We start from the raw sequence: 72,089 nt of genomic DNA, 5'->3' as shown, positions 1-72,089 counted from the left end.
AGGCAGTAGGAGTACCTTATGGCTCTATAGGAATCAGCGATTATATCAACACCTCAGACTGGTGTCTGTACTTCTGAAGTCATCTGTGAGGGCAAGGGGGGCAGCAAGGCAATTTACTATTTCTGGTGAGAAAAAAAAAAGTGCATTTGACCCCATCATCAGGTCTGCTTATCTTTGATAAGTCACTTCAGGCCCTGCCCTCTGGACATGTTAGTCTTCAACAAGCTCATTGTTTTGTTGTTGTTGTTTGTCCGAACAGAAAAAATTATAGTAAGTTTGGAATCAATATCTACCTTCTGGTTCAAAGAATTTAGAACTCTGACAATTCAGAGGTAACAAACTCCAAAGATTTTAAAATAGGAACTGGCAGTGCTGTATTAACCAAATAATGGATGTACTTTAAATTTACAATGTCACTGTCCTTCTGTGCTGTATCTTCTGTGTCTCAGCCATACAGAAACAGAACACTCTGGCTTACAGAAGCATATGGGACAAAAAGTGTAATCTTTTACAAGATCCATGTCTTTGTGACACTAGGACTTCGGAAGAACCATTTGTAAAAATCACTGAAGGCCGTGAATGAAAAAAAAACATTTGTAGCAATTATACTTAAGAACTTGGAACTTGCTTTACACTACAGTATATTCAAAGGCAACAACAGCACAAACAAAAAGTTTACCTGTCCTTCAAATTATGACATTTTCTGTGAAAGCAAATAGCTTGTATAGAAGTTAATTCATATTCTAATACTGTACATCTCTCTCACTTGTGATCATTTACTATACAACGAACTTTTCCTTACATTTTCTTTATATTTAACGATTTTGTTCTGTTCTGAACAAAGCTAAAGCTCCAGGGAGCATGATTCAGTGGACAGACCAAATCCAACATTAGACTGTGGCTGGTTTACCTTGTAAAGGCAACATCTTTGGATCATAAAGGTCCCCTAACATGTAGGTGGCTCTAAGACATAGGGTCAAGTATCATGGGTACTATCTAGGGCAGGAAGCTTTTGTCCTTTCCTTCCACATGCAGATGGGATGATATTTATCAGCTGAGCAATTTGGATTCCCATCTGTTGTCCTGAACACCTTTGCTATCCTAAAGTCTGTATATTTAATTTAGGATGGAGAATCTGTCACAAGAAGTAAGGGCATTACAGAATCCCAGAAAATCTGCCTGTAACAGATCTTGAAGATTGACCTAATCTATCCATCTGTTTCGATGTAGGATCTATTATATCCATAGCATTCTTGACAGATTTGTAACCTGGTCCTTAACTTTTCTGACAAAGACCTTCATGGACAACATATGCTACTATGTCTGTATTGTCATTATTAGAATGTTCTTCCTTATTAATATCATGCTTATCCCAAATCCTCTTTGAAATGTAAGATGATTACTTGCTGTATTGTTCATAAGCTTGGATTGCACTTTAAACAACAGTCAGAACAATTGCTTTATGCTTTTCTATTCTGCAGAAGTCTTTTACAGAATTGAACATTACTTTTATGGACCCTCTAGGTCTTATCTTTTCTGAACTAGCTCTTAATGGACCTGGCATAAAGCCCTGCAGAGCCTAGCAGAGATGTTTTGGTTCACTACTGAACACTGGACAGCAACAGCTTCTCGTTCAATGAGATTTTCTAGCCATTTCACAGTCACACTACAGAAATTTCATTCAGATTATATTCCTTACATTGCCTATGGGAATGTTACAAAAGACAACAAAACTTTGGTAATAAATTAAAAAGAGTTAAAAACACTTGGCCTACAAATTTTTCACCAGGAATGCTGGTAAGTTCTTTTTTTTGTTCTTTCAATTATTAATCTGCTAAAGCCCTTCTTGAAGGTAAAGAGAATTTTTTCCTTTTTGAAGATAATAATCTACCTCTTCTGTTCCTAACATGGACTAAAATCTTCAGGAGTGGTTCTTAAGTTCTGTTTTCCCTGTCTAACTATATGAGTATTGTAGAATCATTATCTTGCATATAAGTTAAACTATTCTGACAGACAAATGTGTAATAAAACACTTGCTTTTCCCTTGTTTAGCTATGTAGAAGAATTTGTAAGGAAAATTCAATCATTTTTTAAAATGTGCAACTATGTCGTCTTCAACTTATTAGGCAGTTTTTACATTGCTGCCTTTGATTGCCCTTTGAGATAATGACTCAGATAACACATATACAGGGAACACCATAATGTAAAAATAGCTCCCTAAAGACTAAAAGCAACAACGATCCCAAATCTAGCTAGAGGGCTTTGCAGGCCAGTAGCTACCCACTGTCCAAGAAAAGAATAAGCACAGGAGGTAGAGCCAGGTACCCGGAAGCCACATAATTTCCGATGATGTAGTCATCTGCATTCTATTAGATGGAATTAATGATTCTTAGTACTTACTACAGCTTAGCTATTGTAGTTAAATTTGCACCATCCCCCACCAAACCAAACACAAACATCTGGCAATAATTCACTTTTGTTTTTTTCTTAAAGTTTGAAAACAAGTAATGGGAAGAGATAGAGACGAAGGGCATATATCTTTGCTTTGGTGTTCATAGAGAAAGCTATTAAGTAACTGAAGCATCTCATAAGCCACCACACTTGCAGTGGCACGTTGCATTGGAGCTGGCTACAGTAAGCCATTCGTAATCTCAGGAGCAAACTGGAGGTTTTGCAGCATCATTTGTGTTGGATATATATAATGTAACTATAATTCTATACACTAATCAGATTTCTCGAGTATACTCCAACATTTACCATGACATCTTACCAAGATTTTTCTCCAAAGACTTGAATAAGAATAAGCTATTGTTAACACTGTGGTCTTGACAACTCAAAACCACTTCTTTCTTGGATTGATTGTTCCTTTGAAAAACAAAATCAGAAAGCTTGAATGGTTAAGCACAATTCCCTGCTTTCTGACTTGAAGTACAACTATTTGAGCATCTTTCACTTAATAAAAAGGACCAAATACAAATGTATTTGGTCTTTATTAGAAATGTCCATATTTTACAGTATACAGTTTATTCACCTCTATACTTTTTTTTCCCCAGAAGTATTGACTTCTGAGTTTATCCTTTATTATCAAAGTTACGACTTCTGCTCTCCCATCAAAATAATCTGTGCTGGGTTATGTTACAGTATTGACCTGCATATGTATTAAGGAACCAAGTTAGAAATTTATCTTGTTCGAAGATGTGCTGTGCACATACCTCACTACCCTTACCATTACCTTAAGGACAGTTTTGGCAGCTAGTAATTTGGAACGTGTAATTCTTCTAACAGTCATGAACTGATAAATTGTAGACTACAGGCTACAACAAGTTCATCTACTTTTTTTTCAAACATGGATATATATTTCACATGTGATTTAAATAGCTCGAGCTAGTAAAGTCAGGAAAACATATATTTGAAAACTAGTCAGCTTTATGCCTGTATTTCTGCCTCTGTCACTTAGTAGTCCACACCTGCTCAATTTTCTAGAGTTCATCTGATATGTAAACAATGACTCACGATTTTTTTAGGGTCAGTTATTAACCCAAAGTACAAAATAACCCTTGTTATTAATCCAAACTACAGTTTCTTGCACTTTTCATGGAAAATAATCTTTGTTTTCCATGAAATAAAATTTTCTTGTAAAATTTAACTATTTTTCAATTGCAGCTTGATCACTTTGCAACACTGAGAAAGGAACTAGAACTTTGTAGCACCTGTCTGAGGTGTAGCAATTAAGTGGACATTGGTTTAAGATTTGCAGAGCCTTTTTTAAGTTTCAGCTTCTTCAATCTACTGCAGTTTTTCTGCTTTAGTTACACTATGAGTCTGTCTAGACAGAGTATCAGCAATCTCAGCACCTCGTTGTGCACATGCTCTGCCTGCAGATCATACTACATCATGCACAGAAGTTGTCTCTGACATCTCACCAGCACACCATCTACATTTTTGCTGTTTGTCAAGGATAAGACTCCTTTGCATTTTGCATAAACTTGCAGCAATCTAATATGCACAAGTATTTTTACAGGTTTTTCTTTAGCCACTGGCAGTGAGTCATTCCTTCTAAATATGAGCATGCAAAGTCACAGCATCATTAATGTGTCAGTAGTGTATTCAACAGCATTGGAGAACCATCAATCCTCTACCTGCATTCTGCAAAGTAAATATAGTGCATGATTTATTATGCCTGATTCTCAATTCTTTCTCCCTCATTTCTGAGCCACTGTGCCTGACGCTGCATGTCTAGTTTTTTAATTCTAAATTTCTAATAGTCTTGCTTCATTTTAAAGGTTGATGGGAGTATTTCCGTATTTAAGGCAAAAATGTAAGGTTCAGGACTGTATGGTAAATCTACATTTTATTACAGTCTTAAGCTATGTTTGCTATTATCAGTCAGAGCAGCTTTTAAAGGGATGTAAAACCCAAACCCTGCAACCTGTTAATTTTAGACAATAGCAAATTAAAAAAAAAATCTTAAACAGTGGTCTGTTTATTGTTTTGGTCAGAGTTTTGCTTATCACCATAAACCAAGAATACCTCAATAATATCTTAGTATGTAACTCAATTCACATTGACTTAGGAAATTCCTTTCCTTGGCATCCCTTCACAAATAAGTACATTTATTGTAGTTATCAAATAGCAATTCACTACTAAATTTGGAAGTATTTAGTCTTTTCTGACTGCCCACAAGTAACAAAGAAGAACGTCAGGTGAATGTGTGAAAATATTCAGTTATCATTTTAAATTTCTTTTTAATACCTGAATTTTAGAAATTGAACACATACAGATGGACTTCTGCATTTCAGTCCTAATCATATTATGATGAAAATACGTGGTGTTTTAAAAGTATTGCTCTTCCTCTGTTTTGTCCTAACTCTACCTGAGTTTAATACCTGACAAGTGATTAAATGCGAAATTTTTTTTTTTAAAATAATACATTTTACTGTGCATTCTTTTATCTTTTTGATGGATAACAGGTTAATGCAATTGTGAAATTCAAAGCTTTCTTTCTAGCACAGTTAAAGCACCAGTTACTCAACAGACTTTTTCACTGGAATTATACTATTTGAGAGGCATTTGGGGTTTTTTGAAGGGGTTTAATTGAATATTCTCAGAGATTGAACATTTTTCCTGCTAGAAAAGCATACCAAAATATCACCACCTAGTAAGAAAAGAAAAAAGTACTTGTTGTTGCTTGTTTGTGACACGGACCCTGGTATCCATTTATCTCTGATGTGTCTTATTTTGATTCTGCTGTGGACTGATGACATAAACCAAGCACAGATTCTTTCAAAATAGAAAGATTGGTGAGAAAAACTCTTCATGTCACTTACAAAGGTATTCATCTCACTTAACTTCAGACATCTACATCTGAGTTAATCACTGCATACTCACTTTACAGTCAATGGAGAGAAATAAGCAGTTTTAGGATGCAATTCATCTGCCCTATTCCAGATAGCTGCTTTAGGATAGAATTAATCACCCTTTCAGGCTGTCTTCTTTTCATCATTGACTATAAAGGTAGTCCACAGAGACTAGATCGGGTATAAATGTCAGCCTTGTAGACATTTATGTTTGATGAGGTAAATCTTGCCATCATGGAGAACTGATTACATACCTATGGTACACAAACTGAGGTAAAATAGCCCTGTACATCTGTGGGAATAGTAAGTTTGGCTTTATTTTCATTCTAGCCTTTCTCAGTCTGCTATTCTGGAAATAGAAGCTGAAGTTCTGACTCAATGTGAGTATCTGTAGTAAGTTATTGTGATGACTACACACACCAGGAAATGTGTGTATATGTGGTTTAATTCTGTTGCACTTAGGTTTATACGTGCAACTTCTCAGGTGGGAACCCCAGATGACAATCAAGAAAGGCTTTATCAACAGTGACCCTCCTCATCCAAAATGAGCACGCAGTCAATACTAGCACAGCATGCATGTGCTGGGATGCTGTGTGTGGTCATTCTGGTAGAGGAACAGAGATGGAAGAGCATTCAGGTCAGTGGGAACCTGAAGATTGCTATGTTTCCCCACATTGTCATCTCTCTGTTGACCAGGCACGGGGAAATTGCTAGAACTTTGAGGTGACAGTGTGCTGATAAGGCTATAAATGCAAATCAAAGCTAATAGATTGTTCCTCTTGTTTTGAAATGTTATCATATGCACTCATGGCTCTGGTTTTGCATAAAAAGATGAAGGAGCAGTGTTTCTTAATTACCTAGAAGAAAAAAAAAATTAACCAATATCATTTGCATGAACAACATTCTCTGCATAACCATTTCAGTTAAAATCCATTAATTATTGGTTGAGTGAGTAACAGATTGCTGTCACTCTTTGCATACAAAAAAAGAAGTTAAGTTTCTTCCATCAAGGAGTGGTCTTATACTATACGGCATTGAGATTTAGATGAGAAAAGTGAAGAGAGAAAGGGACTTCTAAATTGCAATGTGCATGTACTTTTGTTAGTAAAGGTTCTGCTCAAGCACCCTGTGTACCACTGAACCAGTATAATATGCAAGAAACAGGAAACTCCAGTAGGCAACACAAATCCTGGATGAGCTAAATGAACACCTTTGAAGGTATCTGTAAATGCTGCTATACCTATTAAGATGCGCCACGCTACCATCTGCCATCCTGCCCTATCGTCTGCCCATATCAGGTGTTCTCATGGAATATACCATAGCTCCTATTTGTGGTGTAAAGTTGTGGTTTTTTCCTCTTTGAAATTTGTACATGACTGACTGTACAGTTTACATGGAAAAGAATATGCCTATATACCTATAGCACAAGAAGGTCTCACACTCTGGTTTTACAATGCAGACACAGATTATTCTTTTCCTATTGACCCATTACAGAGTCCACAGCTTCCAGTTTCATGAAATAAATATCCAAATTTAGTGTGATGAATCCTAACTTTGTAGATTGCAACTACAAAGTTAACTTTAACTACTAGTTAAAGGGGGTGCCTTTGGTTTCAAATATTTCTGATGGGGGCCAGAGACACATCTTTTCTCTTTATAAGAAGGAACACTAGGTTTTGAACTTGGCAACATGCATCAGAAAAGTTATACATGTTCTCAGTGTCTTTCAATGTAGTGGGTTTGTAACCCTCCCCGAGAAGGAAACGGAACTAGGATAGATCACCTAATGTATATTTTACCAATAAGTTATTTTATACCATATTCCATCAGCTCAGATATAAAGAGATGAGAAGGAAACAACTCCCTCTTTTCTCTTCCGGGACAGTTGCACAGGATAAACAGCTGTTCTTCGGAGGAGGAAAACACCTTTAGCGGGGAAGTAGTCTTTATTGTCAGTTTCCCCTGTGTGTATAGTGCTTATAGTTCCTTTTTTTTTTCCCTCTCTGTGTAAATATAAAACCACCTTTCTCGGCAGTCTGGGTTTTGCAAGTTTGTTTTTGGTTTTTTTTTTCTCCTCTTCTTTCCCCCCTTCCCTCCTCCTTTTCCCTCTGGGGGGGGGTTGGGTGGAGTCTCGGTGGACACCGGGCGTTCAGCCAAGGTAACCAATAACATTCAGACTTAAGCAGCTGTCAGTTATGGTCAGATCATAGGGAGATGCTATTTCATAGCCTCTAAGACACTAACATGTTTTGATCAGGAAGAATTTTGCTTTGAGTCCATTTTTGTGTTACCAACACTATGCCTGCATAGAGCTTTTGAAAGATATCTCCTTTATCCTCCTATTGGCCATAAAAATGTCCTTCTTTTGAAAATATGAATCCTAGGCAGTAACCCACACAGGAACTTAGAATCTTTTGAAGGAAGGCTTGAAGTTCTGGAGTTTTTCATAATGTTCAGAATGGGAGAATCACAAATAAGCTAGATAATTTGAATTAATATCTGGCTTCCACTTTTTTTTGAGCAGAGAGTCAGGAAAGGTTAGAGTCTATTACATATGTAATCCACTTTTTTCAAAGAAGGATTTAATGATAGGCTAGAAAAGCTTCACATGCTGGTGTTCTAAGGTTGCATAATTATAGACTTACCCAAGGGGCCAGAATAGTTCCACTTCAGCCCAAGAAAGGACTAAAAAATACTTTTTTTTCTTTTTTAAAAACTTATCTAATTGTTAAAGCCTCAGAGACCTATGTGGATTCATAGGTGAATCCATTTTATCCAGCATCATGAAAATAAATATTAATCATATTATTATGTTTTCATTAAGGCACACAATTAAGTTAAGCACAGAAATGAGCCAGATTCTTGATCTCACTTTTTGTGCTGCTTTAGTATCATAAATGGGCTATAAAGTCAATTTAACAAAGCAGATGAAGATTCTCTTGAGGAGAGGAAATATGAAATGGAAATATGCCATTTCTTTTGCAATACTGATTGGATTATAGCTGCATGGCTCACAATGCTGCTGTGTTACAGTGAGCTCTTTGAACATAATGGTCCTTTGGAATTAGACTCACAAAATTAGGCCTGGAATCAGCCCCAGGATTGCTATACGATAATAGGTCTTTTATGTCTTACCACCTGTGTCCAGTGTATATGGGCACAGCTGAGAAGCTGAACCAATGTATTTAACAACTATTTACACCACAGCCCCATAAAAAAGCCAGCAGCCATCGTGCTACAATAGTCAGACACTCCTATGTCTGAACTGTGTGTAGACATCCAGTTTGGCTGCACATCTCCTAGTAACATACAGATAAGATACTCATTTGGGAAATACATGTTTTTCCATTGCCAGATTGATTTGCTTGTTGCTTTTATTCCTTTACCAAGGCAGCCTTTACTGGTCTGAGTTGCTATGAGGAATAATTTATTCTGCATGTGACTCAATCAGGCTTTTGATCTTTGCCTGACTGCAAGTACACAAGATGCGGGCAATTACAAGGGTTCGTTGAAATTTGCATTTGGGGAAAGAAATGCAGATTGTAACTGTTTCTAATGTTTTCCGCAGCTTATGTGACAAGCCCCTCAGGAAACAGTGTTTTGGATGCTAACTCTCTTGTTACCATATTAATTGCCTTTGTCATGACAGTTTTGGCATCTGAAAATGGCTGGGAACATGCTGAGCTCCCCAAGAGACCAATCAAGGGCAGGGGAAATTGGTTTATTGGTTCCCAAAGCAGTCTGAGCTAAAGGTGCTGCAATTCAAGCATAGTTTTGAGTCTCCTAGCTTGAATGAGGAGCCAAAGACACTTCAGGCTAAGGAAAACAGAGCTTTCATTTAGAACGGTGAAGAGGAAACTGAGAAGTTTCTTTCTCTGCCAGCATGACTTCTGCAGTTAGCTTTTGTGTGCAAATCTGTGTGCCACAGTACAGAGGATACGACCAGGAATCAAGGTTGCTAGAATACAGTGAGGTCATGGGCTTCCCAAGGGGGAACCTAAACATCTTTAGTTTTAAATGATTGGCAGCTAAGCTTGCTGAAGCACATGCTTTCAATCAAAATTTTCTCTGTGATCAAAGAATATGATTTCATAAGGATAGGCTGCAAACTGGAGGAAAGGGATCAAGGGATAAATACCAGGGGATAAATAACTATGAATCTTATTTTAAGTGATGCTGGATTTATAATGTAAGAACTAAGAAATGTTAACTTCTGGTTAATTTTTCTTTCTTTGAGAAGAGTGGCAAACAGCTGTTATGCTGTAGGTGAGAGACTAGGTGGTAAAGGGATAGTCAGGACGGCAAGTGGTGGGGCAGTGAGGAGAGACAGAAAGAAAAAGAACATAAGGAGAGGAAGACCATATGCACATTAAAAGCCAAAAGAGTTGCCATAAGAAAAAGAAAGGGGAGAAAAAAGCTCCTGATTCCATTACTTACTTCAGTTTATGCCTAGAAAACTCAGATTCAGTAAAAATCTTGTGATGCAACAGAATTATGTCTATAATGTTAAATAAGGAAAGAAAATCCTTTTGAGCATGAACAGAAAATACAGAGAATGTGTGCAACCTGACTCTATTAACTTTTCCATGTCTCAAACAGAAAAGAAGACATATTTTGAGGTTTTGATGACATATACAAAATAATTTTTTTGACACTTAGTGAAACTAGTGAAATGTTAATGTTGTAGGACCAGAACAGTAAGCTTATTACAGACAGTTTCAGTGAAGAAGGGGTAAAAAATAAAAAAGAGAGAGAATAAAAAGGGTATAAAAAAGGGTAACCTTGATTACTAGTTTGGTGTAGGCAAAATGTAAGGGAAGAAACAGAAATTAATATGTTTGTTTGATTTTTTTGTTTGTTTCTTCCTGTTAAATACTCACAAACCATTCTTGGTCCTTAGGCATAGCCAGTCAAAACAGGTGGGTGGGAAAAGAGTATTGAGAAAGCTATGACCTCTCGCATTGCACTACCCACCACATCAGACTCTGCTATGAAAGTCTATATCCCCTGTAACAGTGGCTCGCTTATCTCCCCGTGCAGCACTCACTCATGCTGTAGCTCGTGCATCTTTACGTACACACACTGGAGGTCACAGAATATATCTTTTATGCCCTGAAGCCCTTAACAGAAACTATAAGTGCTTCCATACTATGGACATGTCTCAGAATAGCACGGAACTCTGCAGAAACACGATAGGGAGTACTGTGCCTCTGGAAAGATAATTCAATATTTTAGAAAGCAACAAAATGGTAACTTTTACAGCAGAACTTGGCCCTAGCAATCAAACAAAAGGGATGAAGCATGACACTTCCTGTTCCCTTCTTCCCCTTATTTAAATGTATTTTTTCAGCAAAACAGAAGCTGTGAGTCAGGGAGAGGCACCAGAATCAATAGGATTTAAGTGAGAGCATCAGGACGTCATGACAGATTTTGAGTGGCATTATATCTATTATTCATTACTTACTCACATTCAAGTCTATAGTTAAGAGAAGAGATTTGACAGCAAGACATGTACGTAAATTGCCCATCAGATGATATAATCTACTACTGAGGCAACATTTTCAAAGGCCCAAAATATGACAGAGAACATAATATATCCTGCATGTGAAGTCCATAATTGTCTGAAATGCATGCTCTGAACTTTACAGCTCTTTTCATCTGCAAATTTCAAGAAACTTAGAGAACACTATATGAACTTTTAAAATAGGAAATACTTTATCAGAGAGTATCCCAGCAGTGGAGAAACTTTCCTGGTGGCAACATCCAAGGAGTTGTCAGGAGAGTAGTTAGATAGGTATAAACTTAGTTCTAACTACTTGTAGATTACAATGCTACCAAGACATCAGTGGTTTTTTGTTCAAGCAAATCTCAAATTGTATCTTTACTAGGTAGTTTAACTGACAAAATTAGTTGCATTTTCTAACACTACTGGTAGAACATATTTTCCTCCTTTTTTTCCAGCTGAAAAATAAATTAATAGGATTTTTTTGCCTTGAACAGACCTTCTAGAATAAATATATCTGATGTCCTTGCTCTTAGCTACAGTATAGAAGAAAATAGTTTCTTATAGCTATAAAGAAACTATTAGGAGAAACAGTTCTTTTTGATCTATGACTTGACTCTTACTCTAGCACAGTAAATATATAGTTTGCTTCTTCCTCCTCTACCAAAGACATAAAAAACAACTTCCAAATTTTTCACCTGTATTTCTTTTTTGACTGTCAGAGAGATCATTGCTTAGATGGGACTAAGTCTTCTTCCTCTCTAGTTTCTAGATTCATTGCTACACAACCTATGGGAATTTGTACATAATATAGGACAATGGTAATAAGTACAGAGAAAAATATTTTAATTTTTTTTCATTGTAGGGGCCAATTCATCTTCCCCTCTGCATTATTTAGGTGCATAGAACAATAATATCAAGGACAGGACAATGACCTATCTAGTACCAAACTACAGTTTTCATGGACTCCCAGTTAGTGAGTTTCTGTCTTATGTTCTCTTATCCTATGTGTCTCTATAATACAAATAATAATAATAATAAAACCAACAGTCATCCCCATCATCACTGAGAGCACGAACTGTGGCATCTTTTGATTTATCTTTTGCATTTATTTAAATTATTTCCTCACTAGCCTGAGGAAAAGAACATATATATTCTTTGACATATTTAACCAGGAGGTCTTACTCAATATTTAGTAGTACAGTACTTGATGCACCTTGTGTGACAGAACTAAATGCATGGCTCTATACCCAGATTTCAGAAGGAAGTGTGACCAGTTTATGAAAGGATTTATGATGTGTCCAGGGAGAAAGATGGACTTAAGAAATAAGGAAGTTAGCTTATACATGTGAGACAGTGCCTAGTGTATCACTTGGTATAGCTCACAACAGACCTATGCATTCAAGGCATACTAATGGAACTTACACAAGGGTTTGTTAGGCAAAATGAATTTATTCCAGGGATTGCTGAGGGCTAGATAAACATTTCTTTTGTATCTTTTTGCAAACTCTCTCTAAGTCACATCTCACATTAGCTCACTAGCTATACGCTGCCTGATTTCCCTTCCCTTTATGTATCATAATAAGTATTCTAAGTGAATAACAGGAATATTTTGACCTTAAAGAGTTTTATAAAGTTGGAGAATATAAAATATTTTTATGTAATTTAATTAGGTCAAACCCAAGAAATTTAAAAGCAGATTACAAACAAAACAAGTGTTTCAGGCTTAAATAAATATTTCATTCCCACAAGATCCACTTTTTAATCCCACTCATAAACTTGAACACTCTTATTTTAACAACTGCATAAAAATTCAACAGACAACAATATTTAGCAATAATTAATTAAAAATTTGCATTTTCATATATTTAAATGTTTTCTAAATAAAAAAAAAAGCAACTAAATGAAAATAAATATTTTTTTGAAAATAACTCTTCTGTATTTTTTCAGAAAAAAACACTTTTTCCAGAAAATTAATTCAAATTTCCAACTAAGAACCATGAACTATAAGACAAAGACAAGATTTCTTCAACATCTTGCTTAACAACTTGGATGCAGGACTTGAAGGAGTACTAAGTAAGTTTGCCAATGACATTGAACTGGGAGGAGCTGTCGACTCCCTCAAGGGCAAGTGCTGGATTCTGCACTTAGGACAGGGTAACACTGGTTGTCTATACAGACTAGGGAAGGAGAGGCTGGAGAGAAGCATTGCAGAAAGAGACCTGGGGGTCCTGGTCGATGGCAAGTTGAATGTGAGTCACCAGGGCCTGGCAGCCAGGAGGGCCAACCATGCTCTGGGGGATATTAGGCAAAGCATCACCAGCTGGTCAAGGGAGGGGACTGTCCCACTCTGCTCTGCACCGGTGAGGCCTCAGCTGGAATATTGTGTGCAGTTTTGGGCACCACAATATAAAAAATACATTAAGCTATTAGAGAGCATCCAAAGTAGGATGAAGAGTCTGGAGGGGAAGCCATATGAGGAGTGGCTGAGGTCACTTGGTTTGTTCAGCCTGGAGAAAAGGAGACCTCATTGCTGTCTTCAACATTCTTACGAGAGGAATCAGAGGGGCAGGTACTGATCTCTTCACTCTCATGATCAGTGACAGAACTTGAGGAAATGGCATGAGGCTGAGTCAGGGGAGGTTTGGATTGGATTTTAGGAAAAAGTTTTCTACCCAGAGGGTGGTTGAGTACTGGAACAGGCTCCCCAAGGAAGTGTTCATGGCACCAAGTCTGTCTCAGTTCAAGAAGTGTTTGGACAATTCTTTCAGGTACATGGTGTGACTCTTGGGGTATGTTGTGCAGGGCCAGAAGCTGGACTTGATGATCCTGATGGGTCCCTTCCAAGCTAACATATTTTATCATTCTATGAGTCTAAGTTGGTGTCACTGGCTATGTTAGCTCATATCCTCCTAAATTTGATTATTCATATTCATATGTAAACAACCATGTTTCTAAATTACTTTTACTACTATTATATCTTTGCACAGATTTAATACTTTAACATTTGCTAATATTGTACACAATCTTGAAAACTAATCTGAGCAAAAACTATAAAAAATCCACCGAAAAAATCGCCTTACACAACCCATAAATTCAAGATTGTTGTCATAATTTGGAGTGTCTTTAGCATATCAGGTTTCTTCAGAGCTCAAATTTTTGTTAAAAAAAGTCATACAAGAGGCTGTGGCTGTTTTGTTAAGGGAATGTACTTCTAAATATATGTTAATGTAATGTTGATTTTATGAGTCACTGACTAAAATAGCTGACAACAGTTAGTTCTAAGGAGATTCACTCTGAGGCAGCACCTAGAAATCCCAGGCAAAGGTCAAACACAACAAACAGTAGATAAGACACAATTCAAACACAAAACAAAAGATGGACACTGCCCTACTTACTCAATTTGCCACAATATCCCTATAAGAGAGAAATTTTATGCTGTTCTACTGCATATTGTTTTTACACAAATATCTAGCAGCAAACATCTTGAAAAAGTGGGTTTTCCACAGTGTTTACCTGAAAAAGAAGAAATTACGTAACAGTTTAAAAAATGTGAACAACTTTTTTTTTCAGATTTGTACCTAAGGCTGAATAAAGCACTGACCATCGCTGCCTTGAGTTTTCATAGGAAACACAAGACATTCTCCAAATACTGCTGTAATATGAATACTAAAATTAAGCATCTTTACATAACCAGAGACTTAACTCCTTTTATTTAAATACTGTCAGTCACACATGAATCAGGATTTATTCCAGAAACTGGTGGTCTGAAGTACTCGTAAGCAGCCTAGAAAATACATATAAGAAAAGGACCACTGTGCCTAACGTTACCTTTTCTGAAGCTGAATGAGCAGCACCATATGTAGTCAGTGAGGAAAATAAGTAGGCACTCCCAGAGGAAATTTCATGCTATCCTGAAATAGCTGTCCAAAACTTGTAGGATGAATCACTCTCTCTCTTGCTAACTCTTTCTCAGCTGTAGACTACAGTCTTGATGGCTACCTTAATCTTGGATGCCTAAGTTTTAGGCAACCAAAATTAGGTGAGATGGATCCTGCCTTCACTGTGAAGAGGAAGAATATTTTTTATGGGTTTCATAAAGAAATTTAGGGACAAAGAGACAGAGCAGTCTGACAATGAAAAATATTTTAGAAATGCAATGTTTTTAAACACCAAGAGTAGTCAAAAGTCGAAAGCCAGCATTATCTACAGCATATCACTAAAGACAGGGAGGGTTCATGGCATTTGTGTCAGTGGAATTGCCTGAAGAAATTTCTCTTACGTTGTATTATCTACCATAGAATATAGTACGAATAATATTTGGCAAAATCCACCACAGACTTTTAGTAGCACCAGCTCAGACTGTATCTGAAACACTACACTGACATTTAGAATGTATATGTAAAAATTACACCTCACCCTCCCTCAAGCCCTAAAATCACATGCAATGCATGATTTTAAATGTCTATAAAAAGGGTAAATCAGGCAGTACTTATGTGCTGATTTCCAATTAGATTGGAGGAGGTCAGAAGCACTAAAATCCACTGTGGAAGCCGCCTTAGCTATACCATCCATTTTATGTGTCTGTTGAAGAAAACAATGTGCTGTATCCAAGAGCACTTTGTCCTGAAATGACTAATGCTGCTGCTGTAGTGTATTTGGAGGAGAGCATGTTAGGCATAAAGAATCAGGATCCTCAGCAAGAAGCACAGCAAGAAATCAGAGAAGTATATTCTAACCATAGAGGAGAGACAGTGGAGATGAATAGGATACAAGCACTGAATTCTTCACTTTTGCCTCAGGAAAAAGAGATAGGCACATAACAGGTATGTGCTCTGTTAGTGGCTTACTGTGTTTACAGAAAAAAATATTATGGATTGGGGCACTATTTGGGGTGCTAAAAACTCGCTCTTCAGATGTATAAAATATGTTAAAAAAACCCCAAGAATTCAGGTAAATATCTTTAAGTTCTGCAATCTATATTTTCTGTGTTCTACTGTTTCTTTGATTTGCTGCTGTATTTTACCTGGAGTTGCAATGCAGCAGCAGCAGCAGTTAAAGAAAAAGGTTTCACAGAAGTACACAATCACAGAATAACAGAAATGAGGGTTGGCACAGACCTCTGGAGGTCATCTAGTCCAACGCCCCCTTCACAGCAGGACTGTTGCTGTAATAGTCAGCCAAATAGGTCAGTTTTTGACTAGACTAGCCAAGTCTTTCATAATTGCAGAGACAGTTATAGCACAGTTTCACTGAGTAGTCTTTCCAACTCTCTCTTTCAGTCTGAACCTTCAAAACCATGACTTGTGTCTGTTTTCTTACCATCATCATAATCCACCCTGCATCTTGTTCTTCCTTCCATCACTCCAGCATGAACTTTTACAAGGGCTCCATGTAATCTCTCGGTTTTCCATCTGGAGTACGACTCAGGACTCTTATCACTTGTGCAACTGCTGTTGGCTTAAATAGAGACATCAGACTGCTCCTGAAATACTTAGGAGATACAACAATAGAAAACTATTTTTCACAGTTCAAAGCTCTTAACTCATGAGAAACTCGGTGATGATTTTATGACCTAATCTTGTTTGGAGGATGAGTGCCATGACTGCATAAGAGTAGACAAACTTCTAGATTTCCTCATGCCACCTTATAAGTGGTAGTGTACACAAAATTCTTCCTCTGTTGTGCCTTTAAAATATAGTGCTGTGCCCCTTCATCACAAGCATGGCTTTGCCCTGCGGGCTTTGTTTTATTGCTCATTTGTTTCCTTCTCATCCTCCTCATTTGTTTTCCTGGCTGTAGTCTTATCCTACTTACTCATTTGTCTAAGTAAAATTGTCCTTGACTGTTTCTCTTTCCTCACTGCTCACCTACTCCAGTGAATTCCATTTATCGTTGCTCTATCACTGGTCACTTTGCACAATGACATCTATGTAATATGCAGTATTCATTAATAACTTCCTTGACTACTTTAACAATGGAAGAAGATGGTTAAAGAGTCTTTGACGAGCAGGTTAGAAAAACACTTGTCTACATTTAGATAAAATAATGAACAGATTTTTCTTGACTCAGGTAATAAACAATAGTTAATAAAAATTAAATGGAAGCAAGTGTCAGCAGTCACAAGTTACTCTGGAACGTGTTTGTCTTTATACTGCCTCTTATTAATGATATTCAGTGTGTTTGCTCACTTGAAGACATAACCATCCATGCAGTTATCACCACTGCATCTTGAAAATTTAAGTGCTAATTGTTATCTCTAAATCAAAATCATAGCCCTGTTCAGCTATACAAATAAATCTTTTGGAGGTAAAAATGACAGAAATATTGCATTATATTACTGTCCCTTTGGTCAAACACTTTTTCCTCTCCAAGGTTTGTCATACACTGTCCAGAACTGAAATGAGCACACAGATGATCTCCTGAGAAGTCTGCTAAAGTGGATTTTCATAGTAGATCCACTAAATCAGACGTAAAGTTACTGCCCAGTCCTGACAATAGATCCAATAAAAACCTGTGTGTCAGGAATCAGTGAGTTTACATGTTCTCAAAAAAATGCATCCCGGAAGTCTTTGGGTAGACTACCAAAGAGGTGGCCTTCGCCACTGATGAAGGATAAACTTGGAAACCTCTTGATCTTTTTGTCACACTTGAACTCATGTGTGATAGAGTATGACACACTGAGTGTGTAACCTGGTTGGTTTTCAGCCTCATCTCAGGTTTTTAATTGCATTTCTTTTCCTTTTCCCCTTTCTTTCTCCTTTCCAGCACTACACTTGGAGCTTCACACCTGAGAAATGCAGGAAAATGGATGCATTGCCATCAGCTCCCTGACTTGGGCAGTTAAAAGATCCGATGAAACAGATATGCAGCAGTGGAAATTTGTCTAGATTGGTGTCTTTTAGTCACCCTAACAGGAGTCAAGCTACAAGGATCTTCTCTAAAGGTGGAGATTTTTTATATCCATAACAGACTGACATCACTATCACAGATGTCCCATGGTCTCAGAATAATGTATTCAGGAATCCAGTAAAGAAATAATTATAAGGAAACAAATTTTGTTTTCTTAAAATCAAAGCATTCAACCAAAAACCCTATTAATTAAATGTTATATATAATATTATATTATTATTATATTACATAATATTTATTATATTATATTTATTAAATTATAGTGGGGTTTCACAGGGCTCCATCTTATGCCCTGTGCTCTTCAACATCTTCATAACTGACTTGGACAAAGGACTGGAAGGGGTACTAAGCAAGTTTGCAGATGACACAAAACTGGGAGGAGCTGTTGACTCCCTCGAAGGCAGGGAGGTCCTGCAGAGAGATCTCGACTAATTAGAGGACTGGGCAACCACCAACAACATGAAGTTCAACAAGGGAAAGTACTGGATTCTGCACCTGGGATGGGGCAACCCTGGAAAATGAGATACTGGAAAGAAGTGATACAGACAGGGGGGTCCTGGTCGATGGCAAGTTGAATGTGAGTCAGCAGTGCCCTGGCAGCCAGGAGGGCCAACCGTGTCCTCAGGGGCACCAGGCAAAGCAGCACCAGCTGGTCGAGGGAGAAGATTTCTCACTCTGCTCTGCACTGGTGAGGCCTCAGCTGGAATATTGCATGCAAGTTTGGTCACTGCAATATAAGAAAAATACTAAACTATTAGAGAGTATCCAAAGGAGGGCAACGAAGATGGTAAATGGTCTTGAGAGGAAGCCATGTGAGGAGCGGCTGACCAAGTGACCACTTGGTCTGTTCAGCCTGGAGAAGAAGAGACTGAGGGAAGACCTCATTACAGTCTATAACTTCCTCGTGAAGGGAAGAGGAGAGGAAGGCACTGATCTCTTCTCTGTGGTGACCAGTGACAGGACCTGAGAGAATGGTCTGAAGTTGTGTCAGGGGCAGTTTAGGTTGGATATTAGAAAAAGATTCTTCCCCCTGAGGGTAGCTGGGCACTGGAAAAGGCTTCCCAGGGAAGTGGTCACATCACAAAGCCTGACAGAGTTCAAGAAGAGTTTGGACAATACTCTCAGGCAAATGGTGTGACTCCTGGGGCTGTCCTGTGCAGGGGTAAGGGTTGGACTCAATGATTCTGGTGGGTCCCTCCCAACTTGGCATATTCTGTTATTCTGTCATCTGGGAAAGACCCCTATTACTTTGAGACTTATCTCTAACTATTGTGTCCTTATCTCTAACTATTTTCTTTCTGTGAAATGCTCAGTAACAATACACCCTGCATTCTCTTTGTCTCTCCTTCTCAACAGTCTTTTCAATCCTTCACAATGCTGAACTGAACCAATACACTGGATTACTTTATCCACTTACGGATTGCTGATCCTGGACAGGTAGCATTCAGGACTTATTTTTAAGTTTCCATCATGAAGAGAACCAGATATTGGTCAGATGCTTTTTAGTTGCCATCTGATTTATCTCCATGAAATGGACAAGTCTCGCTTTCCTAAAGACCAACAGGAACTGACAGTTTACTTGCCGACAATTTCTGTGCTGACCTTTCTGACATGGCCAAGATTTCTCTCTCTGAGGAACATGCTGCCTACTGATTTCCTTATTTATTTCTATCCCAGACACAAACCGATCCAATCAGAACCTGTATCTATAAATCTGCAGGGAAAACTTTTGGATTCTCAGGCTCTTCTTTACATTGGGTCATGTTTATATTCTTTCAAATATATTAATCCAAAAAACAATTTAAGTACCTCTTGCATTTAGGGCTTGTTTACACATGGAAATATTAAGAAATAATTACTCATCAATAGCTCAGAAATGCATGACTGGCTTATAAATATTTTCTTATTTCAGAACTAGGGAAATATTACATGATAAATAAGAAAGAGATACTTTTTAAAATGAGTTCCCAGTGAGCTGTTGTAGAATGCCTATTCCAGTATACATTAATGTTTTCTGATGGTTTCTAGATTATGCACATAGTGGCAGAAACATCCCATGTTGCATCACATGCTAGTTGTGTTATTTTTGGCTACAACTATTGAAACAAGGAAAATACCTTCAAGAAATGATTCATATTTTAGAGGACAAAGGTTTTTTCAGATGTGCACAAAAGGACCTGGGGATATTGCTGACACCTACTTGAACTAGAACCAAAAAAATGTGTCCATGAAGCACAGAAGACTGAGGCATCCTGGGCTACAGTTGCAGAAGCGTTGCCAGAAGGTTGAAGGAGATGATCCTTGATATATACTTAGCACTGGTGAGGCCACACATGGAGTTCTGTGTCCAGCTCTGGGCTCTGCAATAAAAGAGAGATGTGAATATACTGGAAAGAGTTCAGAAAATGGCCAAAAATATGATTACAGGACTGGAGCTTATGTGTTATGAGAAAAGGCTGTGAGAGCCAGGACTGTTTAGCCTGGAGAAGAGAAGGTTTGGGGGGACCTTTCTAATATATATAAATACCAGAAGACAGAGACAGGCTCTTCTCAGCGGTGCTCAGTGACAGGATCAGAGGCAATGAGTACAGCTTGAAACATGAGAAGAGCCATCTGAACGTGAGGAAATACTTTTTCCTTTCTAATTCCTTGGAGATATTCAAAAGCTGTCTCAACAGCTCGAGCAACCTGCTCCAGGTGGCCTTGTTTGAGCAGATGACCTCCAGAGATGTCTCCAACCCCAACCATTCTCTTATTCCATGATTCTGCTCCTGAAAGTTGCATGCCTCAGTTAACAATGATGAATAGGAGCTCCAATCTGAAAATTATAAGACCTTTGTAAATTTGACTCTTTGACTTGAAAAATTTTCTTTATGATAATATTAAAAATATTATATGCAATGTGTGCATTGCATTTCTTTATGTCTCTTTATTTATATTGATATCTGCATATATGAGAATAACAGAAAAGCAACAATTACTTAAAAGATGTGTTAAAGTGTATTACATGTGACAAATACATGTATTGTGCAAAATACAAAAATCTCCATGTATCCACTAGCTGACAAACAAAAACCAAAATACACTTACAGATCAAAATAAAACAATAATCATTGAGACAATAGGAAATTGTGAGTACACATCAGTGGACATAATTTAAAAATACTCATTAAACTGTTTGTCACTTCAGATAAACTAACACACAGGAAGTAGCAGACAGCACCTAAGTGAGAAAATATGAATGGTAGGAAAGGGTAACATCTGATTAAATAAGTATTGGGTTATGATTTTTTTAACATTCTGAACAGAGATAGAAGAAAATACATGAAAATACATTTTATGGGGTTTTTTTAAAGGCAAGCAATGATCAAAGTGATTCTACATTGCATTTAAATTGGGAAGGGACTGTATCTTTTGTGTATGTATATCTATATATAAGAACCCTCAACATACTTACCACAATGAGATTATGGTCCTGATATGGAACTTTAGTAGCAACAGTAATGAAATCAAATGGCAATAATTTATGCTTTCAGCAAAGGCAGAGTACCCTGTCATTAAAAAATATGATTTGTAAATCATGTAAACTCAATGGGAGTGAATGGGAGACTCACCTTTATCATGAGGTCTTAGTTACACCATAGTAACTATCCTAAAGACCAACAGTAGCAGTTTAAAGTCAATCCTCTATTTCACAGAGAGCTAGATATAAAATGAAAACAGTCATTAAAATAAACTGAATAATATGTGATGTGACTTTAAAAAAATTTCAATCCAAGCACAAGTGCTTTATTTCATAGAGCAATTTGTTCTTTTTTTTTGTCCGAAAATCTAGTTCTTGAAATAAAACCATGTGTAAAAATAATTCTGTCAGCAAGACAGAAGAAAAACATATCTCAAAACTGCGATTACTGAAAATGAACTACGGTCACTTTACAGGTTTAAAGCTAACTGTCTTTGTTTTTCTCCTTTTAATATCCCTGACCCAAAGGAACTGAACCAAGATCAGCTCAGAAGGAATAAACGTTTCCTAAGAACCTTTAGATTTATCTGATACAACCACTTTCCAAATTCCAGCACAAATCTAAAACAATTTAGTCAGCATAGGACAAATGCCTTTCGTGATAAGCTTTCATTAGGAAATATCTAGAGAGAATGAAATTAACTTTTTTTGTTGTGTCTTTGGATTAATTATCCAGTGAACACCTATTGACTGAAGGTTGAGCTTTTTTTTACCTCTGTTTCAATGAATACTTTCATTCCATTCTTCCTTGTAAATGTTGATGAAGCATTCCCTAGGGCCTCAGTTCCTCCTACCTAAATTCAAGGGCTTTGCAGAGATGCTGTTAAAGAAATTGACAGTCTAAACTTTCTTTACAATCAATGGTGAGAGATAAATGCCTCCAAAGGGGTTTTCAGTCTACATCAACAGTTGGAAGTGCCTTCCTATCCCTTGTATAGAGAACTTGAATCAGCTGCAATCCTATTTAGACATCTTTTGTTAAGACCTAGGAAGTTTATTTCTTCCATTGTTCTTCCTTAAATATTTTCCTTAAATATTTACCTATTGTTTTACATTTTTCTTCTCACTTGAAGAAAATCAAGTTCTGATCATATGTCACTCATTTACTTTCTTACAGCCATACAGATGACCGTATTCCAGCTCTCCACATTGATAGAGTTTATGCTTAAGCAATATTTATGTAATACAAACCATGCCTGCTTCAGCACCCTATTACCAGTGAATAAATACTAATCTGGCCAACACTCTCAGCAAGTTAAGCTGCAATACATAGTAGTTTTTAAGTATTATAGGATTAATGATCTTGGACTGAAATCTAGACATAAATAGCTTTATAACAACCCCAGCCTGTATTACAGACTGACTACAAAGAGTAGATAGTAGGGAAAGGTTATGAAGTACTGTGCCTAAAATCAGTAGATATTGAGAAAAAGCAACTAGGTTGCATACAACATGTACAGAGCATTATGTTGAAAGTATATGTAATTTTAGAAAGAAAATGTAAAAAAATTAATTGCAGTCATCCTATACTTCGGATTAATAAAAAATATGAAAATTGCTAACAAGTATTTTCCTTTATTTTGAAGATTCTGCATTTGACCATTAATTGCTAAAAAATAGGCCTGCAGTAAAAATTAGGAAAAAAATCAAAGAATAAAACCATACAGTGATTGAGAACTGGTAAGAATTTTTAGTGGTTGATCTTAGAAGTATTATGTGAAATTAACTTCTGTTTGTGGTTTTTTATGCTGCTTATCACCATTATGTCTGATTTCTGTCCATGTAAAATCAATAGTAATAAAAAATTAATATGAACTTCAAAGATTTAAAAAAGAGGAAAAAAACTGAGCAAAATTTTGCCTAGCTTCTTTGTCAACTTTTTGTTTGGGAAAACAGTTTGTCCCAAACTTTTTTTATTTACTTTTTCAGTATTTCGGTGTGTCAGTAATGCAAACATCATTCTTCTATCCATGATGTCCTGCAATGTGCTGTACTGATTTTTTAAAGATGAAAATAAACTGAATTCATAAAAGAAAAAGTCTAAGTGTGTAAAATGATGCTGGAGAGAAACAGAAGACCAACTAGTTACCCTTCAGTTGAATGCATTGTGTTAGCTAAGTAAGTTGTAACTGCTATATACTTAGTAATCACTAAGTAAATCCCACTAAAGTAATTATTTTTTTCATTTGAGTTTTATTTCAGTTCTCAAATCCTCAGATAGCTCTGCTTAAAGAGGCTGTATTTCTGCATAGTACTGTTTTGAAGATAGTGGGCCATCATACAAGTACACAAATTAAAGCTTTGAGGCTTGTGAGCCCTCCTCTTCTGCCACACTTTTATCACACAATTGCAGCTAAGTCAGCTAGAGTTCAATTCATCTTATCCAATTTCCATCATGTAATTTCAAGATGATCAGTCAGTCTCCTACTGCAAAAGAGAGAACTAGGTACCCCAAGGAACTGATTCATCCTCTTGTAAAACAGGTGTTCATATCAAGAGATATATCTAACCCCCAAAATTTATGAAGATCTCTCAGTTGGTAATAGAAGTATCTGCACAACTAACTTAATCTACATGGGTAGTTTATATGTGAGGCAAATAATTAAAGATTTTAATTATTTACATAATTAAAGATGAGATTTCTAGCTGTCTTTGAGATTTAGGCATCTAAATTCCCTAAAACTTGTCAAGTTTTTAGATACGTGATTGATTTGTCTTGTTTTGATCTTCACATTACCATCTTCCTGGAAATAGTAGCACTTACGTCCTCCAAAGGAATCTCTGTTGTGAAATGCATTGTTTGTGAGGTGATCAAACTCCATGATAATAAGGATATGATAAGACATCTTATTTTATGTTTGAAAACTACATCATGCACAGTGGGAGCTTCTGAAGACTAAAATAAACAGCAGTAACAATAACTTTCCTAATCCTTTTTTAAAAACCATTTCTGTAGTATAAATGTGGGATGACCAATATTATCAAAATTTAGTGGTATTATTACAATAAACAAATGCTAAACATGGCTTTAGTGTATAAATGCAGAATCAAGAGATTTTTAATACAGCATGTAAATAATAAAAAAGCAGAAATAAAAAGGTGGATAGGACAAAACTGGAGTGATTTTAAAATCCTGAGCTGTTTGAGACAGGTACATCAGTAACAATGGCACTAGAGCTTTCAGAATGCATCACAAGCCTGCAAAGTTTATAGTTTCACCACATGCTGCAGTTTATTATTTCAGGAGTGAAATCTACAAACATAATGAAATTGAATTGAATATACAAGGCTGCATACGTACCTTGAGGGCATTTCAAATATTCACACACTGAGAAACTGTAGAGAAGGAATATAAGGATAAATAAAATGTAGCAAATAGAAGTAAGCACCAGAAAACAGAAGAGAACAAGACTGGAGGAGATAAAACTGGTAAAATAACAGGATGTTTTAGGGGTTTCTTAGGATCTTCTTTGCATGCTCTTTCACCGTTTGGTTGGATTTTAGAAGCATGATTTTTTTCACTAGAAAGAGACTATATAAGCAATATTAAAACATCTAAGCAGCCCACAACTGTAAATTTCTCTACTGACCACTTTCTACTCCAGCCTACTGCAGTACAAATTTCCTTAAAAACAGATTTGGCAAAGCATATAGCTTTTGGAGTTCATGTAATTGAATGGAAATACCTAGAAATTTTACAGCTCTTAGGCTGAATACAGTATACTCACATGACGGGCTCAGTTATCACAGTCTCACAGTCCTGCTCAGATGAGTAGTCCTGTCGTCTTTGATAGAGCTTGGTGCCAGGTGCACGAGAAGCTTCTGAATTAGCTTGTCTTCAGGTAAAACCTTATACGACCACTCAATAATTAATGGTTGTATTATATCTTGAAATGTAAGTTGATGGGGTTTTTTTCTTCAAAAGATTATTTCTGTCATGGCAAGTCATCTTCAGGTTAGAAAATCACAGAATTATAAATTGGAAATTAAAAAATTGGGAGGTTGAATTAGATATCACCTTGTTCCTTATGTGTCTAGATCTAAAGTTCCATTTGTTCAGGTGAAGAGAAACCTCAGATAACCTGCGCTAGGGTTAAGAAGGGGTTTTCTTTGTTTCTCTTTGTGATTTTCCTAAGAGAAAGCAATTGGTCAAAATTAATATAATGTCTATTGTCATTGGGTAAAATTCCACTCTCATACCACTGTCTGTATCTTAGGGGTCACTTTTACCATAGAGATGATTCCTAATCACTAACAGCTACTAATCAGTGTGTTTTCCTGGTCTTGGAGAGTAATATTGCTGTGCAAGTGGAAATCAGTTTGGAGGTTGATTTTATTTTTTCCTATTAAAATGTAACCAGAAGTTCAATAAGGTACTTCAGGAAAATAGCCTGCTCTGCTATGAGTGAAGCAACATCATCCCAGTAAGGCCTTGCTTATGCTGCAAATCTACAATTTATTATGAGTAGCTAATAGCTACGTTAAAAAGGGAGCCATGATAATTTGGAGGGCCAGTGGCTCTCAGCATACGGTGCCTGAAGCTTGATCAGTCTGGTTCTGAGCCAGGGAAAGGATAAGAAGAGTATCTATTTTCCCAAGAGTGGCATGTCCTGGGATTTGTAGTTGTCTATAAGCTGTATGTTTCCAATAAGTAATAAAACTGCTTCAGGCTGCATTGCAGAGTTGCTGAATGTGGGTCACATTCTATCTACAAGTGATAATTTGGCCACTCCACAAGTTAAATATTTATTTTGTAAAAGTCAGTTTCTTACCATTTCCTCTTTAGTTTCCAAGGGTTCTTTTGATGGTATTAATGCCATAAGCAGAACTAAATATCTGCAGAATTATAGCAAGTTTCTCTATAACATTTCACTTGAATTCTATTCTTTCCTCAATAGATTAAAAGGTCTTTCATCTCTCCAGTTTTAAGTAGTATTTTCCACAGTAGCAGGGAGAGGCCACATGTCTGCTAGTCAGTTTGCTGACTGTTTCAATACTTATAATTTTGTAATGCTCTCCCCTGAGGCTGTTCAAGGGTGAGGCACAAACCCTGTTCCAATGCCTGATATTAGCTCTCCAAGACAATGTGTTGATTCTTTAATTTTTTCTTTCTTCCAGTCAGCTCACTGAAGACAAAGGAAGACTGCGCTTGTAGTGTCACGGGATCCTGGGCTTTTAAGGCAAGATTTTTTACAATTTTTTATTTAGAGAACTTCTTCTAATATTAAGAAGTAAGGCCCCTCAAAAAGAAGAGTAGTAAAAGATAAAAGACTAACTGTTGTCATGATTTCTGCTGCCCTAACCACAGAGGCTGTTTCTCATGGCCTAAAATGCTTAAGATAAACTTGCTTTTTCAATATGTGTCATGCAGATGTATTGCAGTTGCTTTACAATTGTATTGTTCAACTTTGACAATGCATAACTGAACTAGAGATGGTAACATCAAGGTACTAAAAGACTTCAAATTAGCTTGTTGCATACCACTGACTCTATCATAGGTATTGGCCTTTTTTATTCATGAAAGAAACAAGAAACTGGAAAAACTGTTTGCCTATTTATGGACATTTTTCTTGGATAAACTAAGACTGTAATACCAAGGAAATGCTCATACCAAATAATCTGTGTTTAACATGATGAGGCAGAAAGGCATCTTTTTCTCATTCTTTTCTGGGTCTCCAACAGCATAGCAATCCTTGGATTGGTTGGCTTTTTTCCCAATTTAGAAAATTTTACCGAAGAGAAAAATAGACAAATGCAACATCTTTGTCCAGGTGTTTCTAGTTGTCTAGATAAAAGACAAGTTAACCCTGGAACTGCATAGGTGTAAAAGAACAGTGGTGTGACCTAATGTATGGAACTGAAAGTTATTTGAGGGCTTGATACCATGTTAATGTGGTTCTGTGGCATTGGCTTTGTGCTAGTTTTGGCTGGGATAGAGTGAATTTTCTTCGTAACAGCTAGATTTTGGATTTGTGCTGAAAACAATGTTGATAACACAGAGACATTTTCATTACTGCTGAGCAGTGCTGACACAAAGTAAAGGCCTTTTCTGCTTCTCACCCCACCCCACCAGCAAGAAGGCTGAGGATGTGTAAGTAGTTGTCAGGGGACACAGATGGGACAGATGACCCCACCTGACCAAAGGGATATTTCATACCATATGGTGTCATGCTTAGCATATATACTAGATTGGTAGAGTGTCCACTGTGCCATTCCTTATGACTTCTTGTTAGCAGGACCCTATGGTCCATAACAATCTGCGTCCTCAAACTGCTTCCTCCTACTTTTATCCTGTCGATAAATATGACTGTGAATGATCACTTAATGGAGATCTTTGTTCAGTTCAGAAAATGTCATCTAAGTCTGTTTGCTCTAAGGGTCTGATTATTTTCTTAGATCTTGTTTCATCCTGCCTCAAGCACCACTGTTTTATCTCCTTTGCAATGAATTTGATTCCCAGCTCAGTGAGCCTCTGCAACACCTGAGGATAGATTTTGGTGTTTTTCATCATGGAGACAAGCTCCCTGGACTGTATTATTATTCAGATCCTCAAGAAGGGCTGTCCTGCTGGTCTCAAGCCTTTGCTTGCTTGAAATTATTTTCTAGTCAACAGAGTAAGAAGCACAGTACTGAAAGAAGGTTTTACAGAAATCCTGCAATAATTACCCAAGTGGCTGCTGGCATTGCATCCTTAGAGCAATGCATCCTGATTAGGAAATCCACTAAGAGACCCTTTATATAACCAAAGAATTCCATGTAAGGCTGAGACATATAATACAGCACAGCAATGAAATAGATCTATAGTGCAGGTGCCTTGTCTTATACAATTTGGGAAATAAGTATAAATCATGACGATGCAGCCAGATATTATCTAAGGAATCATTCATTAATACTACCACCAGAAATTTACCATCAGAATGAAATTTCCAGTGAACCGTAACAGTTTTAGTTGACAGTAAAGCTGTGTAAAAAGAGATTTTTTTTTTCCTGGAAGTTGAAAGATGCACAGCACAATATATAAATAATGATTTATTGCTTATTAGTTAAAGAATGTGATACAAAGTGTCCCAAAGAGTTTACTGTGTGTCATGCTCTGTTTGAAATCAAGTGCAGCACAAAACAGCATGATTAGATCAATCCTGTGCCTGTATCTATCTGTCCATCTGTATGTGTTATTTTCATATTTATGAAACATGCATATATGCACTCAGATTCTGTTTCAGAAAATTGCCAACCACGATTTCTATTGATAGGCTGTTTTAATGCTGTCTATGGTCATAATCCACCGTGGACTGATGAAAGGTTAGAGAATTTGTTCTTAAATGATTACAGAATCACTTCAGTGGAAGAAAGATTTTAAGGATAGAGACTGTGGTCTCTCTTCAGTCCTGGAGGTTTCTCTAAGTCACTTACTGATTTAAACTCTGATTTTGAAAAGGCCAAGCAGGAGGGGAATAAATAGAAAACTTTAGGCCCTGTTTCCTAAGGGATACATATTATCATTATTGACCTGTGCAAGGAGAAGTAGCAGCTGGAGGTGGAGTTGCACACCGTGTTCCCTGGCATGCTTTTATTTCAATTACAAAGACACCTCTCCAGTTATCAATGTTTTTACCTAGCAAAGCTTTGACTTTCATGTTTCTTTTTCAATACAGGTCAAACAATCAATGTAGAAATACTGTTCCTCCTCAAACACTTGAGTTCTGTAGGGTACCACTGTCACCACAATCATATCCTCTTTAATTTTCAAATCAGCTTTGAATTTGTTCCAGCATTCCCTTTAGTAAATTGGTTTTTAAGAGTAAGTGGCTTATATTGTCTACATTTCTTCAGAAACTGCCTTGCTTTGGCAACTTCAAAAAGTCTGAGAGAAGAGACAAAAACTACTCTAGATCCTTGCAGAGATAGAGCATCATCTAACATTTATTCTTTTGGTGGTATTAAATCTCTCTTGATGGTATATACTTACACGTACACACACACACATACACCTCCTTTTTTTTTTCCAGTTAAGTGTACTTTACAAGTTCCTTCCTTACAGGATCTTTCTATCAATTGCAGGAATTGTCTTAATTCTCATACTACTTTTTCCAGCTACTTGTTTTCATCAGCGTCACTTACATCATCATCATTCATTTTTGTACTTGGCTACTTACACTTTGATCCCTTAATGTATTTTATAAATCTGCTTTCCCTGATGTTTTTCTCTGTTCTGTATGAAAGATAGCCTCTTTAGAACACCATTCTTCCTGCTTTTCCTATTCTACATACATCTCCTGTTTTCTATCAGTTGTCATTTTTCCTTTGAAGTTGCCAACTTCCTTTAACAATTCAGCCTCTCTCCTAACCTTAACCTACTTTTTCACAGTAAAACTAAAAATTTACAAGTGGAAATATATACAGAGAATGACTGGTTTTCTTATTTGACTGGATATTAAATAATAGATACTAGTATTCTCTTCACATTTAATACTTAGCACTTAGAATATTTTCAGAGTATTGTAGAAACTCTACACCAAAATAATCCATAATATAATTCCTTGGAGTATGGTCCTTTAATTAATTAATTATCCTGGTCACTTGCTGCCATAAGTAAGTACTAAAAGTTAAGGCAACTTGCCTAAGGTACAAAGCAGTAGATCAGTAGCAGAACTAGAAGAAAAAAAATCAAACCCAAAACAAACTAGTTCCTGGATGCAAGCCCAAAAATTAAGTTTCATACAATGTGTGTTTCTGAATATCAATAGATACTGATTCAGAATCTCAGTATTAAATGCTGTAAGGCATGGATTCATGTTTTGCCGGTAGGAACTGGAGTGTAAAGTCTATCTCCTATGTTTTAGAATCCCTCTTTTAGTAGGAATGCATGTCTGCAACAAGCAAAAAAGCCAGGTGTTAATGCTACAATAATTAATGCCATAATATTGCCTCATGATATTTGGAAAAATGAATGTCAAAAGGGAAAATTAGAAAAGCATAGAACACTTCAAAAGGTCCAAGATGAAGTGGTTCTAGCCAATATCAAGTTATCCTCCACCAAAAATACATGATCAGCATGTGTAATAGAGATTTTTCTTGGCAACCTTATTTAGCTTCTTCCTTTCCAGAGTGATGCAGTCACTGAGACTCATTTTAGAAGAACACAAGTTTTATCCTTCAGCAAGCTATAGGAACAAATATTTGAGATAGATGACCACTTTGCTTCACATTCCACCAAAAAAAGTCCTTGATGATAATAGCAGAGGGGGGAAGACCACCCACTGCAGTCTGAAAAATGTGAATCTAAAATACTTCACTAAATTTTTCAATGGTATTTGCCACAGATAAGATGAGAACAAGGGGCACCTGTGGTTTCCTTTCCTGTAGCCCAGTCTAGTCCGATGCTATTCACAGGTCATTCTTTGAATGACTGACAATGAATTTTAAATTCCCATTGAGCTAAAATCTTGACATTTAGCACATTCATTCTTTATGAGATCCTGAAGAAAATTCTCCCAAGTGAATTTTCAATTTTCCATTGCAGGTTCCTAAAAGGTAACTGGCTGTTTTTATTAGCTGCAATCATTGTCAAATCTTTGTAGTAGAGGGTAACAGTTAACTAGAGGTTGGTTTTAAGAGACCTGTGTGGAATAAGAAGTCATACCATCACTAAATTTCAAAACTATATACATATTTTTGGCACTAGAGTTTGCTACATCTCTCATTCATGGAAATGAAAGTAATTTGGAGTTACAAGTATCAAATTGTAGGACCCAAAAATGGATGTTTTGTTCATTCTTTCAAATATTCAGACTAAATTAAAAATTATCCAATTGCGATGCCCAGATGAAGAAGGGATTCTTCTTTGCATGAGCAAGAATTAGACTATTAGATATGTGATCTTACACTGTGTGTGGTATTTCTATAATCTTTAAAATAAATATGAAAAATGGTTATAACAACTATGATACCAAATTAAAACCACTGAGTGATGCTGAATATTTCATTATGTTGTGATTTTTGTTTCCCAGAACAACTATATCACTACAAGGATAAATACTGCAAAATGTTCTTGAGTACTGGAGCTCACCTAGGCTAAGTAACAGTGCACAAATGTTAATTCTGATAATCACAATAGAAAAACAGTTCTTTAACATATGTATTTTACAGATTAAAAGGTTCACAGAACATTTGATACTAAAAGGCATTTCTGGAAATCATCTAGTTCAACCTCTCTCCTCAAGGCTGGAGTGAGTTGCTCAAAGCCACTTCTGATCAGGTTTTGAACATCTACAAGCTGGAGACTTCACAATGTCACTGGACAACCAGGTTCAAGTTTTCAACCATCTTCACAGTAAAACATAAAATCACAGAATGGTTTGGATTGGAAGGGAGCCTAACAACCATCTAGTTCCAATTCCCCTGCCATGGTCAGTGACACCTTCCACTAGATTAGGTTGCTGAAAGTCCTGTCCAACCTGGCCTTGAACACTTCCAGGGGTAGGACATCCACAACTTCTCTAGGTAACCTGTTCCTGTGCCTCATCACCCTTACAAGAAAGAATTTCTATTGCTATTAAGGAAATATAAATCTACCCTCTACCTCCATCTCAGTATTGAGAAGAAAATCGTCTGAGACCTCAGGCTCTGTGCTTTTCACCCTCATCCCCACAGTCATGCATTCATGCTGGAGATATGCTCCACATCTCCCTGACAGTATCATTGGTGCCTGTGAAGAAAAGCACCAAGAGGTGACAGTCCAAGGGCTGGACAAGCATCAGCAGCATCTCTGTAACATCCCAGATCCAAGCACCTGGAAAACAGGAAGCTCTACAGGGCAGCAAGCCAGGTGGGCATGCAATGTTCTCTGTTCCCCTGCAACAGCTGTCACTCACTCTTTCCTCCTGCTGCTAAGGTGGGGCTCAGGCTCAACCTGTTTGAGTGCTTCACTGAACACAGCTCCCAACACCTCACCTGCTACCAGGGCGCTGACCCTGTTGCATAGCTGCAGATCTTCAAGCAGGACACTTTATAACGGTCCTCTAAACAAGAAGAGTGAGATAGATTATGTGCAACATAAAAATCCAGCAGGAAAAACTAAACCCTAGGGAATATAAAAAGAATATAATATTGACATGTTGGCTTGTATACGCAGAGATGTTTCCTGGCATAGATACAATAAACTAATTATTCTGCCATAGTTCTAGCAGTCTTAGCTCTCATGTGGACATTATGTATGCCAAAACTGTTATTTTGTCCCAGAATAATTACTCCAGAGTAATTATTCCAAATAAAATTACTATTATTTTGAAAAAAAATGTCCATGCAGATCTTAAAGCAATACAGATATAGCAGCATAGATCATAGATATGCCAGGAAATACCTTTTGAGGACAAGCCCTCCAGTAGTAGCAAAGTTGCTATGAGTTGCAAGAATTTAAGATTTTATTTTATTTTTTGGTTGGTTGGTTGGCTTTCATTGCTTTTTGTGGTGGTTTTTTTGTTTGTTTGATTGGTTTGTTTTGTTGGTTTCTTGTTTTTTGTTGTTTGGTGGGATCTTTCGTTGTTTGGAAGTTTTTTAATAATAACATAGAGATTTGATTCTGTGGTTCGTGAGAATGACACTCTAGTGTAACTTGGATCATTTTCTATGGTTATCTGTCTGTGTCCTGAAATGCAGTTCATTTGGAACAGGGGGATTTACAGATAATTCCCTAAATTCATTGGAGTAGTTATGAACTGCATTATCTAGAATCAGGCAAAATACTGGACCTTAACAAGAAATAACTGACCACTATTAATGCAGCTTAATCTGTGACAACTTTTGGGATCACAGCCCATGAGAGATATCTTGGTTAATGCTCTGAAAGGGTTTTCCTCAATATTACATTGCCTTATTCCTTTGTCTATTGCCCTCTACTATCTCCTTCTTCTGTTGTCCTCCTGTCTATCATCTTCTCTTTCTTTCAGCCAATTTCAGTGTGACTGGTGAGGCATTTTCCTATATGGTGCACTAAATGTAAACAACCATCTTTAAAGTCCTAGGCTTCTTAATAAAAATGACTTAAGAGGGAAGGGCAACAACCTCACATTATCTTTGTAGATGTTTATTTTGGTCTGAAATAAAGTAAACAATATTTTAAGAACGTGAGATCCTCAGAAAAGCATTTCATTGATGTTATTTGATAGTTCAGCTGATAACAAACCAATTGGTATAATTTTAGTACCTACACAGATATAAGTCAATTAAATGTACATGGCTTTTTCTTGGCATTTCAGCTAACCTGAAAAAGGGTATTGTCTCCCACAAATACTTTAACAAAGGCAACCTTTTAAATTTTCTTGAATTGTTTGATACCTTCAACTTTTCTTAATACCGACCCATTTAAAACTCATTCAAGGGTAATAATCTTTTGTTCTTTCAAGGATACCTCTACGTTTTACACAGTGTATTTTTCTTGTTGATAGATGGAAGTACTCTACTCCGGGGATTAAAGACAGAACACACTCTCGGGTTTTTAAAAATTCTTTGCTGATATAGGCATTTAACAGCAGAGCTAACAGCCTGATTCTTCAGAAAAAAATTCATGCAAACTTACTCTTTGCAGGGGGGTATCTGTCACTCAATGCAGTGAGAGCAGCAACAGCTTATTCTGATCTCATCATTAGCAGTGAAACCAGTAACCCAGTTCTGCAAATTAGCACACTGAAAAAAGCAGTCTGAGGAACCAAGTGGCTGAATAACTTTCTTGAATTTCATAGAGCGCATTTTGAGCTTGCTAATACTGGTGCAGTGCAGCATTTAGATATTATAATATCACAAGGAAAAGAGAGACCAATAGATCCACTAAAATGCCTGACTGACAAAAGAAGACAAATGTCTGAGTTGTCTGATAATCTCATAGAAGAGTAAAAATCAAGTAAGCAGGAGACATGTAATGTTTTAAAAATTTTAGTCAGTTTACATATAATCTTGAAAGCTCTTTAGATTCATATTAAAAACATAAGAAGGAATAAAACATTGGAAAATAGCAAAATGTGTTAAAATTCTATAGCATAGTCCTAATTCCAATACAAATTTCTATTGAAACGTCTATTTCATTTAAAAATAATGTCTGTTGATTTCCAGAGGTTTTAAAAATACTTCATTCCTAAAAGACAGGGTTCTAATATTCTAGATCAAACAGGAGAATGCATGCTACCCATCATTACTCAGATTACTTATATTCCTAACCTAAGACAAATACTTAGGTCTCCTATATAGCCAATGGAGAGAGATGGGATTTCCAGTTACATTTCTTTCTGTGTACTTTGCCATCTATCTTGATGAACTGCCAGCCAGAGAGCCTAATCAACTGTTTTGGACTTGGCATCTAACTTCTAGATATCCAAGGTGTGCCTGAGATGCATCCTTATCTAAGGTTTCTAAGATATTTGCTTTTGGTTCTGAGAATTTATAACTTTTTTTTTTTGCTGATCTCCCTCAAATACTTCTTGTGTGATCTTTCTGTGGATCAATTGGCAGTGTCACACAAGTTTATGGTTTTCATGGATAACATAAAGCTGCTCCATCTTTTGCTTCAAGCACCAAATTAGGCAGTGGATTACCTGTCAAAATGTACCACAAAGAAAGCAGAAAAGTAGAACTATCAACAACAGTCTTACTCTCTCTTCTCCCTTCCCTTCTCAATTAACACCAGGGTCAAGATCAACAGTTCAAACAGAAGGGATTATAATTCGCTCCTTTAAAGAGAAACACTAGTTTTAGAAAGAAAGATATATTATTGATTTTCTTGAGATTTCTTAAATAAATAGTTAGTTGCAGGCTGTTGTTCCTCAGTTTTCATATAGTTAAAGCATATTCTGTTTGGACTCAGTGCTTTATGAAAAATTCCCTATTTTGCAATTAGTTCTCGAGAAAATTTTAATCCTGGTTGCATTTTTGTGAAGATGAAAAAAATTCAGACAGGATACTACAGGAAACTGAAGGAAGATATCCTGGCTCAGGGTTTTATTCCAGTTTGCATTTAATCTGTGTTCTCTGATGTGGTTTATAGCAACATAACATTTGGACGAGTAAATCTACTGCAGCAAATTGCATTGAAACATTGTATTAAATTACATAAAATAAATTATTATTGTTGTTGTTGTTGTTGTTTTTTGCTGCTCAAACAAAAGATTGGGTATTAAAAACATGATTCCTTTACAAATTCCCATTTTTTGCTTAGATATGATGTTTTAAGAGTCTAGATTTTTGGCTGAGTATGAAAAGAAACATTGACTTTTTAATACATTATTGGGCACTAGACAGTTCCTACAATCATAAAACCCACATTCTTCATTTTCTTCCTATTGTCCATTAATATATGATAGTCAAAATATTTTTTCACTGCTTTTTTCACTTCTTTATTGTCATTAAAACATCAGTTACTAACGTCAGAGCAATGGCCTTAAGCTTTAAATTCTGTTTCAGGTTTAAGTGATGATCACTGATTAGTAACTCAGTTACAATTACTCTTGCACATGATCTTATTCTGTAGTCAGCTATAAGAAAGGTTTTGTTGGACACTCTCTTTTCCTAGGAAGCTGAAATTAATTTTTGTTATATCAGTCCTATAGTCTATGATTACAGTCACCTTCTGCCCTTCTATAAAATTTGCCCAAATTCTTCAGAGTCCATCTAAACTTCCAAGTCACAACAGAAAATAAACAATTCCTATACTCATGACCTAGAAAATGATTGGGTTTTCTTATTTCCAAAACTGTAAAATAATGAATATGTTTCATCTTTGATTCTTAGAGTCACAGAGACTTAGTATTACCCCTATAACACAGAGACCCCAGCCTATATACATCCATGTGGTTGTTCCTCCTCAGGAGCAGAACTTTGAACTTCCCCTTGTGGAATTCTATGAGTTTCCTGTCAATCCATATCTCCAGCCCACTGAAGTCCCTCTGGATGGTAGCACAACCCCCTGGTGCATCAGCCATTCCTCACAGCTTTGGGTCATTGGCAAACTTGCTGCATAGTACACCCTGTACCATCATCCAGCTCATTAATGAAGATGTTGAACAGGATTGGACCTGGTAACGACTCCTGGGGCACACCAATACTTACTGACCTCCACTAGACTTCGTTCCACCAATCATCACCCTTCAGGGTCAGCCATTCATCCAGTTTTCAATAGTCCTCACAGTCTGCTCATCCAGCCCATGCTTCAATGGCTTCTCCATGAGGATGTTAATTGGAGACAGTGTTCAAATGAAATTACATATGTGGTTTCAACCTCAACCAAGCAGCTTATCATCTTCTACTTTCATAACCAAACAAGAGACTTTCTAGCCCAGTAGCTCAGTCGCTCAGCTGGATGATGGAAAAACTTGCAATCTGATTCCTTTTCTCAGGAGCATTTGCGTATTGACATTAAACAGACATTGAATAAATTACTTCGGAATGGTTTCAAGTTTGCTAGGTAAAGCAAAGCAAATCTTATTCAAGTTTAGTGGACTGTTCATGCTCCATCAAATTAATGACAAAATCCTATTTTTCACTTGAAGAAATGAAATCTTTTCCTAGAAACACATGACTGCGGGAGTCATTTGGTTCTGCCCTACATCATATCAGACAAAACCAACATATAATCTGCTTTATATATGACCAAGCATTTGTAACTCCAAAACTCATTCAGATGTGTAACCTCTTGCAATATAGTATTATAGTACATTTACATTCAGAGAAATGACCCTTGGTATGAAACTTGTAAGTGTAAATGTTTGAGCAAGATGTAACATCTGAAATCTGTATATCAGCTTTATGAGTGAAACTCTGATTACTGTTGTCTTTTCTTCAGATTTCAGTTGTGAATAATAATACCACATTAGAAAATTTGTGTACATTTCATGAAAGCACTGTTGAGGCCACACCTCAAGTACTGTGTCCAGTTCTGAGCCTCTCACTTCCAGAAAGACATTGAGGTGCTGGAGTGTGTCCAGAGAAGGGCAGTGAAGATGGTGAAGGGTCTAGAGTGTGAGTGCATTGGCTTGCGTGACAAGGTTCTGGTAGCAGGGGTCTATGGGGTGGCTTCTCTAAGAAGTTGTTGGCAGCTTCCCCTATGTCCAACAGAGCCAATGCCAGATGGTTCCACGATGGACTCGCCCCTGGCCAAGGCCAAACTCATCAGAGGTAGCAGTAACACCACTGTAATAACATATTTAAGATATTTAAGAAGAAAATAACGTTATTGCACAGATGTGATTGTGGCCAGAGAAGAGAGAAGCAGTAATATGTGAGAGAAACAGCCCTGCAGACAGCAAGGTCAGTGAAGAAGGAGGAGAAGGAGGTGCTCCAGGTATTGGAGCTGAGCTTCCCCTGCAGCCCATGGTGCAGACCATGGTGAGGAAGGTTGTTCCTCTCCAGCCCATGGAGGTCCACAGGAGAGCAGTGTTTTACCTGCAGCCTGTGGAGGAGCCTTGAGTCGGAGCAGGTAGATACCCAAAAGATGGCTGTGACCCCATGGGAAATCCACACTGGAGCAAGTTCCTAGCAGGGCCTAGGGACCAATGGAGAAAGGAGCATATACAAGAGCAGGCTTCCTGGCAGAACTTGTGACCCCATGGGAGGGACCTACACTGAAGGAGTTCATGAAGAATTGTAGCATGTGGGAAGGACTCATATTTGAGAAGTTCGTTGAGGACTCTCTCCCATGGGATAGACCCCACGGTGGAGCAGGGGAAGGACTCCTCTCCCTGAGGAGGTAGTAGTGGCAGAAACAACATGAGATGAAGTGATGGTAACCCCCATTCTCTGTCTCCATACACCGCTGTAAGGGAGGAAGTAAAGAATCATGAATAAAGCTAAGCACAGGAAGGAACGGAGTGGGGGAAGAAGGTGATTTTAAGATCTTTTTTTCTTCTCATTATCCTAGTCTGATTTTGATTGGTAATAAATTCAATAGATTTCCCCAAGTTGAGTCTGTTCTGCTCTTGATGTTAATTGGTGAGTGATCTCTCTGTGCATTTATTTCAACCCAGCCCAGGTAAAACCACATCAGTAAGTCATATGAGAAGCAGCTGAGTGAGCTGCGATTGTTTAGCCTGAAGAAAAGGAGGCTCACGCTCTACAGTTACCTGAAAGGATTTGTAGCAAGGTGGGCATCAGTCTCTTCTCCCAGGCAACTAGCAACAGGACAAGAGGAAATGGCATCAAGCTGTGCCAGGGAAGGTTCAGGCTGGACATCAGGAAAAATTTTGTCACTGAAAGGGTGGTTGAGCATTAAAATGGACTGCCCAGGGAAGTGATGGAGTCACCATTCTGGAAGTGTTCAAGAAATGACTGGATGTGACACTTGTTGCTATAGTTTAGTTAACATGGGGGTGTTCAGTCAAAGTTCGGACACTATAATGTTGGAGGCCTTTTCCAACCTTAATGATTCCATGATTCTAGGAAGAAAGATCCTGCATGTTGAACATTAAAGTTTGGAACCACTCAGAACCCTACTGAACTAATTTGCCAAATATTAGAAAACTACTAGATTGCACCACATGAATTCTGTATTTTCCAATGAAATTAAATATATATGTCTGATCGGCTTTTTTACTTTTCAGGTGTTTGCATTTCATATCCATTTTATTTTTACACTGTGGTTATATATTATTGAAAAAACCATTAACTAAGCCAGCTTCCTGAACAGGACACACTAAACAACAGGGAAAGGACCAGCAGAATTAGTGTGGTTTCCCAGAATAAGGGGTCAAAAACCAAAACAAATGGGCACGAACAAATGAAAGGTGCTTGATCCAGCCATCTCCATTCTGCTTGTTTTACTTCACACTGGATAGATTACAAGTATCCATATAGACAGTTACTACATCTTAGCAGATGTCATATAGCCAAAGGTAGGAAGTTCATCACTCAGGTAGATCACGTCTGTTATCTAGAGATATGATTCTTTTCATCAGGTTTCTCAGACATGAGCAATTCTGCTGTCCCTGTGTTTTCTGTAAATTAAAATTGCAGAGCTACAAGAAAGTATATAAATGGAGAGGTCATATTAAGCTGTTAAATGAAAATGTAAAAATGAAAAAGACAGTTTCTTATTAATGTTTTTTACTTTTAAAAAGCATATAAAAATCAACAGATTTAGGAAAAGCTGGAAAACTGGACTGGGTAACACTCTATGCAGATATTTGAAAATTTGACTTCAGACATGTATACCTAGACCAATCAGCCTAGATGCTCTTGAAGTTCAAAAAAGTTTTTCATATTACTTTAATTTAGATATCAAAATAAGTCAGGAGAATTCTGCCATAAATTGTTATCGCCGTGATAACAGCTGAGTGACCAACTGAGATGTCAATGTCAAAGCTTTATGCATTTAAAATTAAGCAAATGAAATGTGATGAGCCGTGCAACTATGCACCTCCCTTATCTTAAGGAGAACAACTTAAAACCCATTTGCTCTTAACGTGCTTTTAAGACTGTTCCCTGTTTTGTCAAGGAAAAAAATTACTTTAAATTCTCAAGCTGCCAACATGTCTTCAAAGACTCCTAGTCAATGTCATCATGTCTCAAGCTTGTGCTCTAAGAACTTTAAGAAAGGGTTGTTCTTTGTACTGTGCTTAACAGTACAATATGTGCTCTTATGCTTTTTGATAATATTGTAATTGATACATAATAGGAAAAAAGTAAATCAGCGAGGGAGGAAACCTATAATTTTAACATTCAAAGAAGGCAAGGCAGAGTTTAATGAAAGAGTATGAACGTGAGCATGGGACTTACTTTTGAAAACACTGCATGCCAAGCAAATAATTTTCTTCCCATTTATTCTAGCTATTAATATTTCAGTCCTCCCCTTTCAAAGGACTGCACCTAGTTCAACTCTTTGCCATACACCCATGGTCCTCATAGTGCTCAAGTGTAAAGCTTTTCTAATCAAGCAAAACCATATAGCAGATTTTTTGTCTTCTAGGACCTCTCTCTGCAGTAACAACACAAAAAAAGCAGTCCATTGAGTGCATGATTGAACAGATGCATTTGACTATTCAGCTTGCTGGAAGAGATGGGGTGGAAGAATACAAAAAAATGAAGGGGTTTTGGGCACTGGTTTTAATCTGTGAAGTTAAATATCTGCCTACGAGAAAGACTTCCAGGACAGGATATTTTGTACTACATGTACATAAGTACTCAATAGATAAAAGTATAAAGGGAAATTAGGTGTCAGTTAACAATTTAAAATGGGAGGCAGATGCTCATATTTTCAAAATGTTCTACAAAGCAGGAAGCATGTGCTTGTGAAGGAAGATTGCTGTCAAGGGTTTCTGTTACAACTACTGCAAGAGCGTTTCGTTAAACTTCTGAAAGCAACAACATAGGAAGATAGTCACAACTTAGAAGCCTCATGAGGAGCTGTGATATCCAGAACAGAAACTGGGATATTTTCATCTTGATAAAGGCAGATATCTGAAAAAAGCACATTCATTTTCAGAAAAAAAAGCTGGATATCTGAGCAAGTGTCCAGTTGAGATCTAGTGTAAAAACTTCTAATCAAAGGAAAGAATTTGAATGTCTCAAAAAAGACTGGTCACATAAAGACCTGTTTTTTTAATTAGTTTTACTGGTGGAAGCTGACATGATTGTGCAGTAAAAGTAATGAAATATGAGAATCATGAGAGAAAATCCCCAGTAGTGAAAGAACAGTTTTTACGATCTGGTCAAGGACACGAAACTGTACTATAAAGCTTTTAAATCCATTCTGAAGTTTTTCAAACACCTAGGGTATTTACCTGTAGGAGTTTTCTTAGCACTAAACCATGGCTCAAATATATTGCAAAACTGTTACATATTTAATTAGTTTGCTGTGCAATTCTTCTAATAGAACTGAGAGAAAGGTTCATTTTATTGAACTTCAGTCGAGCTTGTAGAGAAGTGACTTTAGGAGATTAAATTAGTCATCTATGCTTTCTCTGAAGTAAATGGACAGAGATGGACACCTCCAGAAGGCAATTCATTCCAGCCTAAGTTAGCTGTCTAAAGCTGTTTGGATGAATCACCTTTTGGCAGTACCTCTCTCATCTCTCTGTCTATTTCAGAGGGCATCTAGTTAACTTCAGATGGCTACTAAATTTTCAACTCACTCTTTTTAGGCAAAATAAACTTTGCTAATATTTATATAGAGCTGCTTTGAACTGAATAAGCATATACAGGATAAGATTTTTAGAGTTTTTAAACCAAAGGGAACCAAAAGGTAAAAAAAAAAAAAAAAAAAAGAAAGAAAAAAAAGGCTCAGTTTCAGTGTACTTACTCACTTTTGTAACAGGGTAAATCCCTACAGCTTTGACATACCTGTGTCTGGGACCCCTGATCAGACAGACCTCTTTCCAATCAAACCTGGTTCATGAGTTTTCCTATTGCAGTGGATTATTGTAGAGAATCAGGGCAGCAGTCACACATTGGTCTGATGTCTTGCTTTCCACAGAAAAGACAATTGGGAAAATGCAGGTAACATGCACTATTTATACAAAATTTAAACTTAGAGTAGTAGGAAGAACTGAGTCTCACAACAATGACAAAGAAGTTGAAAGAAGAAAGAAAAAGCCCTCTGGCAGCAACCAAAAAAAATCTGTTTTAGTGAACTGGATCAGAAGTAATAAAGACTGCATGTCCATTTTAATTTACATGTAACATTGTCCTCTTTCCACGATCCACAGTAAAAGTTTCATTGCATTGGAAAATGACACTGTCCTCCTTAATAATTGCTTAAAGCCATTGGAACAGGACAAATTCAGGAAAAGAAGTATTACTTTATTTCCTGCAATGACTCTTTAAGTCAGAAAATTACAGTTGTTTTTGCGGATTTTAAAACCAATTCTGTTCTTATTTAGAGGAACACTTGATCAGAAGAGCTCCATTTTTTATCTGAGGAAATGTTTTGTCTGGACCAGTCTGTGGTGTTGTCTATTGAAATGCATCTGTGGTGATCAGAAATTATGTGTGATTACATATGTGTATTTTACATTCACATAATTGATTCTTTTTCCAATTGTACACATATATCTCCATCCCATCTTTTTGTCAGTTTATTGGCACATACAAAGACTTTTGATTTTCCAAATACTGATACTCCTGTTAGAATGTGAATTCCTTTCCATGAACACTGAGCTATTCATCAACAGAAACTTTTCAAAGGCAGGTATTTCATTCAGAGGAATTCCCCCTCTTTAACTATCTTCAGACAGTAGAGAAGAAAATGACCTTAAATCCTGCTTTTCTCTTTTGAACCTACACTACCTTTGATGTTACACTGAGAGATAAGAGGAAGGGATGGTACCCCCATAATATAAAATAGTGTGAGGTTGCATAGGTGTGCAGGCAAACAGGCTGGGAGGAAAAACCGACTGGACAACTGTACATAGCAGATTCTTTGCTGATTTGGACTACTAGTTAGTAGTCATGCAGACATGGATTCCACTCTAAACCTATGCATAGCCCACATAACCTGCCAGACCAAGATGTAAACTTAATCAAATGACTCCTGACAGAGTTATAGTAAATACAGCCCTTTCCAAAATCTGACCGCATCCCTCATTCTAACCCTTTCATGGATACTTCAGATCTAAACCTCCAAGGAAGGAAACAGTGATGGGAAGAGACACAAAGGAGTGTGAAAGACACCATTAGTGTGGACAAATCAGTGATTTGATTCATAAATTGGAACACAAGCTTGGTTGTTTTCTATTTCATAGAACCATGGGATCATAGAATGGGTTCAGCTCAAAAGGGACTTTAAATATCACTCAATTTCAACCCCCCTGCCTTGGGCAGGGACACCTTTCTGTATATCAGGTTGCTCAAAACCTAATCCAGCTACCCCTAACCCATCAACTCTTTGCCAGACAAATTAACATTACTGAGAAACTAGTGCTGGTGAGTAGATCCTGCTAAAAAAACCTACAAATGAGGTTCTGCTACTTCTGATTCACTGAAAAGTAAATCCAAAATGGTAACTGCCCAGTCTACCTTCAAATCCACACTACCCACTAATCATAGACATGGGAGATCTGTCACCCAATATATGGATGATAGGGGCAAAGTTAAACCCTGCATCCCGCCTGTACATAAAATTAATGTGCATGCATTGGTCCCAGAGGCTGGAATCCAAACCTTAATTGTAATCTCATCAGTCCTTGTCAGATTTAGATCTATTCCCCATCCAGCTGTTTCTGCTATCCCTTACTATGTTCTGACACTCCACGGTGGTCTGCTTTCCAGATATAACCTGTCAGATCCTCCTAAAAAGCAAGGCTCCAGTCCAAACCAACTCCAAACATAGACATGTAGCCCTACTATAAGAATTTTCTTGATAAAATTTAACTTTCAGTACTTTCTTTGTTTTTACCTTCCTCCTAACTCAGCAGCAAGAGCTGTAACACAGAGATCTCTATTAGACCCTGTCCTAAACCAGCTACATTATCCTAAACATATTCTAGTGTTAAATATATTCTAGTATTGAAAATGAAACATTCACTCAGCAGAAAGTTTCAAAGGAATTTAAAATTTTATCCACATTTTTCAGAAAACTAAAGATGCCAATCCATAGTCACAAATTATCACAAATCTTTAATAGGGATTTACCTATAAGGGATGCATTTTTTCAGATAACATAAATTGTTTCACCTAAATACCATTTCATATTGATATATAATATAATATAATGGGCAATGTATAGGGTGCAGCAATTTGATTAGTATAATAATATTGTGAAGGTCTTCAAGTGGTCTTTCCACAAATGATTTGAGGAAGCCTGGGAAACTAAGAAAAGCAGAACTGATGTTAATAGAAGAAATAGCTACTCTTTAGTTTATGAGTAAAATTAGTTTTATCTCTTCCCAAATGAATATGTTACCCTGTTAAGTTTGATCAAACTGCTTATCTAGACAAAGATTGATTACCAATTAAATATCACATAAACTAATAAAATGATACCTGAAGTTCATCCAGATGGCTCTATTAGAAACAATAATCTCTGATATAAACACTACTTGGAAAGATTATATTGCTCAAATACTTCAGAAGCTGCAGGAAGTTTTAATGATATCTTGACAAAGCAGGAAATCTCAGTAGATATGTATTGAAACTTAAGGTGACCTTGTAAATAGTTTATATAAAACATTTTATAAAACTGTTGTTTACTGACATTCTACTTTTTCCACCATTTGCTGTCAGGTTACATCCAGTGAAACGAAACTATATGAACAACCATCCTTCAAACACTAAGTTCCATCTTTTTTCCTGCCTCCCAGGGCATGAAATAGCTACCCACCACCTGCTGCTCACAGGTTGGTTTGTCAGGTTGCAAGTCAGAATTGATACACACTGATTTTTTAGTGCTCTAAACTGTATTATATCTCTGTAGTGCTTAGGATAGCCCCTGCTGCCCGGTGTAGGCCTGCAAGCATCCCTAGAACTAAATTAAAACAAAAATAATTCTAGACTACACTGTCTGTGTTTGAATTTTACCATGTGTCATGCAAGGACTTTGAATGAAAATTGTATATTTGGGGCAAGTAGCAGAACAGCCAAGGGCATATTCATTAGGCATCTGCAGCCAAAATTATTTTGGGTTCATTGATTCAATGTTTTTCATGAAATAATTGTATGTGGCTATTCAGACTTAAAAACAAACATTTCTGTTTTCAAAAAAGATGACAGATAGAAGGGACAAGAAATTATTCATGGAACTTTCTCTTAGTCAACATTCTCCAGGTGCACCCCATATACGCACTTATTAGGTGTGTTTTCTTTTTTTTTAATTATTATTTATAATCAATTAAAATAGCAATAGTATTTGTTTACTTAATTTTTTTGAACACATGAGCTGGAAGTAAGTACAAAAGAAATAAGACTCAACCCATATAAGCAATGGGAAAGCTTTCAAGCTGTGTTTTTCTCATCACTTTTCACTTGATGGAAAGAAACTAAATTCTTTGACCTTGGGTTAGCTATCATAAAATGTAATAAAAATTCTTTAAGCTCAGAAAAAAAGGTTCTAAATAGGTTAGCAAACTAAGTTTACCCCATTTCTATGATGTATCATGTCCCAAAACAGGTCATATTCCCATAAGAATGAATGAAAATAAAAACTTTTTTATTTTAGAAAAAATACAGGTTAAGAGATAGTGGCAAAATAATCACAAGACATGCAGCTATTTTTTTAGAAACCGTGAACAAAATTTAATAAGTTCCACAAGGAAGGATCTAGTTAAAAGTCAAATTTACAGAAAATACAAAATATATATAAAGAAAAAACTTCCTAAATTCTATTTCTATTTTAAGAAATTCATGATGTTGATATGAATTGCATTGTTAGGAAAAATATTTTTAATGACACATTTACCCAATATCAGCCCAGCAGTGGTGGCCATCTCCAGAAGCTGGCACTCTGGTTGTTTGTGCCCTTCGCATTACTATTTCTGCTGATTTGTTTTTGTTTTGTTTTTACCCTTAAAATTCTTTCCTTATTGACATGACTGTCAAAAAATTCCTGTAAATATTGATTTCTCCAGGACAGCAGAGAAATCTGGTAGATCATTCAGACTTGTAAACACACACCAAAGGTATTAAAGGTATTAAATGTTGTGGTTTGCGAAACAGCAGGAAAACTTGATGGCATACCTCCATCCTTTTCATTAAAAAAAATGCAACAATCAAATACCACAACAACAACAACAACAAACTCCAACCTTATTGGGCAATATTTATTTCTTTTCCATATTTTTACTGCTTTTTTTGTTTTCTGTCAATTCTGAGATCTTGAACTGTGCTATTTTTAGCACGTGCTGCACATCCAAATAATTAATAAATATATTTAAAATTTATTATGGTTTTATTGACCTATCTATTGATCTAAAAGCCCAAAACAAAACAAGAAACAAAGACCCAACATCAGTAAAAAACCCCAAACAAAACAAAACACATGAAATGCCAGTGCTGCAATAGGAGAAACTATTTTCTCGGGCCGAAACTGATTGAAAGCATCCTCTATATAAAAATGAAATTCATTTCTGTAGATGCAATGATGCTTCAGCATTTGTCCAACATCTCAGATTTACTCTCCCAGATAACCTCATATTTCACCCCGCAGTCCCTAAAGAAGCATCACTTTAAACAGGGCCACATGGAAAAATGCACTTCAATAACATCTGAAGGTCTTAGTTTAGCTTCAAGGGCCTCTAATCTAAATGAGTGATGTGCCTATAGAGTAAGCTGCATTTATAGTTATGGAAATAGGGAGGAGCAAATGTAAGGGAAAGAATGCTAAAAAGAAAATAAAGACAGGAAAAAAAAAAGGAGAAAGACTGGAAAGAAAAGGGGAGCTGGGAAAAAGAGAGGTAAAGAGGAGGGGAAAAAATAACAGCAACTACAGAATGATGGCAATAAAGACAGAAGGATTTGCAGATAAAGCCAGAAGATGCTGGCAGCCATCTATCAGTCTGCCTTGATGAAACAGGTATTGGAAATTAACTCAGGAACCCTATGAATTACATTCAATCCATGCTCTGGGCTAAGCACTTGTCAATTTTAGCTGCTATTGCAACCTATTACTTACAGACTACATGGCTGGCAAGCTAATGACACTAGAGAGTGTTAAAGAATAGCAGCATAAACTGTGTACAGCAATGCTTGTCACAGTCTGAGCATATCTTCCCACTGTTCAATATGAAAACTGAAAGCCCAAACTCTTCCTTCCTCAGTAAGTACTTAACCTCATATCACATTATTTCACATAGGAGAAAAGTACACATCTGAAGAATTAATCAGTGATCTGCCTATCCACAGAAAGCTTTCGAAAAGGTTTTCTGAGCATTGTAAAAAAGTACTTTAATTAAACTTTTCTTGAACCTTCTTCCCCCTCCCCATAGGAAATCCACTCTGAAGCAGAGCTCTCAAAACAGACAATTTTTTGGAGATTGATGATAAAAAAGCAGACAAATATGCTGTCCCTGTAAAATTTTGGCTTCTTATGTATACAATGTACTTCTTTTTTGTGGATTGGGATGTCCCACCTGACTAATGCTTGATTACTTAGTATGCAACCCAATCTTCCAGGGAAGGTTCATTTAATTTTATATCTACAACTCCAAACACTAATAGTTGTGCACGGAAATACTAGAAATGTATTTTATTAGAAATGTACCCAGATAACATACTGAAACTGCTTTATTGTATTTTTTGGCTAATAAGTTTGTCTAAGAGTGAAATATTTTAATAAGCAAGTACATTCAGAGTAAATGTCAGACACTTTGATCCCGCGACTAACAGCCGCTGCTGCTGTTGGTGGAGAGAGAGGGAGAGAGAGAAAGAGTACAAGTACCAAAAAAACCACAGAGAATGCCAAATTAGAACAAATGTTTGTCAAGTAAAAACGGCAGCTTTTTGTCTGATGGAAGAGATCTAATTAGAAAAGTCACAGAAAGAATTTCTCGAAAGTACCAGATCCATTTTCTTCAGATAAGCTAATGAATCTCACTGAACTTTGCAAAGAATTGTTGAACCAATAGTACAAGAGGAAAAAAATGCAGAAAATCTACTGCAACATCCCTTGGAAATGAACTAACCAATTAACAATGTGACGCTCCATCCCAGGAAAGGAGTAATATGACACCTTTGCTTACTATTTTTCCTTTCATTTCGGTGAGCAATGGACAGAAAAATGCTTACAGAAAAAAATTACCTTTGTACACTGTTTCTCTTTTACAGCAGACTGTAAGTTCAAAATTTAAATCACTTGTTGTATGTGCTAAGTCACCTACATGGTACATTATCTACCCAGTTTGCTGTCTAATTCTATCACGGGAGTTTTTTTCCCCTAACAGCAACTAAACAAAAACCTATTAAAGGACATAATATCTTGCTTTAGACAAGGGCATCTTGAATGTTTTAAGGAACACAGTAAACAAAATTCTTTTAACAATGAAAAAACAATTAAATAATAAAAAAAAAAAGCCAGCCCAAAGGAAAATGATTATGTAGAAATTCAGGGTAACTCAAAAATTCTCTTAAAAAAAAAAAGATTTTATTTTAAGTGTTATTGGATAGTTTTATTCTTCATTGGTATTCTTCATGTGCTTCTATCCTTGGTTTTAGCATTTCACAGTATATCCATGTCTGGCACAAAGCTGGAGGCCTGAAATTCAAGTATACAGAATCTATGGAATGGAATCATAAAGCACCTATACTCCTATGCCACCAATTAACCAAACCCACATTTTTTAACATAAGACAAGCAAATAAAAAGAAGATGCATCAAAAACAGACAAGTAAAAATATCAGTGTAAGTTAAGGTTTAAAGATCCATAGAAAATTGATGTCATATGGATTTTCAAAACAGAAAAGACAAGTCTTTAAGAGGTACTTTTCCACATTTGCTTTCAGTGCATCTTTGCTTTAAGGTTTTGGAATTGAGCCTTTTTGTATGGGGAGGGGGGGTGTCTCAAAAGGCTCATTGAAGTCTATGGCGGATTTTCTTCCTGTATATAGGATGTCCCTTTCAAAGGACAGAAAAGTATGGATAAAGATAGAATGTTTAAAGTTTTGGTATACATAAAAATCAAATGCTTATTTTAGCAGGGGGTACTTTATTTAGCTAACAAAGAGCATTCATTGTACTTGGTGGAGAGCCTCCTACTGTGGAAGAGTAAGTAGGAGTATAGCTTGAGCTTATACTTCCTTCCTTTTATAGTAAAGTATGTAACATTCTAGAAAAGGATTCTTTTATTATATGTGGTTTCAAATACTAAGAAAATTATTTGACTTTGCAAATATACACTTCTTTTTAGAGTATGGGCTTATTTTTATGAACGTTCAGAAGATTGTTAGTGTTTGTACCAACACGTAACAAAGAAGTACAAGCAAACTCTTCATCTTCCCCATTACTGCCCTTTTTACCCTGTCATCTGAAGTATCTATATATGCACAATATATTAAAGACACCTGGGTTAGCGGTTAGAATATATCTTTTGGATATTCATTCCTACAGAATATACAACAGTAGATACAGCTGGCAATGATACTAAAAAGTTTTTAAAGTTAAAAGACATGCCTGATCCCTGAAAACAATGAAACACAAATAGATTACGTGGAAAATACATGGCTCATATGGATATGGAAAAAAAATTTTGGAACCATAGTAACATTATGCAAACTACTCCCGCAATGTCATAAAGTCTTGACAACAATATGACAGGTTGATGAGGGTCAAACCAGCAGAAATATGTCGCCATAACAGTGCTAAAATCTAAATACTTTCTTCTCTTGCTGAAGTGCTTTTTTTTGAACATTGATTTTTGCCCTCAAATGGAAAACTACAGACAAGTAACATCTCCTGAATGACATCTTTCTGAGGTTTGGGCCTCTCTTCAGGAACACAAATGGCTACATTTCTAAAACATATGCTGGCTATTTTTTCTCCAATAGCATTATTTACAGTTATTAATTACTGTTCTGTCAAGACCAGGATGTACAGTAATGCACCACATGATCCAGCATAAATATTTCTCAGATTTTCTTAATCCTCAGCACATAGAAGGTGTCCAAAGGCTAGTAAGGATAAGAAAGCATTTTCTATAGGCTAAATTGGTTTAAGACTTTGTAGGTTTTTCATTTAGATCATGTCTTCCGGTAAAGAAACATGAGAACCCTTAATAGTCTCTATTGCGTTTGTTCAGAGACTGCTTAGCCTGTTAGTTGCAGAGAATAACAGTATACCAGCTTTTCAGCTGTGATGGGAGTGAAAAAGATTATTTGTTTCTGCTATGGTGATGACATAAATACTCCCAATTCTGTTATCTCTTTTCAGTACACAGATACCTAATAAAACCATTGCTGACCTACTACATTACAAAGGGAGTCAGGTATCTAGTGCAGTATTGCACCACAGGAATAACAACATTCCAAAACCACAGATGATTCCAGTGGTTTTGCTTTCTGTAGGAAACTAAGAAATCATTAAGTTTTCAAAACCTTTTTTTTTTTTTTGGTAAATCAGAATCTTTGCCTGGATGAAGTGATAATCTGATTAAGTGTTATCTCCAGTGTCCTGTAAGTCAAGACCATTTCTACATTTTGTATGAATGATACTAGAAATTAATTGCTATGCAGAGAGGATGTGTTATCTCTAGGCAGACTGCAGCCTCTGATAATGAGTCTGGAGGAGTCATTGCCATCTTGGGTAACTAACTGATGAATTTCTGTAGAAACCCTAATCAGACCCTTTCTGTATAATGTTCCTACTGCTTAAGATTCCACCTGCTCAAACACAGCTCAAAATACTGAAATTAATGGGAATCTTGATTACTCCATGGGAAGACAACCAATGCATTACAGTGTTAACTAGTTTAGATTTTTCCTGTATTTCCCATTTTTCCTATGTACTATTAATGTCCACATGGAACTGTGATCAACATTAAAAAGCTGGCATTCACTATGTCTTGCTGTACTACTGAATACAGACACCATAATGCTTCCTACAGAAAAAAAAAAAAAAAGAAAGAGATGTATCCAATATGATAAAGTCATGTGGGGTTTTTTGTGATGCAGAAAGCCTCTTCGGGTCTCATCTCTGCCTTAACCATCTTTGATGTGTCTCAGCTTTGCACTTGGATGTCACACAGCTAAGTTACACTCCAGCTCCCCTTGCAGCCTAGTTGCAGTGAGGAGAGAAGCTGGCTGGACAGACTTGAAAGAAGTTCCACTATACCCACATTAGTTCCTCTATCTGGTTAACTGAGAAGACCATGAGTGCAGAGCTAACTATTGCTTTACGATCTAGATACAGGTTGTACATGCCAGCTTCAAAGACAGATAAATAACTATATTTATTTTTAAAAATAGTGAATTAAATGTAAAACTTGTAGTCATATTTACAACATAAGAGTTACTTGGATCAAAACAGAAATCATAGCTGTAGAATTGGTTCAAGATTGCCCTTTTCAAAATTTGCTTTTAATGTGTATTTACCTTAATTGAGCTAAACTACAGTTATGACATATTTTCAGTGTAAAGACAAGATGCTAATCTTGCTATTTAAATCTAATTTGCAAGTTAGCATTTTCATGAAGTAAAAAGTGTATTTTGTTTTCTATACATGTGACTATTCTTATGATTTAAGTGAGGTAAAATATTAGACTTATGATTGAATCAGCATTTTTTATTCTATGTATTTCTCACTACTGTAAGTTTCTTTCGTTTGCCTTGAACTGAAAATATTCATGCTGACCACTGAGCTACCTCTGGTCAGCCACAACAAGTTTAAGTAATATTTTACCTTTTTGATTATTTACATTCCTACTTGGCTCACTTCACTTAAACCAGTCTGTCTCCTTCTTTTCATCTTTCATGCATGGCCACAGCTTAAAATGAACTTGCTACAGTTCTTTATGCCTCTGTGAAATATACCTATAATTTTCCTTTTATAAAAATGGAAGCCAAACTGGAAGGATATAATGTGTGATAAATTGGTATATTTTTCATTACTAAAGAATGCGAACTACTTTCTCTACTGTATATTTAGCTGCTTTTGGCTTTGAACTTTTCCACTTCAATCAAAGTGCAATTTTGAACAAAGCTGGTTTTTAACTTTTATGGGAGGTTGAGCTAGATTTCCTTTTTCATTATAACTAACTTTCAAAAGAAAAGATATCAGCAGAGAAGATTTCATTATCAGGCATGGATCAAAATATATATCAAAGATAACCAAAGGTACACATATATGCATATATGTTGCCAGGAGATGATTACACTTTTGTGTCACAAAAGAAGTGATTGCAAGTAATGCTTAGAGACTTGCTGTCTTTGTATTGTATTCCTTCCCCTTAAACTTTTGCTCTTCCTGCTGCCACCATTGAGATAACAGCAGGAGCACCAGCAGAGACAAAACACTGCCTGGCTGCTGTTGTCATTGCTCGAGTCAGGGCATCTGTCCATCAGAGAAACAAATGTCAGTAACTTTCTAAATGTAAAGTGAAAAAGTATCTGAAAAATGTATATTCACTCAGTTATTTCTTGGTTTGATGAAGTTAATGCATTTGAATAATCCTTAAGTATTAATGGACTCCTACTACGCTCTACAGTTCATTTATATGCTACACATAGTTGCTATTTGCCATGTTATTGTGATGCCTGGAGCTATCTTTTGTCTTTTCCATTTATTGTCTTTTTTCTTATTTGATCATATTTTCCATGTTGAATAGGATAACATTTGACATTAGGATGGGCTATTCCATACACTAGAAATTTTATGTATGGCACATTAATTCTATTTCTCCATAAATTCACAGTACAAACCTCCAAAGCTAACCTCGCAGTATTAGACAGTTTAGGGGAAAAGAGCTGGCGATGGTCATGTTTCCTGATTTAAGAGAGATTATTTTTCTTTCTCCCTACGACAATAACAGTGCAGCAAAATGACCTATTTATCTTTTATTGTCCAGCTCCTGGGAGACAGGAGATGTAGGCAGAGTGGAACTTGCTTGTCCAGCTTATGATTTTTTCCACCTTGTCTCCTGTGGAACAACAAAAGAATGAGTCCAGCTGGGATCTGCATCTACCCCATTGTTCATCATTTCTCATACCCTCTGGAATTAAGCTGGTTTTGTTCCAGAGATGAATTCACAAGCCTTCAATAAATGAAATAAGATACTGAAACTGAATTCTAAGGAAAAAAATATTATGTATAGCTCCAAACCATGGGAGAGGGGGAAGGGGAAGGGAGAACAAACTTAACTGTGAATTTCTCCAAGTTTGTATGACACACTTCTTCCCTTTCCTATACCAGCTCTGAGCAGCAGACTTATGGCATAGATATAATTTAAGGAAGAAATTTAAAAAAAAAAAAAAAGCTGGAGAACATGTAGTCATTTGTAAGCAGATGACAGAATAAGACAGTTATTTGCACCTTTGCTGACAAACTCTGCTATCCCCATTCTCCGGGTGAAGAAAATGAGAAAAACTAAAATAAAAAAAATCACTTCCTACTCTCTGAGTTTCTTGGAAAACTGAGCATTAAATGGAACTAAAAAGCATTTGCTACAAAGATATATACAGATAGCTATCTCTTTCTTATTTATTTTAAAGCATTACAGATGCATTCAGAAAACAAGTCATCAGTCAACAGTGACAGTCAACTTGAAAATGTATAAGAACAAATTGGGCCTTAATTTTTCTTGACTAAGTATAGACATCTATCATAACTAATGCACTTCTAATAGCACAGCATTTTTTTCCATTAAGTAATCTCATCTATTTTGTTATGTGTCTTAAACCTAATTAGAAAGTAACAGTCCTAGCAGTTATAAGAGGAAAGGCAATATTTCTTTTGACCAATGTAGGTGAAATCTACTGCAATTAAAGTCATGGCAAAGTTTACGCAAGAACAGAGAGATCATATCTTTGCTAAATAGGCTGTGAAGTCCTCCTACTTTTGGTACTTAATTACTGGTGTCATGCTTGTAATAGCGGCATCTGTGCACACTCAACACTCTAATGGGCAGCTCCTACAGGACTAATGAATTTTAATTGATGGCGTTTAGCGTGGCTTTTGGTTTGTGGCTCTTGTAGAGGAGGCTACGCCCTTCTGCTCTTCTGTCCCCAAGTGAGCTGCATCTCTGTTGGGGAGCTCATAGATACAGATGGTCAACAAAAGGTGAAGAATGCCAGAACCCTCTGGGCATCAGTTGCTTTTCAGTAAATATAAAGCTTGAATTGCTAATCAGCTTCCTTTTTTTTCACCCAAGCTGTTTGCGCTGTGGGCTTAGTGTTAATCTTTTTTCAAAAGATGACACATTCCTTTTCAATTAAAAATATGCTTCCTAGGTTGACAAATCAGAAGGCGACTTTCTTCCCAGCCTCCTCATAGGTAGTTTTAAATGTAGCATGCTTTGTCAAAGGCAAAACAAAACCACCTCATAGTGACACAATCATTTTACCCATTCCCACAGTTTTTGCAAAGGACTGGAAACAAATACATCTTCCTAAAATTGCAGTTACCTCTCTAAGCGCTGGTTTTTCTGTACATATGCTTTTTTTCTCGCATCAAGTGTTTAGTCATCACACTAATACTTCCTTCATTCATGGTTACAAGATGCAATAGCAGGTAAAATTTATTTTGTGGAAGTACCATTATCTTTTGCGTGGTATAAAAGAGTTCTAAAAGGGGTGGGAAAGTAATTTGAAAAAACAATATGACTGGCATGAGTTTATTATTCAAAAATTCCTCCTTCAGGAACATCTGGATCTTTAAACTGGCAATACAACAGAGGCTAGAGAGAGATATGCTATAATCAAAATCTGGTTTATATAGAAATTGGAAATTGTCCACCCCCTATTGGCTGATTAACAGTGCTGTTTGTTATTGGTTTTAAGACAATTGCTTGCCTGCTTTCCTGTAGTCTATCCACCTAAAAGTAAAAATCAAAAAGTAGGAATGGGGGTGACATGTCTGAACTGCTGCCATCTGTAGTCATTTTTTGCTAAAAAAAGTTCAAAACAAAATGAAAAACAAAACCACAATGCCCCTTTCCTTTAGGTATAATCTCCTATTTTTTAAAAGACAAAGAGCTGAGGGACTATTTTTGACTGGAAGATGTATTAAATATATTAACTAGATATCATTATGAATGATTACTTCAAATAGTCATCATTTAGTATTTTTCAGATGAAAAGAAGACTAAAAGAGTTTAATGTGGCAATTGCTTGTTTGAATACTGAAATAAACAATATTTGTATTGCATTCCAAAATTCATCTGCTTTATCTTTGCTAAGACAGTTGTTCACACCAATTTTGATCTGCAGGAAGAAGTTGTAATGCCAAATACATGCATTCAGCTCTTTAAGAAGCTATACCTTTTTACATGTGACTCCATTCCTAGAAATAAGGCCCATGTCTATCAAACCTTAAGTACATATGCAGCCATTCACTATGACTACCGGAAATAATTATATAATAAACTGCTCCAGAGGATTTGACAAAAAGAAATGAATCACTAAAAAGAGCTGCTTTTTCTTTGCATTCCAAGCTCAACAGTTAAAATATGAAAGGATTTCTGAGAAGCTGTCAGTATTTGGTAACAAGGACATATCAGTTAAAGGTGGTATAGTTTTATACAAAAGATGTTCAGGATCTCACACCTACTGACTTCAACTTGCAATTAAAACTTTCAAAACAGCCTTTAAGAATGATAATTCCATACTTTACATTTTTTAAAGAGCAGATCTTAATAATTTAGTCAGAATTTGGTGGGTAACAAGAGCTGCACAAAAGCTGGGGAAAACAAATCCCTATAAGCTTATGAAAGTTTTTAGAGAAGTTAATCTTTCATCATGTTTGTGCATATATTGGGCCATATGTGTTAATACTTTGTGGCTGTACTGGCTTGCTTTATAGGTGTAAAACAGAATTCATATTCTAGGGAATTATATTCCCATTAGGAATCAGTATATAGCAGACAGTTTAAAGGATTTTTTCTGAATATTCACAAGATGAAAGTCTCTTAAAATATTATTGAAATATATACTTTTATTCAAACATGAACATTATGTACTTGCTCTGACCAATGAACACCAAACGAGCAGTCCTTGGAGTAAGCCACTCATTACAGACCGAGATTTTTAATTCAGGAATTATCTGTGAAGAATTTCATATGAAACACCAGATCTGTTAAAAATGCTTTCCATAAGCCTTCTTTAATATCTTCTGTGCCCAAGAGGGTTGGTAACAATATGTGAGGATCACAGCTGGGGTGATCAGACCTTTCGGTTACCAAACAAACTGTAGTTATTGCATTTGTAGAAATGGCACTCCATTTATCAAGTGAGTTAGAATGCCAATAAGTGGGCAGGTGAAAAAAATACAAAGATGAGGTCAATGAATGATGTACAAAAACCCAAGTGAGAGCAGCAAAATAATCCCCAATGCAACTGAATACTAAAAAGTGAGGTACATGGTGGGTTTCATGGCAGCATACCAAGTAAATAATCTCTGAAGTGGCAAATTTCTTAAAGAATTATGTATGTCACCTTCAGATAGGGTTATACTCTGTTTCCTGATCATTTTCAAATAAGCGAAAAAAAATATCTGGGTGTTGTTGTCATTGTTTAACTTTGAAGATACTAAAAATATTTCTATAGCAGATGGAATGCAGTATATCAGACCACCATCAGATTGCTCTATGTTATTGTCACATACACATACACATACACATACAGAGACACACAGAAGAACATAAACCGCAAGATATCTGAATAAATTTATGGATATCACAGAATTCTGAGAAGCCCTTCAAACCTGCTCAGAGAGTCTGTGCTTACCATGAACAAAATACGGGCACAGAATACAAATCTGCAGGGGGGATATTTTTCAAAGATGAGCAATTTTTCTGAAAAAAAAATAAATCTAAGGCTTCCTATTATAGTTAAGTCAATATAACAGTTCTCTGGCAATGAAGGAACAGCCAAGTCTCCCAACCCAGCCCTTTTCCTGATCATACAGCTCTGTATCCTCTTTTTAACCCTAATAGCACATTAGCTATTCAAGCAAGCCAGAATAAAGAACTAAACCAGCAGAAAACTATTTGCATTCCCACTCCACCCTTTTTATTTCCGGTGATGTGGGAATAGGTGACATATTTTAAATGTATTTTACATTTCTGCGTCTATTCATTATGTGCTCAGACATCCAACACAAGACAAGCATGAAGGGCGTGGCTACTCCCATACTCTCTATAGTGGGAACTATGTGTTAAATCCTGATAGCTGGAAGACAGTACTTAACTCAGAGATTTTATGAAAAGGAGGAATTCTGCTTGAATTTGCTAGAATGACTACTACAAGGACCTTGTGAAGTCCTAAGCTTAAAGTACCCAGAACTAGGCTGAAAAAACCTTGATAGAATGATGAGCGATTAAAGAAAAATAAAGGGAAGAAAGGCCATGTTACAATACACTTGCTTGCCATGAACTTCCATCTGGATAAACCTCCTGTATAAAAATTGTGCACCATCCTTTCTCAAAGAATGTATAGGACAGATGTGTAGATGATTTCAGTTGTTATTATCATTGGTGATAAGGAATTAATTTTGAACTCTATTTCCTTTTACATGCATTTCTTCCTGTGCTTCAGTAGGAAGCTGTCTGGATCTTGTCAGGTAGAATTTTTGCAGCCTCCTCTAGGTGTTCTGCCACTAGAAGGCAGCCCTTTTTTAACCTAGGAAATAGCCAAGAGGTATTCCAGCTACCATTGAAACAAATCAGTATCAAATCAGAGCCCCCTGGCACGCTTTCTACCAATGACTACTGCCTGTTATTTAAGTCTCCTGAAAGGGAGTTGCCTGCTGTAAATAGTTTCCTGGCAGATCCTCGATCGAGGCCCAGTGCCAGGGGTTTACCCCAGCCTTGTTCTAAGCCTGGACCCATGGGTTCACCTGTCTTCACGAATTCAGAAGTTTGGAAGGCACTGGTATTATTTAAGGCAATGGTTTAATTTACTTTAAACATCAAAAACAAACAAGCGTAATGAAATCCACTGCAGCGGTAACTTCATGCACACTTACATTGAGCAAATGTATTGATCACCCTTTGCAAAGTTGTACTTTAATATGTTGTAAAACCTTGATAATACAGTATAATAAATAAAATGGGGGAGAGTTAAGTGCATGATATTAGATCAGCATATTCTGCAGCACAGATATGAAATAGCTCAGGGCACTTGCTTCCTAAAGGAGCATTGACTAGCTTCCATATGTTAGTGCAGTGATCAATAGATAGTTCTATCCCCAGACCTTTGTTCTAGCTCTCAGTAACATGATGTTATCTAATCCATGTCCCACCCATTATCACTAATACCAAGGGTAGTGTAAATTGGCATGCCTCAATTGCCTCCAAGGGAACACTGTTGAGATGCTCTGGGCCAAGCTTCTGTTAGGGTATCTGACTCCCAAATTTTCCTGGTACAAAAAAGGAAGTTTTAGGGTCACTAAGGAAAAATTGTAAAAACAATTTCCCTACAGGTTGGTAGAAATATTTTCTTCAAATGAGATGAGCTCAAAGTAAATAAATGGAGGTTTTTTGGTGTGTAGAATTTTGAGATGAACATTTTACATTTTACATTTCTAGTTTACTTCCCTTTCTCATCTGTTGTTTCTGGACTTCCCACTCCTAGGATCTATCTTTCCTCTTCTCATATCAGCTGTTCACTGGCAAGAAAAACAAATTTTCCAAGTCCTTTGACTACCCAAAGCTCTAAGAAGACATTCATGATGATGATTCTATGTGAAATACCATATCTGAAAAGGCATTCGTGAAAAACGTAGCATGATTCTGAGATTATGTCCTCTGCTTAGGACATGCAATTTCCACCCACCTTTGAGGTCTGTTGTTTCACGTATTTTCAAGCAATCGACTGAGGATAAAATGAACCTTTGCTTGAAATTACAAGGTTTCTTCTAGAGAAAATATAGACTAATATGTGCTCTATAAAACTCTTCAAGGAACAGTGTGACACGCAGAGATGATCAGTATCAGAACAGAGTGTAAAGTATCCTTCCCAAGCATTCAGCAGCCCACAGAGGTACCTTTCGACTCCTCTTCTGCTTTGCTTAAACCATGAGTCACACAAAATAGTCAGAGACACCAAAAAGTCAGAAGCACTAGCCGTGATCACCAAATCACCATAAAGCAGAAAAGGATGAGATAATGTTTTGTATCACTGGTGATCTAATAAGTCATCATTTCTGCACCATCCAGATGGCAGTAGGGAAGGAGTAACATCTTCACGCTGCTCACGTTACTCGGGGCACAGAACTGAGTTATCCCTCACTGGGAGCAGAGCACAGGGACATGGCACATTGTGTTCTGGCATCTGACAACATATAAAACAGTTAACTCAAGTTTGTCAGTGTGACTTGATGCAGCACCCATATGCAGACAAAAGTTTGCACAGAAATGCTATGGCCTTGGTACATCAACTTTGATGGAGTAAATCCAAACCGGATTGTTGTAACCAAGTGAAGCATCACATTTCCATGGTGCTGAGACTGAGGAGCAATTGATGTCATTTCTAACGTACCATTTTGGTTTTTAAAACTAATTTTTTTCCTGAGTAGTTGAATCACTATATTAATTCTGGAAACCTTCTGCAACAGGATGCTATTTATATATCTAACATTCAGAAAAATCAGTACAGACACCGAGTAAAACAGACACAGTTCAGAAGTATATGCCATTTAGTTTTATTTTGGTGGCATGGTGTTATTTTTTTAACAAACAATTAAAACAACTGTGTTTCAGGGTCTGAGCACAGAGACTACTTAAATGTAGATCCTTTGGGGGGAATACAGCAGCTCTGCCCTGAAACCCATAGAGAAACAAAGGTGGAAGATGCCTTTTTGGCAATTAAAGTGTTAGCAGGAAGAAGGCACAGACAAAAGCTGGGGAGATATGGCTATTAGAAAACCTGCAAAAATCTCACGCTTGCACGATTACAAGGTAGTAATGCTGTGAAAGAGACTAAATCAATAAAGAAAAAAGGGAGAGAACAAGAAAATACTGCATTTATTTCTGTCTCAGTTGGTGTTGGTGCATATAATGCAGAAGCCTGGTCATTTCAAATGTTCATCCACATCTTACTCGACTGCATCTGTTTAAATAAATAAATAGAGAATTAGTAAAGAAATACTATACATAAATAAATAAATAAATAAATGCCAAATAGGGATCCATTTAATCCATTTTTGCCAAGGCAACTTTATTTAGAAAGCTGTTTACCTTTCTGAAAAGCCTCATTAGGCATAAAAACAAAGAATGAAGTTGATTAATGTGCTCTAAATGTGATGTTCAAATTGTAATTTTCATATACGTAAATGGATGCTTCTGCCATATTTTGTTTGATAATTTACAGTGTTAGCACCGTCCAAACTACTAATCAGTTTCTTTTTATGAAGACAGCTGCAGATGATCCTTTTAGAATGCTCATTTTCATTAGCGTCTTCACTCACCATGAGCTAGGGCCTTTCTCACAGATAACCTCATCACTTTAAACTGGGCTTGGGGAAATTCTGTTCACTTGGAATTCAGTTTTTTGTGGATTGTTTGTTGGTTTGTTTGTTTTTCAGTAGGGTAATCTGAAAAGAAGATGAAAGAGCAGTACAAAACCCCCAAGTGGATGGATTTAAAAGAAAAGAATGGCTATAAATCAGCCAGTTTATATTTTTCTCTTCTTCCTTTTTTTTTTTTTTATTATCATCTGCTGAGTTGGCAGGAAAAAAAGCAAGTTGCACAAAGGTAGCATTTCTCTAAGTACTGTCAGTATATTTGTAGGATGGTGACGTTAATACAGATGAGTTCTAGCATACCACTTTTCTAGTAATTTTGTTCTAAAGCTCTTTTAATGCAAAAAGCATTGCTACAACCATGTGCACTGAGGCAAGAAGCAGAAAAGACAAACAGATTAAGACACTGGGTTACCATGTATGAAAAATCATGTTTAAAGCAGAAGTAGTTATAGCATGCTATGCTATGTTTTACAGAACTGCCTCAGTTTCTCCCAGCAGTACTAAATCTGGCTCAGTGGCAGCATTAGTTTCTGTTAATTTGTAATTTTCATGCTCCAGTGACAGTATTAATTTTTTATGCCATTGTAAATAGCAAGTAACCAATCAAATGGTCTAAATATATTAATGTTCTGCCTTTGCACATAGGTATGAGAAGATTAGACTAATTCTGCTGTACAAGAAAACAGCCTCTGGTAGCACTGAAAGTACATTTACTGTTGCAAGGAAGAATTATTTTGCTCAAAATATTTTGCACAGGACCAGAACAAAATTAGAGTGATCCCTTAACTTTAATGTTGCAAACAGCAGTAATGACACAATCTAGCAGTTGTTATAACAAATCCAAGTATAAGGGTGTTAAATAAACTCTGACAGTTTCAGAAATCAATCTGAGAACAGCTGACACATGTTCAGGAGTCCCTGGAGTATGTCCACAATGATTAGAGATCTGAATCTACTTTAATGTTGTCTTTCCTAGAAATCCATGCTTATACCCATAAATTCCAATTTGAGACCTTTCCATCAAATTTTCACATCTCTTCCATTTACTCTGCACCATGCCTTCTCTTCCTATCTGCCTCCTGATTGTCCCAGCTGCATACAGATGCCTGCCCACCCTGATCTAAGTCACTGAAATGATACTTAAGGTCAAGCAAGCAGATTTGGGATCCCTCTTGTGGAGAAAGAGCCACACTGATGAGACTATATAAGCAGGACGGGATTTTTTCTAAAAGGAACAATAACATCTTGTTGTTAGGCACTTTGAATATCAATTTATACAGTTACTGCAAGAAAAAAACCTTTGCATTTGTGAACTCTGTCATTCTGCCTAACTTCCATAATTCATTGGCTCTATGTGATGTGTTGATAAGTAATTTCACAGAAGAATGAGAGACAACAATTAGGGAAGCTGCGTCTTAATAAAAACTGGAGTGGGGGAAAGGATTACAGAGTATTATTCAACTAAAATAGCTGGCATAGAAGGCAAGAAGAAAAGATTCCATAACAATTAGTGGTGTGAGTGTTGCAATAATGTGACATTATTGTAATAAATGTAAATGACAAATTGAGAAAAGGTAATAGAAACACTTAGGTTGGCTACTAAAATGCAAAAGAAGCACACTGCTCATGCAAAATGGCTTGTTTTAGACAACGGAACTGCCAAAGCAGCTGCCTTTTCAGGTGCATGAGAATGATGCTCTTCAGTCAAGATATGTAGAAACAAGACTGTGTTATATAGTGTATGTTATCTGTGATAAACACAGCAGGCCAGAATGAGTGAAAGAAGAGGAAATAGAAAATGCTCCTGGGTCATAAATGATTATCACAGTTACAGTGCTGAGGGCTGATAGCCACAGAGGTATTGGAGTTAGAGAGGCAAAGTGTAAGAAAAGAAATGAAGGAATATTGATAGTTTTAAAGAAACACAGCAATGCTGGCGCTACAAAAGCCTTAGCTGCTGATTTCTGACTGTTTTATTTGCATTTCAGATATATAAACAGTTGTGACTGCTACTTGTCAATATATAATCCTGTTACTACTACTTCTGCCTGTGGGGTCATCCCAGGCTATAGAAAAAGTAAATTAACAGAAAGAAAAGAAAAACCAAAAAAAGCAAAGCCCAAAAACAAGTAGTTAGGCAGTAAGTGATAATGAGAATCATGGCAAAACTCTCTTCATTTGGCTTTAAAGGGACTTTGACAGCCATTTGCCATCCACAGAATTAATTTCTCACATGTCGATAAGACAAACACAGCATCTGATACATGAGCTGTATCAGTGCTCTTTATAACATCTATAAAGTAGGCATTGCCCATCTATTCCTTGTGTTTCACTGATTTACCTCACAAAACCCAAAAAAGCATAAACATAAGCTATGAAGTGTCTTAGTAGGGAGAAATGTTTTAACTGAATATTCTGAAAATCTAGACTACTTGGACTGATATAACAATTACATTTTTTATATGAATAAACACATTACCAAATTTATCAGAAAACAAACTGAAGTATACCAAAATGATGATACCTAGTAACATGAAACAAAAAAGCCTCTGTATGCTGGCACATTGTATCTTTTTGTGGGGAAGTTTGTCTAGTCTGAACTCCACCAAATGAGCTCTGTCTGAAAAATGGTTCACTGAAAATAAAAACATTATGGGCAAATTATATTTTTACCTGTAGTCACTAAGAGGAATCTCATCTTTTCACTGAAAAGGCACATAGATGCTCTGTAAGAGATGAAAGAGGGTTTAAGTTTATAGCAACTTTTGCTTGGAGAGACAACTGAACCCAGCAAAACAGATTTCATTGTTAATTGTCCCTGCTGATGTCTAGGGTTTTAATTATATTATTATCAAAGCTTACATAGAGCCCATATGGCTTGCTTTTTGCCCTTGAGTGTTAATCATATAAAAGACAATCTAAGAGAAAATTTATTTCCATTAAAATTTTTTGCAGTCACATAATATAGTAACTGCAGTACATTTTGACGTCCAAAAATCACAGAATATGTTGAGTTGGAAGGGGATGATCCCACAAGGATCGTTGAGTCTAACTCCTGGCCCTGCACAGGACCATCCCCAAGAGTCACATTGTGTGCCTGAAAATATAAAAATATATATGATCAGATGATACTGGAAAATTTCAAGAACTAACATGAAGGAAAACCACTCAGAACAAAAAATTGGGAGCAGAAGTTATTACACCTTGATGCAAGTAACCACCTTCATAGATACATAATTTCATACAGAAGAGGCATTTGAGGGCTATCTAGTCCAAACCCTGCTCATAGCAGAGACAAATTCACTTAGAGCAGATTGCTTGCTCACTCATCAGCTGAGTTTTCAACATCTCCTTGGAGCAGATTCCACAAACCCTCTGGGCAACCTCTTCCAGTGGTTAACCAGCCTCACAGAGGACTTTTTTTTTGTTTCAATACAGATGAAATTTGCCTTGCTACACCTTGTATTCACTGCTTGTTGCCTTTTTGCTCTGAAGTCCCTATGGCCACTTGTTAGGTAGCTGTGTATGGCAACTAGATCCCCCTCAGCTCTTCTTAAGACTGAACAAACCAAGCTCTTAGACTCTCAGTTTTGTTCACTTTCTCTCTTGTTCATATAACAGTCAGGTTCTTCAGCCCCCAATCACCATGGCAATTCTCTTATTGACTCATTTTACTTCGTCAACATCTACCTTGTACTGGGCAACCCAGCACTGAATGCAGTAACCCACTTGTGGTCTCACAAATGTCAAATAGAGGGAGTGAGCACTTCTCAAACTGCTGGCTGTGTTCTTCCTAAGGCAGCCCACCATCCAGCAGCTGCAGGGCACACTGCTGATTCACAGTTACATCCTCCAGGACCTCCTGTTCTTTACTGCAATCCCCCCCCCTCCCAAATCTACCATTTCCCTGAGGCTAGAGCTGGTTACCAAGATGTAATGGAGCATGGAGTTATTCCATCCCAGGTGCAGGACATTACATTTCCCCTTATGAACTTCATTAGGTTTTTACCAATCCACTTCTCTACCCTCTCAAGAGTTCTCTGAATTTCAGCCTTGCTTTCCAAAAGTTAGCAGTTTTCCATCACAGCCTCTGAGAATGTACTCCATTCCACTGACTATTTCCATTATATACTTTCACCTTCAGTGTTGTGTCCCCCCGGGTATGTCACTCATAACTACTTAGTGCTGAACTCTAAACATTGACCCACAACCCTTTGAGCCAGATGAAGTCTCTACAATTTGAAAAAGATAACATAATCCTGATTTTCATCAAAGAATTATACTAAACAAGCTGAATGAGGACACAGCAGGCTAACAGTAAGGACTAGGAAGAACTGACAAAATAGTTGTAAGTCAGTAAGAGTATCCCCAAGGAAGAAAAAAGATTCTGTTATTCACTTTAAAACTGGATAAAGCTTGAAAACTTATAGTCTTCTAGAGAGTTAAGATAACAGCTTTTACCCAAAAAGACCCAGTTTGTGTGTTTGGGTGTTTTGTTGTTTTTCTTTTGCGGTAATTTTTCTGTTTGTTTGCTTGCTTGTTTTTTTGCTCGTTTGTTTGTGGTGGTTTTTTTTGGTTTTGAGGTGGGGATGTTTTGTTTTTTTAAAAGACAGCTAAGTCTGTGAATGCATTTCTGCTGAGTTTAATAGTCTTACCTCAAAAGAACAGAACAAATCTCCCCACCTTTTAAAATGGCTTTTGAATCAATAAACTCATTCATTTCTCTCTCCTAAGACTGGTGTAACCTTCTTACCTTTTATGATTTCTATACTCAACATCACTGGTCCCTCCAGCTCAGATCCCCTCCCTTTCTCTTCATCCTCTCTCCATAAATATAAACTCAAATGCTACCTCATTCAGTGGAACAATGTAGACTCCTCTAGAAAACTGCCTATATATTTCATCATAAAATGTCTGATAACATTATGACAATAAAAGTGGTTATAGAAGAAAAGGAAGACTTCATGTTCTTCAACCTCCCCTTATAACACATGAAAAATAGTTTAATTTGTAGCATAAAATATTTAAAGTGAGAAATTAAGAAAATGTTCCTTATTAAGTACAGGAAGAAACTACCTAAATTGTCAGCCTAATTCTTAATTTTTTGTAAACAAGAAGGTGATGAAGAGAGCCATCTGTAAATATCTGAATTATGCATGTTTCATATCTATTTAAATAATTACCTAGTCTCAAGGTACTTACTTTTCTGGCCCAAGAAACCTCAAAATACCATAAAAACAACTGTTTGTCATGGCTCTGTTCCTAGGGTTTGTATAGCCAGAACCACACAGAGCCTCTAGACAGATCTTGCAGAAAAACTTTGCATGCAGCAGATCTAGCTGGGAATTCCGGACTGCAGCAATTAATATATTTTTTACATCTGTTAATGAAATGTGCTTTTTAGAAGGGGTGTGAGTTGAGGGGTCACTGAAGGTTGGGGAGCTATTCTTATGCTGGCAAACACTCCTGTTGAAACATGCAAGAGGTTGGATTTTGTGACCTCCTTCCAACCTCAATTATCCTATGAGTTTCAACTTGCAGTTGATGGCAGTTTCAACTTACCATCTCAAGAACACTGAGCATGTTGCTCAGGGTTGTGTCCAGAAGGCTTTTGAATATCTCCAGGGAAGGAGATTCCACAACCTCTCTAGGCAGCCTATGCCAGTGCTCAGTCACACACAGTAGAGTTCTTCCTTGTGTTCAGGTAGAGCTTCCCATGGTCCAGTTTCTGTCCACTGCCTCTTGTCCTATTGCTTGGCACCACCAGCTAAAGTCTGGCTCCATCCTCTTGACACTTTCCCTTCAGATACTTATAGATATCAATGAGGTCCCTTTTCAGTCTCGGAGTTTAACCTCTTCTTTGGGCCTAAACAGGTCCAGGTCCCTCAGTCATTCCTCATAAGAGAGATGCTCCAGTCCCTTAATGATCTTTTTAACCCTCTCCTGAACATGATCCAGGAGCTCTATATCTTTCTTGTACTGAGGAGACCAGAACTGGACACAACACTCCAGATGCAGCTTCATCAGGGCTGAGCAGAGGAGCAGGATCATCTCCCTTGACCTGCTGGCAAAATGCTTGTCCTAATGCACCCCAGGATACCGTTGGTCTTCTTGATCACAAGGACACACTGCTGGCTCATGGACAGCTCATTGTCCACCAAGACTTCCAGGTCCTTCTCTGCAGAGCTGCTTTCCAGCAGATTGGCCCCCAGTCTGTACTGGTGCTTGGGGTTGTTTTTCCCAAGGTGCAGGACCCTGCATTTGCCTTTGTTGAGCTTCAGACAGTTCTTTTCTGCCTATATTTCCAACCAGTCAAGGTCCTTCTGAAGGGCTGCACAGCAATCCGCAGTATCAGCCACTCCTCCCATCTTTGTGTCATCAGTGAACTTGCTGAGGAGGCATCTACCCCTTCATCCAAGTCATTGATGGATAAGTTAAACAATACTGGACCCAAATACTGTTTTACCAGTAATAATACCTAAATAACTCCCAGTACCAGACTTGAGGTTGTATATCAGCTCTACATTGCTATTACCCTTTGAATCTTTAATCAGAATGGCCTTTTGTCAAGAATTTGCTACAGGCTATTTAAAGTGATGTTGAAATAGTCCGTCTTAATGACTAACAAAACACATTCTATTCACAATACTATATACCCAGATCCTGCAGTTGTACCTCCATTTACCTATGTGAAAATTAGACATGGAGACATATTGTAAGACTTTTTGCTTGCTTATCTGCAAAGATATATCAATGAATTTGTGTGAACATGTTGAATTCCAAAATATAATATCTGCAGAGAGGGATTTGAGCAGTCTCTGCAAAAAGCCACGAGCTACGAGAGTTGGGGAAAAAACCTCGATGCAAGAAGCAAACAAGATACCATTGGTGTGACATGCCTTGCCCAAGCCAAGAGTGTCCCACCTTGATTTCATCAACCTGTACAGGATCCTATTATGTTTTATCTCTCCTTTTGTGCCCTATGTATCTTGTGTACTTTGCAATCCTGAATACCTTTCTCCCCCCATGAAATCCTCCCAGATAAAGTGGGTTTTTCCTATGATGTAATTGTACGACCCTCAAGGTTTGTCAACCTGGGTTTTTCCCTTACCTCATCCTTGTGAAACCCCCCAGCTGTAACAGAATGAATATGCAAACCGGCCATGAATATGCAAACCCTGTTGAGTATGTAAACACTAAACCCTTTATGTATGAAGTTGTGAGTCCAATAAAGTATTCCAGTTTCTGCCTCCAAACTAGGATAGTGATAGTTTATTGACTCGCTACATGAACATGTAAAGAAACCTCTACAAAAAAAAAAAAAGAAAAACAAAAAACAGAAACAAAACACATCCTCTACCCTCTGAACTAAATTACCAGGAATATAATTTAGTGAACAATACTAATAGAGCATAGTTTTAGGGCAAAAACTAAAAAATCGTCCAGATGAGAAATTTAGGAAGGCAGGATGTAATTATACGAACTGGGCTTTCATCAGGACACCACGACAAGCACTATTGTTCTGGAAAAAGCAGTGGAATCTCTAATGACCAAAAGTGGCATAAACAGTGATTGTTTTCAGCATCTGCCATGCAAGTGTCTTCCCATGTGCTCACACGACATTGGTCTGATGGTAACTCAGAAAAAAACTGCCCATGAACCTCTATTAAATTACCAGTGAAACTGGATGAAATGTCACCAGAAGAAACACAGGATGCGAAGGAAATCTGTTACAACTCTTTCATTTGTTTTTTTTCTTTGACTGCCAGTTTAGGGAACAAGGAATACTGTCAGTAAGCATGGTCATGGAGAGTTCAAGGCTCCTATATATTCTGCAGAAAGATATTTGCACAAATGTTTACACTATATTTGCAAGTCATTCTTTATAAGATTTTCAGGCATCCAAATAAGGACAAGAAACAACTCCATGCAATTTATGTAATCATAAACTACTAGTTGTGAAATCTTACTCAAGGCAAATATACTGAAGTCTGTTGACATAAGTTGATCAAACAGTTCTCAACAACCAGATTTCTAAAAATCAAAGTCTACTTGTGGGTAATTTACAAGTAGGAAAAGGTCATGCTTTGTTGATAAATGATTCATTATACATAGCCTGCTCAGTGCAGCTCATTCACTTCATTAATAAGCAGCACAGATGACAATCTAATGTTTTTAAATTTCCTTTTATATATACCCTTTCAGACATATAGCTTTTATTTCAAAGTTTCAGGAGTCTTTCTAGCTATGTTATTGATACAGTGCCCAATGTTTAAAAAATTCTTTTTCTCAAACCTAAGTCCTCCACCATCTGCAGGCATCTACACAGTTCTCTTTTAGTAAAAAAAAAGCTAATAGTAAAAAAAGCAGATTAATTAGAGAAGAGGCAACTTCCAAATCCACGGATTCAAACACTCTGCCTCTAGTTCCTTCACATTTAACCCCCAGGATCTAGTCTTGAGCATATCATCTAATTAGAGCTCATACACCATCAGAGAGTCAAAGTGCCTTGGACATGTGTTCTTTCATTTTGTCTAAGTTTTGATTCTTCAGCACTGGAGTCTACAGAAACACTTCCTTTGACACCTACAAAGACTGTACAAGCCCATGGTGCTTTATAAGTAGAAGATAGGTTTAAACTTATATCTCAAAATACAGTAAAACTTTTTTTTTTCATAAGAAGCACCATTTACTGAGAGAGCAGCTGTGTACAGCACTAGATCAAGTTTGAGTGGTTTTAAGAAGCCACCTCATGTAGAGCCCATTACAGTAATCCAATTTTGATGGATGAAATCCAAGCATACATGCTCTCCTGGTGATTTCCTCCCCTGAAAATATTAAAATACAATGAAAGAATTACAGTATTAAACAAATTTCCTTTTTTATATTCAATAGACATTGAAATAAGAAACTTCTAAGTGCATGGCAGAGCCCTTATACTTTAAGTAAGTGGTACAGTGTATATGCATAAGCAGCTCACCACCAGCGAGACTTAACAAAGTTATTCTTAATAGCCACTCTGAGTGCTTTGCCTTCATGAAATACTGACCTTTTTCTACCTTATAATCAGCATTTATGGATGGCATGTCACTCTGTGACCAGTACTGTACCACTTCTGCGCTCTGCATGTACCATTTGTACAAAAGGCCAAAGGAGTTTGCTCTTTTTGAAATGCCATCTGAAGAAACCGGGCAATTATATGAAACATTCTCTATAAAATAAAGCAATTCTTATTACCAGTTTTGCACTCTGAAAGGGACACTTCATGCTAATAACTCCAAGATCCTTTACTGTAGGTATTTCATCAGAGGAAAATAGTATTTTGACAATAAACTGAGAAGCAAGGATGAGGAGATTAAGGTGCACAAAGACCAGAATTGCTACTTCCTTCCCACGGGTACAAACTATCAGAAATAATCTTGAGGATTTCAAGAGTGGTGAGTGATTTTTCGTGCCATTTTTTCTTTAAAAAATAAGAGCACCCCAAAAAATTACTTTTTTAAGAGATCTTTCCCCATATATGGCAGTTGACATGTTAGCACATCTTAGAGCCAGATTTTTTCCAGCCACTTTTACTCCACAAAATTGACAGCATAGATTAGGAAACCATAGCACCAATTTAAAATCCCCTGAATCTCTAGTAGAATTTGGGTATCTCATCTCATCTTAATGAGATATCCAAACATTCACCAGTAATTCAACAGTCACCCCTTCTGAGACTCAGTTTCTCCTTTAAGGAAATCTGCCTGAAAGAACATTTTGCTCTAGCACCTGTTGCAACCATCACAGGATCAAAACATAAGGTTGGTGAGTTGTGCTGGTTTAAAAGTTAACCAGCAGGGGAAATGAACTCAAAAGAGAGATTATAAGTCAGAATAACAATTTAATAAAATAATACAATAAATACAATTATACAAACAAACAATTGGTCTTAACCCACAAAACCCAAATGTATAACCCAGCACCCTAGGACATGAACAAAGTGGTGTTCCTTGGGCCCCACCCTGAGTCCAAAGTAAAGGGAGAGGGGAAAAACCTGCTGGTGGGAGAGCTGTTGCAGTCTGGGAGAGCTGTGAGCTGCAGTCCAGTTGAGAGCGGTGAGCTGCAGTCTTCCTCTGGATCCCACGAGTGGTAAAAAGGTTCCAAAACTCCAAGTTTATATATTCTCCAGTTCAGGTAGGAATGCTCAGTCCTCCCCTCAGAGCAGGGAATTCCATAAAAGGGTATGAGGATGCTCAGTCCTTTCCTCAGAGCAGGGAATTCCATAAAAGGGTATGAGGACAGGAACATCTACAGGTCTCTACTGCTAACAATTTCTGGGAAACAGCATGGAAGGTTATAGAATACACAGTTTTGGGTTACACCCATACCATGATGAACTGGTCTCAGCTGTCCTAACTAGGACATGAGTTTTGACTACGTATCTGTAGTTACATATGAATTATATTTTGCAAGGGTAACAGAAACATAATACAATAAAGCAGGTTTATTTTAAATCTCTAGGAGAAAGGAAAGGGGAAGGCAGGGAAGGAAGGAAGGAAGGAAGGAAGGAAGGAAGAAAGGAAGGAAGGAAGGAAAGAAGAAAAGAAGGAAAGAAGGGCAAGCAATCCACGCAATTACATACCAAATGTAAAGATTAGAGGACTGAATTCAGTAAGTGATAACAAAACACTACATAACTAAGTTGTATCACTAGCTCTTTAATGAAGAATATTTTGTTCTCTATTAAATATTTTTAGTGTATGAAGTGAGATGCTGGTCAGATGGAAACAATGCTAACCACTTCAATGAAGGAATTATAACCTACATCCATATTTATCATACAATGAAAATCATATTTCATGTTGGATTGCAAGAAGATACACAAAAGGAACCCAGCAAAATAAATGTAGCTGCCCTCATTTAGTAGCCCATAACTATATTATCGAAGTCACAGGGTAAAATAATTAAATTTAATAGAAGCCACACATGATTTGAAACTGCTCTCATGTTAGGAGTGCAAGGGCAAGCAATTCACTGCACAACTCAACTTCAATTATTCAAATTATTCAGTTGTCCCAGGGTAATCAGATATAAGAGTTTGCATCATGTTAGAAGAAACAGGTTTGGGGAAACATACACAGCATATAGAATTATATGCCATAGAAGGAAGACAGACTGAAGAAGTTTTGATGCTCAGAATAGCTGAATTGGGTAGAAAAGTTCATGAGAAAAACATTATAATAGATTCAGTTTTGAAAATTAAGATATGGGTTAAACTGGTAGATTTTGATCAAGCATTTATAGGTTATTCACATCTGTCTATCAATAAATATTGCCACCGTGTTTCCTGAATAGCTTAAGACAACATTTAGAGGTCGATATGCAATTGAGCTGTAATGCACTCTGCTGCCCTGCAGGAAAAGGGAAGGAGAGAAGGAGCATAGGGCAGCCTCTGAGAAAAGAGGGAGATGGACTCCTATTAAGGAGAAGAGTTTTAGACATGCAGCACCGGAGAGAGAGAGGAGCTAAGAAGCTCAGAGCGTCCTGGAGCTGGACCGGGACGGCCAGATGGAATGTGGGGGGAGTTGACCTTGGCTCCCCCCCTTGCACTGCTGCCACGGCTGACGGTGGCAGCCTGAGAGACAGGGCACAGAGGCCCTGCAAGAGATACCAGACCGTCACGAAGACCCCCCTGTGTCTTCGTGATATGACGTGGTGATACGACCTTGTCTGGGG

This window comes from Manacus vitellinus, unplaced genomic scaffold (assembly GCF_001715985.3).
Source record: "Manacus vitellinus isolate BGI_N305 unplaced genomic scaffold, ASM171598v3 scaffold_2_pilon, whole genome shotgun sequence".
Lineage (NCBI taxonomy): Eukaryota > Metazoa > Chordata > Aves > Passeriformes > Pipridae > Manacus > Manacus vitellinus.
This window is presented reverse-complemented; position numbering follows the sequence as displayed.